Source organism: Phragmites australis, chromosome 14, assembly GCF_958298935.1.
Source record: "Phragmites australis chromosome 14, lpPhrAust1.1, whole genome shotgun sequence".
Lineage (NCBI taxonomy): Eukaryota > Viridiplantae > Streptophyta > Magnoliopsida > Poales > Poaceae > Phragmites > Phragmites australis.
Genome location: NC_084934.1, coordinates 25833176 through 25894123, shown reverse-complemented (window position 1 = coordinate 25894123; position 60948 = coordinate 25833176). Strand labels below are relative to the sequence as shown.

At 43.5% G+C, this 60948-nt stretch overlaps 5 protein-coding genes and 1 pseudogene across 5 annotated transcripts; 4 read left to right on the top strand and 2 right to left on the bottom strand.

Moving 5' to 3' along the window:
* The first annotated feature begins 9561 nt into the window (after positions 1 to 9561).
* Positions 9562 to 10474, top strand: LOC133891465 (uncharacterized). Its single transcript, XM_062332180.1, has 2 exons — positions 9562 to 10121; positions 10229 to 10474. The coding sequence occupies exons 1-2, from the start codon at positions 9674 to 9676 to the stop codon at positions 10273 to 10275; spliced, it is 495 nt and encodes a 164-aa protein (XP_062188164.1). The 5' UTR covers positions 9562 to 9673; the 3' UTR covers positions 10276 to 10474.
* Positions 10475 to 17833: 7359 nt separating this feature from the next.
* On the top strand, positions 17834 to 19917 carry LOC133891546 (classical arabinogalactan protein 9-like). The gene is made up of 2 exons (XM_062332273.1): positions 17834 to 18590; positions 19475 to 19917. The coding sequence occupies exons 1-2, from the start codon at positions 17964 to 17966 to the stop codon at positions 19550 to 19552; spliced, it is 705 nt and encodes a 234-aa protein (XP_062188257.1). The 5' UTR covers positions 17834 to 17963; the 3' UTR covers positions 19553 to 19917.
* A 10174-nt stretch (positions 19918 to 30091) lies between these two features.
* Positions 30092 to 32796, bottom strand: LOC133890921 (pentatricopeptide repeat-containing protein At5g02860). The gene has a single exon (XM_062331561.1). It carries the CDS (start codon positions 32726 to 32728, stop codon positions 30344 to 30346), a length of 2385 nt encoding a protein of 794 aa, XP_062187545.1. The 5' UTR covers positions 32729 to 32796; the 3' UTR covers positions 30092 to 30343.
* Positions 32797 to 33303: 507 nt separating this feature from the next.
* On the top strand, positions 33304 to 41431 carry LOC133890365 (2-oxoglutarate-Fe(II) type oxidoreductase hxnY-like; annotated as a pseudogene).
* A 1711-nt stretch (positions 41432 to 43142) lies between these two features.
* Positions 43143 to 43956, bottom strand: LOC133891602 (zinc finger protein 36-like). The gene has a single exon (XM_062332329.1). The coding sequence runs from the start codon at positions 43872 to 43874 to the stop codon at positions 43317 to 43319; it is 558 nt and encodes a 185-aa protein (XP_062188313.1). The 5' UTR covers positions 43875 to 43956; the 3' UTR covers positions 43143 to 43316.
* Positions 43957 to 51544: 7588 nt separating this feature from the next.
* On the top strand, positions 51545 to 52700 carry LOC133891084 (uncharacterized). The gene has a single exon (XM_062331778.1). It carries the CDS (start codon positions 51669 to 51671, stop codon positions 52491 to 52493), a length of 825 nt encoding a protein of 274 aa, XP_062187762.1. The 5' UTR covers positions 51545 to 51668; the 3' UTR covers positions 52494 to 52700.
* The last annotated feature ends 8248 nt before the right edge of the window (positions 52701 to 60948 follow it).

Below are 60948 nucleotides of genomic sequence, written 5' to 3'. Positions count from 1 at the left end.
CATTATAGTCTGTATCCATCCGCAGCTTGCTAGTCCTTATCCATTCACCTCGTTCCTTCCGTCCTGCAATCTCATTCATTCTTTGCCCTCTCTTTCTCTCTGGCAAGGGTGCCATGACCAAGCAGAGGGACATAGGGCAGTTGCAGCGCGGGAGCATGGCGGATGCACGACAAGCCGGGAGAGCGCGGCGGTGTGGTGGCCAAGGAGAGCGGTGCGTGCTCATCCTCCGGGGCGGCATCTACCGTGGCTCCTCCTCCAGGGTGCGTTCCTCCACCCACGATCAGCTGCTGCAACATAGATTGAAGTCGTCCTCATCGAGGTCTTGGTGGTTCTTGAATTCAACGATTAGATAGAGTAGTTTCAGATGGATTTGTCCAATTGTCATTTTTTTTCATGCGTTTAGAAATTTCCATTTGATCAGTTCTGATGTGCATCTTTCTCTTCTTCTTCCTTTTTTTTTCCCGCAGCCAGTGATTTCTTGCGATTTCTCCAAATGTTCTTCCAGTTCATGTTCATCAATGGGTTAATGACGAGTGTTTGCCTCGGTCCTATGCGAGTGAGCAGAAAAATGAGCTGGGACTGGATGTTCGAGTTTCTGTGAAATTCCCGTATTCTTGCAGTATTGCTACAGGAGCCGGAGCATGGCCAAGAGAGAGGCGGCGACCTCGTGGGCTCAAGGCGAAGCCGTGGAGTCCGGATGGTCACGGGAGGTCACGGGGTGACCGACGATTGGATGATGGCTTGGGGTGTGTTGGAGACGGAGATCGATCTTTTTGGCGTTTCATATGGATAGGGTGCATGTTGACGAGGCTCTTGTACACAAGGTTAAGGTTACCGGCGGTAACCGAATTCTCACGATAACTGCGGTTACCGGTCAAAAATTCAAAAAAATTCAGAGAAAATTTATTCGATAAAATTTAAAATTTAGCGAAAAAATCGAGTTTTTACCCGATCGATAACCGGTCAGTTTGGACCGGTTACCGAGCGGTTTGCTCGATAAATCGAGCGGTTTGGGCGGTAACCGACGGATCGAAAACCGACCGAATTGATGCGATAATCGAACGATTTTAAGCGCTTACCGAGATGTGTGGACGCATTATCAATAATTAAGTAGAAAAATCATAATAAACAAAAAATTGACTACTAAATTATGGGGAAAAATAGTATAGAACCATGGTATGTTTTTTAATATTATATAAAATTTTGGCAAGATTTTTGCTATATTTTGGAAGTTTCGAAAGCAACAAACAGATAGTAATAGCAATTCAAGCATGAACATATAATTATTGCTTCGAATATATGCATATATTATATATGCAGCGCCTGAAATTAATAAATATATATGGAATTATCCGTAGTAAAGCTAAAAACGCTATTACATCTCATCCTTAAGTACTTATCATGGTATCTATGCAACGTGCAACCTACAGGATAGAAATCTTTATCTGTCATCGATTAGTTTGTAATTTCTCTGTAGAAAGAAGAAATCTCGATGGTTAGCCTACTAATACATATATTCACACATGTTCAAATCGTTACTCAACTCAATTGAACAAAAATTATCAATGCTTACCCAACTAGTAAACTTATTTGACCGAATATTAGCACCATATACACCTAAATGGCCGATTATCTAGCACGAATATTACCATCATTCGCATGTACACGGACAATTCAATGTAATAAGGTCTATAACCCAGCGAATCAACCGAACTCATCACCGAACAGTGCATTTTACAAAAAAAAAACTACTACACAGTTCACAACCGAACTCATAACGCAATGCATCATCGAAATAACACGAAATCTATCACTACTGACCATATTACAACGATTACCGACTGTTATAATCACAAAACCGAGCTACTAGCAGCGGTTACCGAGGAGATAGCGACGGTTACCGAGCACGCGATGTTGTCTGCCGACGAGATGAGGCCGCCGGTCGGTTACTGCAGCAATGCGATCGGTAACCGAGCTCTCGACCGCGATAACCGACCAAGCAGCGCCGGATTTGCGCTGGACTTCAACGGATTTGCTCGGGAAGTCGCCGGCGCCGCTTGTGGACCTGCTGGAGTTGTGGTGGGGAAAGTGTTGCGCTGCCAGCAAGCTCCAATCCGACGCCACCTTATCCACTGGCCGTGGGCTGCAAACAGGCCGGAAGCGACTGCTCATTCGGTCCAGAACACAGACGAGCCCATTACAAATATATCCGAAGTTTGCCCGTTAATTTGAATGTCCAAACGATATTTGTTTCAAGTTTGGTTCTCACAGATACTCTTGAAATTATCTCTAGTTTTTTATCTGATTTTTTGGATTTTTTTATTTTTTTAAAATCGGTTTGAATTTTTTGAATTTAAATTCGATAACCGCTCGACTTTTGAAATGGAGCCGCACTGAGAAGGTGGATAACCGTAATTTTTGAGTGGTTACCGTCGTATTTGTGAACCGTGCTTGTACATGTTCTGAGTAAGAGAGAGGATGAGATGGGTAGAGCGGAAGAGTCGGAGGAAATAGTAAAAAAAAGTTCTGACAAGCCGGACCTACTGTTACTTTGGGCAGTGTGCTATAGCTTGGAAGAGTAATATGCAAGACTGTAACCTCTGGACGGGCGCTAATAGAACCCCGTTACATTTTCTGTTGGACGTGCGCTAATAGGCTAGCTACAATTTTTTAAGAGTAAATTTTATAATCTATAATTATTTATACATTTATAACATAAAATTACAAATTCTAAGATTTATTTTATAAAATTATAATTACTTATGTTCTTAGTAATGTAAAATTATAATTTTTTATATGGTCTCACTTGTCAGTTATACATTTTTAACATAATAGAGAAAACAAGTAATACGTGTCTAACGGGTGAAACTAAACTAAAAATTTATAGTTTTACATTATTAAGGATATAAATGAATGAAGTTTTATAAAATATATATGAGAAGTTATATTTTTGTATTATAAATATACAATAGTTATAAATTTGTAAAATTTACTCTTTTTCAAACCAAATGTTCTCCAGGCTTTGGCAAAGCCTGACACACGGGAGAACTGAGAAACGACGGCACTGCATTTTGCTTTAGACGGCTATGTGAAACTTTGTTCCCAGTAGCTACGACTGCTCGAATTATCTGTCACGTTTGCTGTCCCATCGACCTTCTCTTTAGCATTTCCCCGTGGTAGTACTACGTACCAAAGTTCGTGGTTCGGTCTTGGGCAACTTTTCACGCTCTCATTCGAGTAACTAACATATCTCAACTGTGCTTCTGCTTGATGGGTTATATAGGGTCAGATTAGTTGTCCTTATAAAAGCAATATGATCTGATGAATATATATAATTTTTTTTTAAAATTATTTGTTTATATATATTGTTTTAGTTTGGTTTGATGAATGTAACGGTGTATTTGTTATCCGTATCAGGGATATTATGATCCTGTTCATGTGTATATTTCTGCAGAGAAGTTTATTTGGTTGCATACATATATTACTACTCTATGTATCTGCGGATGCAATCATATGGTTGAAGCCTGCTCCGGTGGATACAGCCGAATCGAGCTTCTTTTTGGAGTCTGGTCTAATAGATATATTGCATCTGCTACAGTGTTACAATAGGTCCACTTATTAGTCTCAGATGCAAAGTCATTGTATCCGCTCACATAGGCAACCAAACATCTTCACATATTCATTGCATCTGTTGGTACAGTATCATTGCATCCGTCCATGTAGACAATCGAATCCTCTTCTTTTCGGAGTCACTGTATCCATTCAACCTGATTCTATTTACCCAGGATATACGTTGTAGCTCTAAAAAAACCCATACAGGTAAATGTATACATGCAACCTAGCTCGGTGGATACAGGAGGCTACATCCGCTCATGCAGACATGCTCATGCAAGCAGACCTACGTGTTAGTATCACAAAATTAACTTCATGACAGCAACCAATCGTAATCTCAACTCTTGCATACGCTCGTACAACCTCAGATTAGATCAACCAAACTGAAATCAGCTCACCATATCTAGACAGATACAACTAACAAAATACTCAATTTTTTAACCAATACAACCCCGCTCAATCTACTTCTCAACAGTCTACCTATTCGATCAATACTAATAACCAATCACACCATACTACTTGTGACAAGAAATCTCTGGTTGGATTAATACGCACTTCATCCAAGCGGCCCAAATTCATAAGTCCGATGGGCAAACCACGAAAGGTGAACCTATTTTTTGGAGGAAGTTTTCAACCGGACCATATATACATCTGTTGAAGTAAAGGAATTGCCTACCGATCAACTCGTGTGCATAGCGAAAGCTAGCATTTGGGAGATCATAAACGCAATGATCGATTCACAGTACTCCGATGTGTATATACTCATACATGTACACGGTTTCAACAGAAAAGAAATAAGAGCCATCTAAGTAGTGTTTGGTTGCTTGATAGGATGGGATTATTTTGGATGGGATGGGACTAGCCGAGATAGTTCTGAATAAGATGGTATAAATAGGCTATTTGATTAGATATATGAGATATCGCGGGAATGTGTTTTGTTAGTTGTATGGAATGAGACAATTTAGTACAAGATTATGTTTGCTTGACTGAATGGGTCGATTTTGGATGAGCTGTATAAGATGATAAAGATACATATAAATAAAGCATTACAAAGAAACTCACCTTTTTCATCATATAACTTAGGGCTAGAAATAATTTTAGAAATAAGTCTATCATATAAGAAGATTATTAGTGAATTTTTTTAGATTTTTAGGAATTTATTTGAGGCAATAACGATTATTAGAATTTATAAGGTAGAATTTTAGTTTCAATTCTACACATGATTTTTGTGTGAATCCAATCAAAATGGTTATACATGGATTATACAACATGTAAAAAAATTCTATGATTTTTTGAGCAATAGAAAATCAATGTTTTGAACAAAGGGAAAATGTCGAGTAATGTTCATACATGATTACTGTTCACACCGGGATGATCAGTATTGGACGGTGTCGTTCCATCAAATTTGAAAAAAAAAATACAAAATTAAACTACATACGCGATCGTATTTACCAAAATAGACAATATATCATCGTATTTATAATTTTAACATTCGTATTCGACACCTCATTTATCGAAAATTGACTTTACAAGTGAATATGCCCCGGTCATAAACAGTGTCGCGCATAAACAGTAACAGCAGTGCCTTTGAATTTTGCTTTTCCTATTCTTCAAAATGGTAGTCTTCTATTATTCCAAAAATTTTAAAACTTTTTTTACATGTTCCATAATCCATGTGCAACCCATTTTAATTGGATTTACTAAAAAAATCCTTTATCTATTTAAAACTAAAATTCTCCAAAAAAGACTACTTTTATAACTTGTAACAATTGTTAGTGTCTCAAATGAATTCCCAAAAATCTAGGAAAATTTACTAATATTCTTCTTATATGATGGACTATTTTTTAAAATTATTCCTAGTACTAGGTTATATGATGAAAAAGAGAGTTCCTTTGTAATGCTCCATTTATATGTATTTTTATCATTTCATATCATATTCTTGTTTTAATTCAATTTGAATTCGAACAAAATTCAACTATCTAGAGTATTCTAGACCAAGTCACCCCGCATCAGGTAGATGCGAGCGAACGAGGAAAATAGTCAGCGGGTGAAAACCCACGAAATTGAAGATGGAGTCGATGAAATTTAGAGGAGAGGCTCTAATGCCATATTGGGAAGCGTCGTCACCTCTCTCGAGGCTGTATGGATGTATATATATAGGCTGTCGAACCATAACTAGAGTTACAAATGGATTACACCTCATACAGATGATTTTGATCACATAAAATAATGCATGGATACAAAATCGAGCTTATCTCTGAGTTCTATCTCTAAACCTATCCAAACACAAAAAAAATCATATGTCCATCGCGGAGTACGTCAGAAAGATGTTGAGTTGGTTACGATGATTTTTTTAGTAAACTTACCCCTTGATTGTAGGTTTTGTTCATGTTTAAATTTATTTTTATTCAAATTGAATTAAAAAGAGAATATCACATTAAATGATAAAAATACATATAATGAAGCATTACAAAGGAACTCACTTTTTCATCATATAAACTAGGGCTAGAAATAATTTTAGAAATTAGTCCATCACATAAGAAAAATATTAGTGAATTTTCCTAGATTTTTGGGAATTTATTTGAGACAATAACAATTGTTACAAGTTATAAAAGTAGTCTTTTTTGGAGAATTTTAGTTTTAATATACAAAGTAGTTTTTGGTGAATCCAACTAAAATGGGTTGCACATGGATTATGAAACACGTAAAAAAAATTTACTTTTTTTGGAGTAAAAGAATACCACCGTTTTGAAAAAGAGTGAAAGTGAAATTTAAACATACTGCTGTTACTGTTCATGCGCGGTACTGTTCATTTCCTAGGTACTACAGTGACATATTCGTCAATTTTTGTTAAATGAGTACTGAATACGAATGCTAAAATTGTAAATACAATAATATGTTGTCTATTTTAGTAAATATGGCCACGTACGTTATCTAATTTTGTATTTTTACCCCAAATTTGCTGAAAGAACCAGTAACATCTCATGGGAATATTCCAGACTTATATATCGGTTCTTCTAGGATGAAAGTGTCATTCAATGAACCAAACATGAGGACCAACTGATATCCCGGACGAGGCCATCGAGGCATCCAAACACACGGTAAGGAGCTACCTAAGGTGATTACTTTACTTATCATATCTTACCTGACGATCAATTATGAAATTACTCCATTTAATCATAAATACATGATATTTTAAACAAGACATAATTTTTAATGTATAACTTTGACCATTATTTTTTGTTATAGTATATTTTTAAAATCTATTAAATTTATGATATCATTAATGCATTTTTTAAGAAAAATCTATACATGATTTTGAAGTTTCCAAATCAAATATTTTGAAAGATATTATTAGTTAAAGTTTTAAAAGAATAACGGAACCTTATCCAAAATATCATATTTTTTATGACAGAAGGGTGTAACTATCACGCCAATCAAGCTATCAGTTGCCGTGTATGTGCCAGACTAGGAATAGTAGGCGCGGCATATTAGGCAAGTGAAGATATATTCCAACACACAGTAGCTCAATAATATGTTCCAGAGCGGTCCGATCAAGGGAACGTATTGTGTGCAGACCACCTCAAGACTCCCAGGCATGTTGGCAAGCACTGGAGATCGATGATTAAGAAAATTTATATGATAAGTGTTGGAATTGATCTCGGCCTTATCCTTGACGTGACCGAGATAAAAGGAGGACCGTTTGCCCTCCATGCGCTCTGATCGGGAGCCCCAACCAACAAATGGTGGTGGTCCCACCTTGTGCTGCGCTTGATATAAACCAGGGGGGAGTCCCGTAGGGCATGTGACTAGATTTCCGCATGTTAGGCTGATCTCCCCCCCCCCCACAACTCTAATCCGATCCTAAGAGAACGTAGTAAACAAGGTGAAGGCTACTGCCGCCTCCTCATCCACTACGTGCTGGCGATCGACTACATCGCCCAAAGCTTCTTCATCACGCCGGCGACCACTTCACCATCATCAGATGGCGTCACCGAACTCAGGTAAACACCTCACGCTTCCGCACTTAGGGTGTTTGATCTTAGGGCTAGCTATTATGTTGATTAAGTGAAGCTTTAAGATCTAACATTTGGCATCAGAGCCATCCTAGTTCCTAATCAAACCCAATTAGTCTTAATCATGTTGAATTACGATCGGTTGATGCCAATTAGCGGTCAATTGTTTCCAATTTTGATCGGTTTAAGTACATTGATGATAAATTATGCGATTTAAGTTCAATTTTAGGCTCGGATCAATGCACAAGTTCATGTTTATGTCTCGGATTAATGAAATTAGGATGAATTCTTGTATACACTTTCATGAATTAATCATTTCGAGCTCGGGTCAATTCAATCAGGCGGCTCTTATGCTTATACATTCATGAACTAAGCTTCTATATTGTGTTGATGATTCATGGGGCTCGGGTTCGGTCAATTAGGCTCGGATTAAGTGGGATTAAGCAATTAGAAGGAGGGGAATTGGGGAGATTAAGAAAAACCCTAAGAAATCCCCAATTCCCCCCCCCCCCCAAATCCGAACCCTAAACCCCAAATTTTTCCTCTCAATCCCGAACCCTAAGCCCATTTCTCAGAACTCAAAGCAATAGAAAGAGGGGGGCGAGGACTTACGGCTCCGGCGGTTTTCCATCGCTATTCATGCCCGTCGGAGTTCTCCTCCGGCGGGATCTTCCTCATGCGCGCGCGGTTCATCCGGCCGTTCTCGCCTCCTCCGTGGGACGAGATCTCCTCTCACCGCGCGCTCATCTCCTCCCGGGCTCCGTCGCACGCGCGCCTCCGTCGATTGGTTTGCGGTGGAGCCCTTGCCCTCTTCTCTCTCGGGCGACCGGCGGCCGCGCTCGGCGCCGTCTCTCTCTCTCTCTCGGCCGGGCCAAGTTTTCCGTCGCCGACGAGCTCCGGGTCGGGCGGATTTTTCGGGGAGAGAGAGAGGAAAATGAATTAGGGTTAGGGTTTCGGCCGACGGGGTTTTTATACCGGGCGATTTTGTCGGCCTGCTGTCGATCGCGATGAACGGCTGAAAAGCTCCGGGCCGGCACGCGCGCGAAGGCAGATTGGGCCGTTCGCGGTGGCTGGGCTGCGCCCTCGCTCGGGCCAGCGCACGCGCGTAAGCTGGGCCGTGCCCTCGGCCGGGCCGGCACGTGCACGCGAAAACCTCTGGGCCAGGCCGTGCTGATGGGCCAAGCTGGGCCGAAAAGCCTTCTTGGGCCGTTTTCTTTAATGTTTTGGGCTTTTTCCATTTATTTGGAATTTCCAGTGATTTCTAACGTTTTTTCATTTATGCACTGGAATATCTAATGAAATTAGCCCAAAATTAATGATGATTAATGCATAAAATATTGTTGTTAATTCTCTGGTTCAATTGGATCTAACGAGAAAAAATTTTCGGAGAATTTTACGATCAATTTATATAGGTTCATAATTACTTTCTGACCAAAGTTGATTGTAATTATGTGCCATCTTTATGTGTTCAATTTAAACTCTTTTCCGTTTTCTGCCCAACGGTGATGCGGATTGGAGTTTTATTTTTGCATGATTTTAATCAAACCAACGTAGGGTTATTTTCGTGCAAATTATTTCCTTATGATAAATTTACTGATCTGGCCTAATTCTTCTCTCCAGCTCTTAACGCTTCCTCTATTGCCGCCACTATTGACGGCATAGAGCAACTCACGGGCAATAATTTTCCTGCTTGGAAAGCTAAGGTGACTGTTGTCCTTGGTGTTTTAGACCTGGTCTATGCACTCAGGGTTGACGCTCCCACAGCTCCCGCCATTGGCGTGGAAAATTATGATGAATTAAAGAAAATTTATGATGCACTTTCTGAGAAGTGGGAGCGGTCCAACCGCATGTCTCTTATGATAATGAGGAACTCAATATCAGATGCTATAAGGGGAGCAATCCCAAACTCAGAAAAAGCTAAAACGTACTTGGCATCTGTGGAGGAGCAATTTAAAGGCACCTCCAAGGTTTATGCCAGCACACTGATTCAGAAGCTCCTCAACACTAAGTATAATTATGGGTCTGGTGGCATAAGAGAACACATCATGATGATGACAGATATGGCTGCCAAACTCAAGGGCATGGATATGGAAATCTCTGAGGGTTTCCTTGTCCACTTCATTATGACCTCTCTCCCTCCTGAGTTTACTCATTTTAAGATAAATTACAACACTCAGAAAGAGAAGTGGAGCATGAGCGACTTGATCGCAATGTGCGTCCAAGAGGAAGAGAGGGTGAGGGCTGAAAATAAAGATTTTGTGAATCATGTAAGCAGCCCTAAGAATAAGAGAAAATTCCAAGGGGATTTCAAGTCTAAAAAGAAGTTGCATTTCGTCGCTAAACACGACAAGGCAGCACAGAGGGCGCCCAAGGCATTTGCTCCTTCTGCTCCTGCCTCTCAAGAATCTAAAGATGACGGATGCCACTTCTGCCACAAGAAGGACCACTACCAAAAGGATTGTGTTGGTTTCCTGAAGTGGCTTGCAAAGAAGGGTAATGATTTCATAACATTCATTGATGAATCACTTTATGCTGATTTTTCCCTTAATTCATGGTGGATTGACTCAGGTGCCACTGTGCACGTTACCAACTCCTTACAGGGATTCCTTACCGCGAGAACATTAAGAAAGGGGGAGCGAAGTCTTAGAGTGGCCAATGGGAAGGAAGCTCAAGTTGAAGCTATCGGATCCCTTCCATTAGTTCTTAATAATGGCTTCACTCTTAGATTAAATAATGTAGTTTATGTTCCTTCTATGAGGAGGAATCTCATTTCAGTTTCGATGTTAGATGATGATGGTTTTCATTGTAATTTCGGAGACAATAAATGCATTCTTAAATTTAATTCAGATGTTATTGGTCTTGCCATCCGACAAGATAAAATTTATATGCTTCCTCTTAATGAATCCCCTATGACGATGAATATCTATGATGTAAGCCATAAGAGAAAGAGAAGTACAATTAATGAGACTTCTTCGAAACTGTGGTATTGTCGTTTAGGCCACATTTCGAGGGGGAGAATGGAGCGTCTCATTAGGGAAGAGATTCTCCAACCCTTAGACTTCTCCGACTCTGACCACTGCATAGATTGCATTAAAGGAAAATACGTTAAGCAAATAAAGAAAGGGGCCACTCGAAGCACAGGATTATTAGAATTAATTCACACGGACATATGTGGTCCTTTTCCTGTGATATCAGTTGACGGTTTTGATTCTTTCATTACCTTCACTGATGATTTCTCCCGTTACGGCTATATCTACCCTATTAAAGATCGATCTGAATCTCTCGATAAATTTAAGATATTTAAGGCTGAAGTAGAAAATCAGCACAACCTGAAGATTAAAGTAGTGAGATCGGATCGCGGGGGAGAATATTATGGGAGGCATACCACATATGGGCAAATCCCTGGTCCTTTTGCCAGATTCCTTCAGGAAAATGACATAGTAGCCCAATATTCTACACCTGGTGAACCTCAGCAAAACGGGGTAGCTGAGCGACGCAACCGCACGCTTATGGACATGGTGCGAAGTATGCTCAACTATTCTAGTTTACCAGTTGGACTGTGGATGGAGGCACTTAAGATAGCCACACACATTCTTAATCGGGTTCCCAGTAAATCAGTTCCAAAAACACCATATGAATTATGGACTGGAAGAAAACCCTCTTTAAAGTATTTACGTGTGTGGGGCTGTGCAGCTGAAGCTAAAGTCTTTAATCCACACATTGGGAAACTAGATCCTAAGACAGTTAGTTGTCACTTTATCGGGTATCCAGAAAGATCAAAGGGATATCGCTTTTACTGTCCAGATAGGATCACTAAGTTCGTAGAAACAAGACACGCTGTGTTTCTTGAAAATGGGGATATGGAGACAAGGGAAGTTGATCTTGAAGAAAAACGGGTTTATGTTCCTACTCCACTGATACAAGAGTCACACATCCCTGTGCCTCAGGTGGTTGCACCTTCAGTAGAAACTAACGTCAGTACACCCCCTGTTGAGGTCTCTGAAATTTCTAATGATATACCTAACGTTGAGCCTCAGCAGTCCCCTGCAGCACCTAGTCCTTGTCCTGCAGTGCATAATGAACCGATCAGGAGATCACAGCGTGACAGGAGACCTGCCATCTCGAATGATTATGTTGTTTATATGAATGAGGATATTAATGACATAGGGAAGACAGAAGATCCCAACTCATATAAAGAAGCCATGATGAGTAAGCATTCGTCTGAGTGGCTTAATGCCATGAACGACGAATTAAAATCTATGAGCGATAATGATGTGTGGGACCTAGTACAAATTCCTGACGGAGCCAAAACAGTAGGCTGTAAATGGGTCTACAAAACAAAACATGACTCTAATGGGAACATCGAAAGGTTCAAAGCAAGGCTCGTAGCTAAAGGCTTCTCGCAAAGAGAAAGAATCGATTATAATGAAACTTTCTCTCCTGTATCAAGTAAAGATTCTTTCAGAATAATTATGGCGCTTACAGCGCATTATGATTTAGAGCTGCATCAGATGGATGTAAAAACGGCATTCCTTAATGGTGACTTGGAAGAAAATGTTTACATGGCTCAGCCAGAAGGTTTTGTCATGAAAGACAAAGAACATTTGGGATGTCGCCTTAAGAAATCAATTTATGGTCTAAAACAAGCGTTTAGACAGTGGTATCTCAAGTTTGACAAAGTCATCAGAAATTTTGGCTTTAAAGAAAATGAAGTTGATAACTGCATTTATATAAAGTTTAAAGGGGGAAAATTCACCATCTTAGTTCTTTATGTGGATGACATCTTATTGGCCAGCAGTGATAAGGATATGCTGTTTGAGACCAAGAGATTTCTTTCCTCTAATTTCGATATGAAGGATCTCGGTGAAGCCTCTTATGTTCTTGGCATTGAAATTCATCGAGATCGGTCCAAAGGAGCATTAGGTTTGTCTCAAAATGCATACATTGACAGAGTACTAAAGAAATACAATATGCATAAGTGCTCTGCCACGCGTGCTCCTATTGTTAAGGGCGATAAGTTTGGGACATATCAATGTCCAAGGAACCAATATGAAATTGATCAAATGAAGACGGTTCCTTATGCTTCAGCTGTCGAAAGCATTATGTACGCTCAAGTATGTACGCGCCCTGACTTAGCTTTCGTGACCGGGATGCTTGGCAGATATCAATCAAATCCAGGACCGGACCACTGGAAAGCCGTTAAGAAAGTCCTTCGCTATTTGCAAGGCACTAAGAACTACATGCTCATATTTAGAGAATCCGATAACCTTGAAGTCTTTGGCTATTCGGATGCAGACTTTGCGGGGTGTGTAGACACTAAGAAATCCACGTCAGGTTATATCTTCACCCTCGCTGGAGGAGCTATCTCGTGGAAAAGCTCCAAGCAGACACTTACAGCATCTTCAACGATGCAAGCTGAGTTTGTGGCATGTTATGAGGCTACCGGACAGACTGTATGGCTAAAGAACTTTATCCCGGGACTAAGAGTGGTCGACAGTATTGTAAAATCACTCACATTATACGGCGATAATCAACCCGTAGTTTTCTATACGAGTAACAACAAGTCAAGTGGTGCTGCCAAACACATCGACATTAAGTATCACGTTGTGAAAGATAGAATCCAGGATCAAACTATAAGTGTCAAGCATATAAGCACTAAGTCAATGCTTGCGGATCCGCTCACTAAAGGCTTACCACCCCATATTTTTCGTGATCATGTTGCCGGCATGGGGTTATTGGAAAGCCTATGATTCTGGATAAGAGGACCATTATGCCAACCACTCCCATTAGGAATAATGAATTTCCATTTCGAGATGAAATAGTGTACTATGGGTTCTGGGTTTCAGTGGCATTTTATGAGCCGCTGTAATCTTTTGCCTTGGTGTGCTATTTCATTAAGAATGGGCTTATGATGTTAGCCTTTCGATCAAGGGGGAGAATGTTGGAATTGATCTCGGCCTTATCCCTGACGTGACCGAGATAAAAGGAGGACCGTTTGCCCTCCATGCGCTCTGATCGGGAGCCCCAACCAACAAATGGTGGTGGTCCCACCTTGTGCTGCGCTTGATATAAACCAGGGGGAGTCCCGTAGGGCATGTGACTAGATTTTCGCATGTTAGGCTGATCTCCCCCCCCCCCCCCCACAACTCTAATCCGATCCTAAGAGAACGCAGTAAACAAGGTGAAGGCTACTGCCGCCTTCTCATCCACTACGTGCTGGCGATCGACTACATCGCCCAAAGCTTCTTCATCACGCCGGCGACCACTTCACCATCATCAGATGGCGTCACCGAACTCAGGTAAACACCTCACGCTTCCGCACTTAGGGTGTTTGATCTTAGGGCTAGCTATTATGTTGATTAAGTGAAGCTTTAAGATCTAACAATAAGAACTAACATGTTTCTCCATATTCTGGATCAATCGTTGTTTGGACTATTTATTTCTTCTCAGACCCAGAACTGCAGACGATTTCTGTCACTGTAAACGAGGGAGCCCAGAAATGAAGCCCAATTCAGAACCAATTAAACTGTCTCCGTCCAGCACATCTTCTACAAAAAAAACCACCAAAAATTATATTCTAGATGAAAACAATTTTAAAACAACCGGTCCTCTCAATCTAACCAGCCCCGCCCACAAACACTCTATCATACTGGTTCGTCTCGTCGACCATCGTAGAGCATTACTGTGGTGAGCAAATCTCTCTTACTTAAAAAGTACATAATGCCTCCATTCGTCCTGTGTGTTCCATGTCGTTCCGCAAACCCGCTCCACCCAACCTCTGGCCCCCATGTTCACCACTCCACGCGAACCACTCCCGTCCCCACCTGCACCCACGGCTCCCCTCCTCGCTTGCTCCCGTGCCTCCTCCTTGGCCCGATCCACACCGCCTATGCCCAGCCTCCTCAACTCCGCCACCATCCCCAACTCCAATGATGTCGCACGCTACAGATCCGTGCCAGCCTCCTCCACGCCCATCCATGTTGTCCCCGATATCCTCCGGTCCTCCTCAACGTGTCGTGCCTATCCCTCGCCCTCTTCTACGCTGACGCCACCTCGTGACGGCCACCCTCCACCGTGCTGTCGGGGAGCATTGCAAGAAGTCATCCTACGTGTCAGAGTGCTCGCTGGATGACATCGACCTGGAGGTCGGGCAGCGGCCTAAGGGGCGGGCTGGCCTCCTCTCCCTGCTTGCCGCTGCGGCCCGCTCGCTCACCAACGTTGTCATCGACTTCCTCACACGGTTCCCCCGCGAGTGCTGATATCCTTGAGGCAAGCCACGCTCGCCTCCCCTCTCCCCCAGCCTCCTGTAGCTCTTCGCACTGCAAGGGCTTGTGAGCTTGCTTGCTTGCTTGGTACTCCCTCGTGCCGACGCCTTGGTACTCCCATGCTCGACTCCTTGTCCTCCCTTCTTTTCCCAAACCATGAGCTCATCCATGAGAGACCCCAATCTAGTATCGAGGAGTACAATTTAGGTTGGGAAGCCCGTGGTACACCTACCGAGAAATTCGATTGGGCGAGGTGGAGCTCGATCCAAGCAGGAAAGAATTCGATCCAAGGGCAACGCGGAACTAGATTGGGGGTGGGGAGGAGTTCGATCCGAGGGCTAGCATGTCGATATGCTAACACTGGTTAGTATTCTATTCAAGTCCTTTTCCTATCTCTACATTTTCCCCTCTATATGTTTGTTGAAATGTCTGCTAAAACATGTTCTATCACAATTCTGTTAGATCAATCTTTTCCACTAATTCTCATCAACAAATTTCAGCGACCTTTCAACAGAACACTGATTTGGGGAACAAACATTTAAACTTATTTTGGGAATGGAGGAGCTGCAAGGATATGCAAATGTGAACTTTCATAATGCCTCTTGACTGAGTTCTTTACTTAGCATGCTCCCAATTGATTTTCAGGCCAGTAGGTGCATGGAATAGTTGATCCATTGCCTAGAGGTAGATTGGAACTTGGATGTTCCTGGTCTCTTTACTTTTTTCATTATGTGTTTGTTTTCTTGGAAAAAATATTTTCTAAGTTGGGTCAATGTTACATATTACCTAAAATACTTGTGATATGAGTTCACTGATTGCTTAAAGGAAGTTTCTACTGTAAGCTTAAGTGATTTGATTTCGTACACATAAATTGGATGGATACATTGTTTCATAAAATCTTTTAGTAATTCCAGCATGCATATTTATTTTAGGAGAAAAAGATAGAAGACTTTTCATGCGAATGATCTGTTGTAAACGGATCTGATGTATTCCTTTTTCCTACAGACAGTACATGCATGCCGATGGATTGATGATCAGTGATACAAAATGAGCAATGTGGAGAAACAAAGTGGCAATTTTTTTTTCCATTGGTGATTTAATCCGAGACATTGAAGCAGAATGACTCAGTGTACTTGTTGTAGCTATACGACTACAGTTGATCTTGCTACCATTTATTCACAGTTCTTTTTATTATAGCACATTTTTTCCTATTCCTTTGGTTGTATATTTCTTAAGGCGTGGTTTTTGGGTGGTATCAAACCAATTTTCTATTTTCCTATTTTCAGATTTTTTTTATTCATTCTCAAATACCGTGTCTCCGTACCCTGTAAGCAACAACTCCAAGTCCCCAACAAAGCTGAGCAATTGCAAATTTGTGGGTGTACTCACTACTAATATTTTCGGATGGCATCCTTTTGTTAGTATTTCTGAAAGATTCAAATGTTCCCTTTATTTCAGCTTTTCAACATAAGTATTTTATATCTTTGAGTGGAGCGAGTAAGAAGAATCTAAAGGTAAATCATTGAACACATAGTGATCTCCGTATAATATGCCCATACTCATTCATGACTTCGACGAAAATTCCTTACATGAGAACATCATGCTTTTTTAAGACATCTGCACATTGTGTTCAAGTGCCTATCGTGCAACCTTTATGTGTTTGAAAAAGAAAGGGCAAGTCAAGTAGGGCTATACTACTTTGTTAAGCCATGAAGAGGAAGTTCTCAGTGCGCGCGTATGACCACTGGTTTCAAAGTTTTTCTCAACTTTATCATTACTGATTTACCTAATAAATTAACACTGATAACTAAGTATCATTACTGGTTCACATAATTAACTGACAATGATAATTAGATTATCATACCAGTTTATTACATAAACCAGCAATGATAATCCCCTATCCTCACTCAGTACAACTATTGTCAGCAACATTATATTCTGAAAACAGCATATATACATACACAATTCATCACATATGTTTATACTCAACATATTTCATTCACAAATCACATAAGTACGTACATAATTAACATATCATTCACAAATATTCTTGGTTGGGACAGACAGCTTAAACTATCTAACTCACAATTTGTTTCAGAAATCTCATAGTTCACTTGAAACTTTCATGCAAGCAAAACAAATGAGCGGTTCAACCTCTCTTACTATCCGAAGTTATCGAACTCGGCAAGTCTCAAGTGCTCATTGAAGAAAGCGTTTTATATGGCTTAAACTCGACTTTTAGACTTAACATTTTTATCATTGATGAACCCAATAAGTTATTCTTGAATGACGTTGATGTGATATTGCAGAAATTTACTTGTGTGTTAACTTGATTATATGTTATTAGAAGAATTGAAAAAATCAATCATACATAATATGTATAGAAATTGAGAAACTTACATCAACATATATTTACATACATATGCATTATTTTGAAGCACCCTCTCAGTGATGAATGTGTGCATGAACTTTTATATATATATATATAAACCACATAAATTATTGTTTTATTTTTAGCTGTCACACTTAAAAAAATTGAATCATTACTGACATGCAACTAGTCAACCAGTAACTACTTAAAAAAACTAGTCCACCAGTAAAGACCGTAAAATCTCGGGAATTCACACGTCCCCAACGGCCGCCGAGCACAAAGGCCAACGGGCCCAGCCCCCTCCAGCTTCTCTCTCTGGGCCGCCGCCGCGTCCCGACGCGTTCGTGCGAAGCACGGTTGCACGGACAGCCCCAACCAACGGCTCCCCCACAGTGCTCTTTCCACGTCCCACACACAAACAACCCAGCGTCCCCACGGCCCATCGACCCACGTGAACGTGTCCCACCAACCGACGCGGGTGCCCCACCCACCACATGGCCTCGCTGGCCCACCGCCAGCTGTGCAATGCCGCCGCGGCATCTCCTGATCTGCCGCCGGCAATCCCCGCTTGCCCGCTTCTCCGCGGTTGCTCCCGCTATTTATCCCACTCGGTGCAACCCTCCCTCCCCTGCCACAATCCCACCACAACCCGAGGCAGCCAGAGGCGCAGCGCAGAGCAGAGCCGAGCACACCACCGCAATGGCGCGCGCCGGTGCTCTCTGCCTCGCGCTGCTCTGCCTCCTCGCGGCGCACTCCGCCGTCGCGCAGAAGTCCACCCCCGCCCCGGCCGCCGCGCCGCCCACCACCACCCCGCCGGCGTCCCCGTCCAAGAAGACGCCCGCGCCCGCCGCGGCCCCGCCCGCCGACGCCACTACCCCGCCGGCCGCCGCGCCATCCACCACCCCCGCCACCCCGGCCCCGGCCGCCGCTCCACCCACCACCACCCCGGCTCCCTCCGCGGCGCCACCCAAGCCCACCAAGGCCGCCCCGGCCCCGGCGCCCAAGGCTAAGGCCAAGGCCACTCCACCCCCCGCCTCCCCGCCGCCGGCCGAGGCGCCTGTCGCCGAGCCCCCCGCCCCCGTCACGGAGACCCCCGCCGCCGCTCCCACCAAGCCCGCCGAGGTCCCTGCGCCCGCACCGTCCAAGAAGAAGAAGAAGAAGCCCACCACGTCCTCTAAGAAGAAGAAGAAGGGATCCAAGGCTCCGGCCCCCGCCCCCGTCGCCGAGGCCCCCACCAAGTCCTCCAAGGCCAAGGCCAAGCCCCCCGCGGCGTCCGATGCCGAGGCCCCCGGCCCCGCCGGCGACTCCGCCGCCGCCGACACCGCGGTACGTTGCTCTCTGCTCCGCTTGTCGTCCGAAATGCAGTCTCCTCAAACCGACGGGACAACCGCTAATTGGACTCACGCTTTACCATTGTTTGCTTACAACTACTGGCCTAGTGCATCAGAGTACATAATTAGCAATGCGCTTAGAAACAAGTAGCGATTACATCTGACAGACAGTGTAGTTCATCTAAGGTTATGCTTATGCCCCCTTTTTTCAAAGATAGAGGTGAGGCTCATTAATTTGACAATTGATCGTTTAGTAAGAGCAGCATGACCTGTGACTGTAACGAGTGAGAATTGAGTAGATCTGGTATTTGCACCGACATGTCGGCCAGGCATGCATGTGCATCCAGCCGTGTAGGTCCTATAAAAGACCTCTTATTTTATGATATATGTCACTTCTCTCTTTTCATAGCCTAATCCTTTAGCCTAAGTCAGTGTCTCCGTGTTTCGTAGGAATATTTTAAAGAATTTGTTTCCCAGTGTCACGGACACTGTTAATGCAAAATTTGAAAGCTCGGTCACTGAAGATGAGCTATAACCATTTACTATTTCTTCAAGTACTGTACGTTGTATTAAAATGTAATTTGCACAGTGCCTCTGCAGGAGTACCACTACTTAAACAAGTAAACAACCTTACTCTCGACGCCACTATTCACACTAATAATAGTGTCTACTAGCTAGTTAACAGTAATCAGACAGCCAGTTAATTGTAGCATTCATACGACCTGTACAGGACTGCCGTGCAGTACTGTTACCACTGTGCACATTGCTACAGCCTACAGATCACGTGACTCGACTAGTTTCTGCAGCAGCAGCATTATGTTTTTTTACATGGCTACGTCGCTGACTGGCCGAAGCCTCCCTCGCTCGTGGTGACTGCAGGCCGCATGGAGGACCGTGCAGACGATGGCAGGCGGCATCACGGCGGCCGCGCTGGGCCTCGTCGCCCTGCTCGCCTAAGACGGACGCTTCCCTCCTCGCGCGCGCGTGAGCGGGGGGCGCCTCTGCCTGCCTGCCTGCACAGCCGGAGCCGGGTCCGTCCGCCGGGGACGACGCGCGCCACGACACGATTATGCGGTGCAGCCGCTGTGCCGTGCCTTTCGGACATCGCTGCCCGTGGGCGGTGCTCGCATGCCACCCGTTTTTGCGCTGTATTCTTGTCCATTTTTTTTTATTTAACCAGGCTTGGCTGGGCGTGTGTAGTGGTAGTTCCACTCACGTTCGATGATGATACCACATCGGATTCTTTCTTTTCTTCTTCTTCTTTATGTACTACTCCCCCATTGAGATGGTGATTTATTTATATCTTTGTTATCATTGTATTATTCCACCCTTGTTTAATCTTAGATCTGTCTCTTTCCCATGCCATTGTCCGGAGCGGCCTGGCGCACTGCTGGCCGGATCTGTTTTGGTTGTGTTTGTTTGCGTTGCTTCTCTGGGCGAAATACTACGGCCATGATTGGCTAATGTCTAATAGTGCCACAACTGACCATAGTTAAATGTGGTTTGTCAAAAAAGATGTGGATAATAAATTTTTAGTTTAAGTGTGATAAAATTAGTAAAAAACTGAGTATATGATGTATGAGTTAAGGATCTAATAAAATATGACTTGCTATAATTATGATAATAAAAAAATAATTACTTAAAAATCTATCACTTGACTCAATTTAGACGTGGCAAGTAAGTCTCAAACACATGTATGCACGGCCACACAGGTTCCACCACTGCTCATGCATCACCGTAGCAGTGACTTGATACGGCCTGAATGACGTGAGGGAGAAATCTCGAATAGCTGGCGCAAAAAAGTGGAAGGAGAGGAAAAATCCATAATTGGACATATGGATTATTAAAATCATTTATTTATATTCATATTTATGTTTGAGAGATATGTGAAAATTATAAGTTAGGTAAGAGAAATATATAATTATAGAGATGAGAGAGCTAAACAACTAAAATAAACTATAGCACGCAGGATATTTTCCGTAGTAGTTAGTGCTGTGTGCTGAAACATTGCCTTTTTCTCTCACCTACTACGTGCAACGACCCGATCGGAAGCAACGGCTCTACGGTGAGAGGTGTGTGCAGGGGTACCGCATTTGCTCCGTCGTCGTCCGTGGAAAGCAGCTGGTAAGCAAATTCAGTAGGCATCCAATTGTGCGCTAATTACGACAAATGTACATCGCCCAGCATTATGTGGATCACTAGATCTACACTCGCTCCGACATTCACTAAAGAGGAGGATAGGCACCCGATCGAGCTGAATTTCCATGTAGACACGGAAGTTAAACGGACTCTCCAACACAATCTCACTGGTTTCTTCCCGTAACACCTTAGATCCACCTCTCTGGTAGACCGGCAGTTTCAAGATGGAGCTGATCCTTATCAAAAAAAGAAGAAGATGGAGCTGATCTAAAACATTACCACCAGACCTTACTGTGCCGGGCTACTTCTCTGGCATAGCAGATCCAAGTCGATCCCACTCGTGACATGTGGATTTTTAGATTATGGCATTTTTCATATTATTATTTTTCTACTCATGGATCTATGTTGAAACAATATTAAAAAATAGACTCTTAATACGGTATCGTGATTTTTGACGTAACAGTTGAATAGTACGACAACGTGTCACGTATGATCTTTTAAGTCGAAAGTAGATCATGAGGCAGCTAGCATGATACCAATTATCACGGTACTGTGTTATCCAATCACGGCGTCGTGCAAAAGGATCTATTTTTAGAAATAATTTTTGTAAAGATCTATTTGTAGAATATATTTTTTAAAAGGGTTAAAATGAAAAAAAAATCCACCTCGTGACTGTAGGACGAATGGTGGGATCCTGTCTTAGCACCAGACACACAAGCTGTTGCCCCGGTCCAGCCCAGACCAGACTAGGATCCAATTTATCGACGGTAACCGATCGAAATTCATGATTACTGAGCTTAGCGTTCCGATCCAGTTTCAGAAACCGAACAATAACCGAATTTGAATTCAAAAAATTCAAAAAATAATAAAAATAATTCATAACAAATCTTAAAAAACTAGAGACAATTCTAAGACCTTATATAAAAAAAAATCAAAAATAATATCGTTTACATCATATTCTATAGGGAGGAAGTTTAAAAAAGATGAAAAAAGCTGAAGCGTGCGGCTCAGTTATTAACTCATGTTAAGGAAAGCTTAACATGCAAAAACATATTTTTTGTCTAGGATGTACTTAAGAGAATCTTTAAAATTGATTTCATCTCATTTACAGTTTTATTAATTTCTCCATAACTTTTACAAAATTCATAAGCATAAAGTGAATATGTTAAGGAACAACACTGTAATTAACTTTTTAATGTCTACCATTATTTTTCTTACATAAAGCATAGTATAAATAAACTAATAAAAGTAGTTCCAATAATTTTGGAGGTGTGATGAGTCAGTTATGAATTAATCTAGTCACAACATATTTACACAATCCTGTATGTTAAAATAACTAATTCATGAGTTCATGTATTTTTAAAATACATGGGATCATATAAGAAAACTAACAAAATTAGTTTCATGATTTTTAGATTAGCAAAGAGTAAACTATGCATTTAACTTGGTTTAATAAATACATTTTCTCACAGAAAATTTTCAACTTTTTTATGTGTATAAATATTTTTATCATGTTACAAGGAAACCAATAAAATTTATTTCACTTGATTTGAAGTTCAAATGAAGTAGTTATTGATTTTACAAGATTGAACCAATTTTTAGGGTTTTTTTAACTTCATTAAAATCGAGAAAACCGCTCGATAAATCGATAAAACCGAATGGTTACCGACAAAACTGAGCGGTTACCAATAATACGAAAAATTCGAAAAAACCGTTCGATAAATCGAGAAAATCGCCCGGTATCCGATTCGATTCGACCCGTTACCAAACGAAGAATCTGATATTTTTTAAAAAAAATAAATTTTAACAAATAAATTTTATGTAAATTTTAGTCGAATTTTGAATGATTATGGCGACCGCTGGACCGGTTACCGACACCCAACGGTAACTAAAACCTTGGACCAGACACGGGCGCGCGAGATTGATTGTTCCAGGCTGGTTTCTTTCCTTCGCTTCCCGCGTGCACTCCGTTATGGTGCGGTGATGCTGCTGTCTCCCGCTGGGCGATGATTCCTTCACTGATGAGCCACGAGGATGAGGTGGCCCGCCCTTTTCACGTGAGGAGTGCACAAATCATAGATAAGCCTGCCCCCAGCGTCGGTACCACGTTAACAAATAGTGATTTTTTTATAGAGCTCAGTTTTGTGATACATGTAAGGTTTAAAATTTATAGGATAAAATAAAATAGTTGAAATATTTATTTTTAATCTAAATAAGAATAAGAATGGGACATCTCAATCAAAAACTCTAAATTTATTCACATTCCTAGTTTAAAAAAGTTTAAATCTAAGGATGATCGGATAAAAAATTTAGAACTGATATTCTTTGAAACAGAACCTTAGGCTATCTCCAATGAAATCAGAATCGATCCGGCAAAGTACTGAGCCGACTGCTCATTTGTACTTTTGCCGATTGAGCTCGTCTGCAACAACCTCCAACGGAGCCCATATAAAAGTCAACAGTGATGGGGCGTCGGTTACTGTAGCGCCAGGAGCGGCAAATATGCCGATCGATCGAGAGAACTGTATTACTGTATCGAGTGGATGACTATGGATCTGAGGGAAGGAGGAGAGTAATAGAATATAAAAAATAGTGTAATTGTTGGAGATAAAAAAAATAGAAGAAACTATAATAATATTAGAGAATATTGTAATAGTATTATAGAGGATAAATTTTTAAATATATATTAGAAATGACCTTATTACCTCTCATCACGAGGAAAGGAGGATTTATTGCAGCAGGTAGTCGCAACCGAAAAGGGAGCTGAGGATAGTTAAAGAAAAAGGAGCTGAGGTGTTTGGAGCTCACTTTATGGTAATGGTACCGGCGCCGGGGCGAGGATATTTTGTCATAACAAGATGTGGATCCACATCTACCAGTAGGAACCCAACAGCTTGTTGCCAGAAACATGTTGGCCGCGGTTTACTCAGAAATTTCAGCATGGGATATGTTTGTCACAGTAAATCAACACATCTATCTTTTTCTTTGTTTTCTAAAAGCGTGTAAAAAAGATGTTTTTCGAAATTCCCCAGAGTAAAAGATATTTGAAAGTCGGATTAGAACAGTAGATCATTTCTTTGAAAACTTTTGAACAGGAGACCTTTTTTTTTACAACGTGAACAGTAGATCTCATCATCTAGATTTTAGAGTAGATGCTGGACATCCCTATGAAATTTGACACATTCACACATCACACAACACCAATCATCTATCTTTTTTTTTTATACCAAACACCCATCATCTATCTGAAACGGCAAATACGTCTCTTGACAACCCACTATTGCTCGGCACTAGCGGGGACAGGCCAAGCAGCACGCATGGCAACAAGTGGCACCACATGAGGATCTGAAACCAGGAGTAAACTTTTGGTTGCATTTGCACACCTTGGAAAGCAAACTGAAGCATCAGTTATAAGGGTGACTAATAATTTTTTGGAAAGCAAACTTTTGGTTGCATTTTGTACCTAAATGCTTAAGGTTAGCTAAGTAAAGTTTGTCGTAAAGAATGTGACTAATAAATTTTTAATTATAAGTGTGGCAAAATTAGTTAAAAACTGAGGATCTGTTTGGTTCACGTCTAAGATTAGTTGTATTATAGATTTTTAGATAATTATTTAGTTAATCGTCATAAATGTAGCAAGCTACACTTTTATTGTTCCCTAATCCACATGCATACACTCAGTTTTTTGACTAACCTTATCACACTTATAGCTAATAATTTGTTAGCCACATTTTTTAGGCAAATCACACTTAGCTAACTTTATGCATGACAAGCTTATGCGCTAACCAAACATATCCTAAGCGTATGACATATGGGACATGAGCTAACAAAGTATGATTTACTATAATTGTGATAATCAATTAAATAGTTATCTAAAAATCTATGATGTAACTAATCTTAAACGTGACAAATTTAGACGTGAACCAAATATAACCTCAATCCGCCGGATGCCATTTCTACATAAATATCTTCCATTGGAGGTACATGCTAAGTATATTGTTATTAATTGCATGCTATTGCAAATTAAGGAATCCAGAATTCAAAACTTAGACATTGTTATTGTATTACTGGATGAATTCCTCGCGTGTTGCTACAGGAACGTGTGGGAATTTTAGAGTGGAAATGTATTAACTATCAAATTGAAGCTAAGTCTCACTAAAAAGAGAGAAGAAATCAATAAAGATGAAATTGTGAAGAAAAAAGTTTTAAAAAAAATCAGAGAACGCATAAATATAGTTTTATATTGTATGGTTCATTGCTAGGGATGGCAATAGGCACATATTACCCATGTACCCGTAGGTAAAAACTCTAATGAGTACTGGTTTGGGTTATATTATATGGGTTTCGCCGTTTAGGTGTGGGTTTGTATCTAAACCCAACGAACACACATACGTGAGTATGAAAAAGTTTATCCACGCACGTTGTATCTACGTACCTGCTTCAAGCACTTGACATGTGTATCCAAATACTTATATAGTCCAGCAATGTACCCAAATACATATATGTTGCTTTATTTATGTCATATTTCTTACCCTCGATTTCTTGATACTCTAATTTTCTCAAACACAATTTGTAACCAGTACATCTTTGAAAAGATGCTTCTATATTCCCTGAATATGAGTATTGCCAAAGACAATATTCAAAGAGGGTGACGGGTGATCGCCGTAGACGTATGAGCTCGCAACGACCCTTCTTTCACCAGAATATGAGTGGTCTCTTATGTCGTTGGGGGCATATGGGCGTGCCCGTGGGCGACGGACGTGGGTTTCATTTCTTACATGTGGCAGATAATGGGAGCAGACACGGATTTAAGAATCAGCTCGTGCGTATGGGTTTGTGTAGTCTCTACCTATGGGTTTTGTGTCTATTGCCATTCCTATCCATTGTAGTCTCTAGTTGTAAATAAGAGAATCCTTCATTTACCATCAAATAAGTCATCTTCCCTCTCATGCTTGAGGTTGCAAAACTTGTTCTTTTTATGTTATCACCCTAAATAAAGAGTAATCCAAAGCGAACTGAGAAATTTTGTGTACCATCATTTGACAGGTAGAGCACGTACTTGATTTCTGATCCTGATTTCATTATGCTGAGCACTTGATTACATTTGAGCATACGGCTCCTCTCCTTCATCAAGATTGGATGCTATATATGATCATAAAATCATTAGGTTTGCTCCAAGCATGCAACAGTGGTATTCATATATAAAAGGAAAAATTCTTGGGAAAAAGAAGAAGGGAATACAACTGTCAAGTTGGATGAACACACCACTAAAATACCAGATCATGAGCTCTCCCTGCATAAACGAAGAGTATTGCCATTAGGTCAATAATATGATCAGGCTAGCATAAAAGGGGGGAAATGAAAGCAATCAAATCTTCACAAAATATTATTACACTAAATAAACACACACATACATAGAGATCCTTTAGACACTCAAATAGAGGGAGAGCGATAGGGAGGGATCATGAGCCTACTAGAAGGGGTTGATGCGACAATAAAGAAGAAGGTCTACCTGATGAGGTTATCTGATGGACTGTGACGCAATCGACGTGGGTGATGTGTAGTTGGCGTTGGGCCTATCGATGCCTTGATGGTCTTGTCGCATTTGTTCTTAGTCTAGTTGTAAAGAATCGTTTAAATAATATTTTAATTAATTATCGAAGGATCATTATTCATAATCATAAACTTGATGATTAACCAAAATATCATCCCGGTAGTCCCGGTATGTGTTTTATGCCTAAGGATCAGAACACATGTCTTCCAGCATATACATCACAATATAGCTTAATAAAGAGCGAGTAATAAATATTTATATTATAAGTATTAAGCATGCAACTGATTTTAACAATTTACAATAAAAATGAGCTAGGAGTAGACAAAACCCCTCAACTCCTAACCACAAAAGAACTACGCAGCAGAAAGTTAAACTTATAAACCAAAAGAGAATAGCGCAACATGCCCTTAGGCACCGTCTCAACACGTCACATTTAGAGTACGATGCATTACTCTTATCCGTCACTTTGATCGGTAGGCACAAGGTAGCAAAAAACAACATCTTCTCCAGCAACAGTAGTACCTGAAAGCGCAGGTATGAGTACGAAAGTACTCGCAAGACTTAAACCATATATAGCACATATACATAGCTCGACTCTAAAGATTATGCATTGATCATTAGTAAGGATGAACCACAGGTTAGGTAAAACATATGCACTAAACATCCTAGATATATGTATGAGCGACTGAAACTTTAACAAAACATATAAAAACTATCTTGCAACTAACAACTGAAAAAAATAACTGTAAACAACATGTATATTAATAAGTAACAAGAACCAACATTACCGCCTCCCACGTACTGATGTGGCGCAACATGGAAACAAAGAAATAGCAATTAATGATCTTTAGTGGGTTGCATTTATATAAAATGCTAGATAATTATTTACGTGTTGCTGCAGGAAACTTGAGTTTTCTATGCAAAGACATTGTTGTGAGCAAAGAGTCATAACAATGAGTGCAATATGTGATCATATTAACCTGATGTGAAATTTGGAAGGAGTGTAATGCTAGGATCTTGGACAGAATGGAGCATCGCACACACCTCATTGTTCAAAAGATTAAAGATGAGGCCGGAGTTTGGGCATTTGCGGGTGCGTGGTGCTTGGAGCGCCTTATCCGGAGAGAGGCTTTTGTTTTGTTTTTTTGCTGACCAACCTGTTGGCTGGCTAATCTATTTTTACTCTGTCTTTTTTAGGCTTTCCTAGCTTATTAACATAACAGCTAACTCTCCTATCGATTCGTTTTAAAATATTATATGTGCAGAATCGAGTTGTCGTAGCACAAATATACAACATTTTGCGATGAACACTTGCACTGATGCTTGAGAATACCCACGGGCTCAAACGCGCAGCCATTCTCTTGTGGACAAAATGGTTTCAGTCATTCAAGGCTCCCTCGACTAACACTCGCTTAGCATAAATGCAAGCAGGTGAGTTTTTTCCTCTCTTTTTTTTTTTTGACTCAACAGTATACACAGCACACTTTATCTGTTCATGTTGCGAGGTGCATGTTATGCTTAAACCTTGTGCGAGCTCTACATACTCTTGAACAGAATCTACATTTTGAATTATAATTACTCGTATTTTTTGTTCCATATACATCATGAGGCACCAATAAAAGAAATCGGTAGCAACGTAGGAGTATTGCACATCGCACTCTGGGACATAACAGGCATTGCATTCAAATAGAATAGAAATACATACTCTCATCTTCACCAAAAGTGTAGGACTGACAACCTTAAAAGAAACTGAACAATGGAAAAGGATTAAAAATGAAACCAAAGGATACAATAATGATATTTTAGACAATGGAAGCCCCTCAAAGCTCCTCGAACAATTTTTTTATCATGGATGAGAGAGGAAGAAAGAGAGGGAGAAGAAGAGGAAGGAAAAAAAGAGGCAGAGAGAGAGGTGAAAGAGCCTCTAGCTGCTTCTGCATCACCACTGCTACGTAGTAAGATCAAGCATCATTTGGGGAAAGATAAAGACGCATCAGAATTCAGCAAGACAGGCAAGCAAGTCGGCCACCATGCATGAAAGCAGATTCAGTAGCTAGAGCTTCCCTTGCTCTTGATGCATCGCATGTATACACGAAACATGAAGGCATAAAGCAGAGGCCACCATGCGTATATTCATTACGAAACCGAAATGAAAAGTTGTATTCGGACGAAAGAAATTAAATTAGAATGGGTGCTTATGTAATAAAGGGAGCTATTAGATGGCCCTCTTCAACGCATCAGCTGCCTGCAAATAAACAAAAGTAATTAGGCGACGCTTGGAGCCCAGGTGCATTCCACTCTAGGAAGAATTGGACAGACAGTTTTTTCCCCGCATGATGTGGCATGGGAGCGGATTAAAGATAATGAATGCTGATGTGGCATCACATGAACAGAGCATGATTTGAACCTTTCGACACTGATCCAAAGGCTGAAAATAATAGAGATGATGTGGCTGCATGAAGGAAGAGAAAAATAGCATTGATCACACATAGTTGGGAGCACTTGTAAAGGTATTTTAGATATAGATAAACCACATGACTAAAGTTCAAACGAAGGCTGATAACCAAATCATTTTTTTCTTCATGACATAGTCATTGTAAGACAAACGATTAAGCAGGCAGACCAGCAGACTATACTCAAATTACCTCCAAGTAAAAAGAATATCTTGGAGCTGATAAGAGGCCTATGTTATTCAATTTCATAAAAGAACAGCTCCAGCCCATGACTTAGAAGATTATAACTGGCTGGTGTTGGTACTAGATAGGCCAACAACCAACGCTATAATTCGTACTTGAGATGAAAACTTATATGACGTGAGGTCACTCTAAAAAGGAAAGAGCTACACTCAAACATGCACGGAAAGAAGCATGTTAGATAAAACATTGAAGCGCCGCAACATATTCACAACTTAGCGCAATGTGGTAAATGAAGGATTAGTCACCTGCGCAAGCTAAGTATACACGCAACATCCAAGAGAAATATATTTCTGAGAAATGGCAGCTAATGCAATATCTCATGATTACTAATGTCGTGGCCTCACTCAGATTTAACTCTAAGCAGACTGGCATCTGCTAGCAGTAAGGATATCAGGTATCATCACAAAGGTTCCTCAGCAATTAGCAACCAACATAACCTTAGAGAAAACTTTTCTGAATTCAAATATAAGGATAATACAAGAAAATTGAAACAGTGGAGTTCTAGGGAGAACAATGTAGTAAATCAAACATACAAAGATGCTGATGCTCTAACCTTGACTTAGCACAGGTTCTTGAGTTCTTGAACTGGGAAATAAAGCTGTGCATTTGGCACAATGTACATGTCTTCGAAAACAGCATCTTAATCTAGGTTTACATGGAACCCCAACATGGAGCTCCCGTGGAAAAGCATCAACCTGCATTAAATACGAAGAGAAAAAACACAAGTTGTTAATAAAACAATCGTGCAGATCTACTAATAATAGTTCAGATAATCCCACAAACGAAAGTGCCATATATTTCTGTCATCACCAAAATATAACAAAGTAAGTCAACTGAAGGAGAGTCCCTCACATCCATACCTTGACTAAAAACGTGCAGAACTTTAAACATAACTTTATCGAAATAGAAAAGGAGATCTAGCTCCATATACCCGTTTTCACTTTTCTGTGAGAATGCAAAAACAATTTAACAATTTCGGCAAAGAGAACCAGAGAGACAAAGTCACAAAACAATGAAGGAGCACATATCCTAGAAAAATAGAAGTAAATAACCTAAACTTGAATTGCACTTTTATGATACTAAGTACAAATATAAGACAACAGATCAGATCCAAAATGCCAGATGCCATTATCAAAACAAGGTGTCTCATCCGGTTTGGAGGTTCTCCAACATGAGTTCCTCTACAAATTTAGCAGAGGAACTATATGTATTTAGTAGCTTCTTTCATTCTTCTCCATAATACATGTAATCTGTACAAGCCCACTCTGAAGTACAGACTACTACGGAAAACTAAGAAATCACTACTATCTACCTGTCATGCTCAAGAATACAAACAAGGTTTGATACTAAACAACTATCTTACAAAGTGTGCTTTGCCAACAGTTCTAACAGTCTATGTTTTTCTTGTTTAGATATTCCGGGATAAAGCTGGGAAATGTTACTAAGGAATGATTTGGCCTCTACCATCCTTCCATGTCTACAATAGCCCTGCAATATTGAATTGAAAGTTCTCTCATTGGGCTTGCAACCTTGGGCAACCATATAGCCTACTAAATCAATAGCTTCTTCAAACATTGAGTTGGAGACATAACTCTTGATGAAAATATTGTATGTTACAATATCTGGTTTCACGCCTGAAGATTTCATCTCAGAGAACAACCTTGAGGCTTCTTTCATCTGTCCTTTTCTTCCATATGCATATATCACAGTGTTATAAGAGTATCGATCAGGACGTACACCGCTTGACTTGATCTCAGTGAGGATATTTTCACATTTTTCACAATCACCTAAACAGGAATACATATGCATCAAGCTATTATAGGTTGCAGCACTGCGGTTGATGGAATTATCCTTCATGAGAGAAAGAACCTCCTCCACCTTCTTTACCATCCTATTTTTCCCATATATAGATACCATGGCATTAAGAACATTAATGTCCAGGGAGCAACGCCTTCTCCTCAGTTCAAGGAATGCCTTTTCCGTATCAGATAAATTATTAACTTTGCTGTTGGCCAAGACCAATGTTTTTACTAGCCAGTTGTGTGGTTCAATCCTCTCTGCATATATATCTTCTGATAAAGCTTTCAATTTGTCCAACTTCTTTGCATTAGCATATGCATGAAGCAATGAGGAATAACTGAGCTCATCTGGCTTACAATCCCGATCCTCCATCTCAGCAAACAACTTTTCTGCCTGTTCCCAACGTCCACCCCGAGCTAATGCAGATAGAACAGCATTATAAGTTGAAATGTCAGGATATATACCAGCTTCCATCATCCTCTTGTATATCTCCATTGCTTGGTCAAACAAACCACATCGACTATACGAACTAATAAGTGAAACATATGTGTCCCTCTCAGGGATATAACCAGCTTTCTTCATCTCCTTGAACACCCCAGAAACCTCAGAGTCTAGACCATTCTGCCCAAATACAGCTAAGAGCGTGTTCCATGTGACAACATCTGGCACATACCCAGCAGCCCCGAGCTCATTAAAAACAGCCATCATCTCTGTGAACTTCCCCCTCACCCCATGCATCTTGATCAATGCATTGTACGTGCACAAGTTCGGGTTACATCCGTTCTTCACCATTTCACTGTATGTACCAACTGCTGCATCAATTTTACCAGCCCTGTCAAGGCCAGAGATCAACGTCGTGTATGTAACAACATCCGGTTTGATCCCCTTCAACTCCATCTCCTGTTTCAGCTCCACAGCCTGTTCCAACAACCCATCCTTCACATACGCCGAAATTAGCGAGTTATAGGTCACGACACTGGGTGGACAGCCCACATTCTCCATCTCTTTGAGCACCCCAATTGCCTCCTCGTGCCTCCGCGCCTTACCATATACATCGAGCAGGGAATTGAATGTGACCTTGTCAGGCTCCAACCCAGCAGCCTTCATCTCATCAAACACTTGCGCCGCCTCCTTGTAAAGCGCCCTACGACGGCAACAACTAATGAGCGTGTTGTATGTATACCTGTCCAGCGCAACGCCATCCTTCTTCATGGAGTCGACGAGCGACATCACCTCCTTCCACGGGACAGCCATCTTGGAGTAGACGTGGAGCACGACGTTGTAGGTAACGAGCGCGGGCTTCACGCCGCTATCCACCATGCGGTGGAACACGGCGACCGCGTCCCTGAACCGGCCGGCGCGGGAGAATGCGGATACGAGGGCCGTGTATGCGCTGGAGTCGGGGGCCGGTGCGGCGTCGAGGAGCGCGGAGGCCTCGGCGTGGTGTCCGGCGCGCGCGAGGACGCGGACGGCGACGGGGAGCACGCGCGGGTGGTGCAAGGCGCGCTCGCCGTGGAGGTCCCGCGCGGCGTGAAGCGAGGCGAGCGCGGCGCCCGGATGCCCGCGGGAGGCGAGCGCATTGACGACGGCGCCGACGTCGGGCGCGGGAAGGGCGGAGAGGAGGTCCCGCGGGGAGGCGTGGTCCGGGTCGGCGAGGAGGGCGAGGAGCGCGCGGCGGGCGGGGAGGGAGAGGGACGGAGGCAGGTGCCACGGCTGGCCTCCGCCGCCGCGGGAGGGGTCGAGGGGGCGGCCGAGGCGCGGCTTGCGGGAGGAGGAGGTCGGGGTGGGGTGGGAGGTGGAGAGGAGGGAGGTCGGGGAGAAGAGGCGAGGAGGGGGGGATGAAGGCTTGGGCGGTTGGCGGTGGGCGACGGGGTTGGAGGTAGTGGGACGCGGCGGTGGCGCCGGCGCGCGGAGGGGGAGCGGGAGGGCTAGCGTTTCGGCCATAGCGTGGCGGTTGCGAACCACCGGGGTTTACCTGTGGCCGCTCGTGGGGACGAGGTCTGGATATGGCAAAGGTTTGGATGGGCTGTGATGGAGGCCCACGGTTGTGCGGGATATTTCTTCTTCTATTTTTTATTTTTTAAATTCGAAAATTGCAAATATATGCGACACGAGTATTGAGCTGCAAAATTTAAGTGCCTATGTTGTAAAAAATATAAATATTAGATATAATAATATTAAATATAAACTCAAAGTATTTAGATGTGGATATGACAAATCAACATGGTATAGACTAGCTGCACTGCAAGTGTTGAGCGGCTCTGCTGTTTTGTAATCATGCTCTGGGGATGAAAATCTAGACAGGCTATCAGGTTGGTAGCAGTAGCAGTTTCAATAGAGCAGGTCGCATTTGAAAAAGTTCTGCGTAGGTAGATGCATTGAGCAAGTTACGGTTCAATATGTATATCCTTGATTTATATCTTCGCTACTTTAAAAAGTACAGTTGATAGTGATGATGGTGGTTGTCCGTCACCACCACCCCATCTCTCTCACAACCCTATAATAATCGGTGCTAATACATGGACCTTACAGTACACAGAGCTCCTTCCCGCCACTCCTCCACGTATAGCCCTACAGTATACATGTGGGCCCTGCAGCGTACAGAGATCCGTGGCAACGGACGACGGGCACAATAGCTAGTATTGCAGAATTTTTTTAGTTCCAAATTCTGTATATTCTTACCGTCCGTACTTCTCATATGTTTCGGGTGATTACAAGGAAAAGTATTATATAGGAGTTGAGGTGCTGCAGATAATCCACAAGAAAGCAGATCATTTTATTGTCCAAATCATTGGCCTTCTGAAGGTAAGTTGTTTTCCTTTTTGAGACACGTCCTTGCTCCTTACCAAAAACAGCTCCTGTAAATTTGTAATAATTAATGAACCGCTCTATCTTGAAACATGGTATGTTTTCCACCTAAGAGTAAATCCATCTTTGCGCATATATGTTTTAGTCATAGATTCATATCACCGGTTTAAGTCTATTTTTCCTTCGATGTTAAATATTTGATGACAGTCGTGACATTAGATGGTCATCTTTACCTGTTTTACATGTATTTTCCTATGTTATTTCAGGAGTATTGCCCAAATGGAGAGAGGTGATGGAGCAATATCACACGGAGGCATTGTGAGTTCATTGTGCCTTGAATTTAGAAATGATGGTTTCTTTGTACATATACTATATTAATCATTACATATACTATATGAATCTTTGTTAGATTTAAGAATGCAAAGTGCGTAATGATGATCCATAAGGTAATGAAGTATGATTTGATCCATATTCTGCGGATTTCAGGAGAGTGGTAAAATCAGTTGCAAGGATTATTGCTCTTGCTCTGAACCTAGATATGGACTTCTTTGATAGACCCGAAATGCTTGCGCTACGAAGGTGGACAAGAAACAGGCCATGACTTCGTGTGGAATGATATTTATCCGCAAGAAACATGACAAATTCTGCTCTTTGATGTTCCTTTTTTTCGTCAGGTCAAGTTTCAAATCCTGCAAAAGGTGTTTATGGTGCGGATGCCCATTCGGATTATGGCCTGATAACTCTCCTAGCAACTGATGACGTGGTTGGACTCTAAGTAATACTCCTTGAAACGATATTTTTCTTGGCTTTGTTTAAATGGGATTTGCCCTCTGAATTCGGCAGATATGTAAGGTCAGGAATGCTCAGCCTCAAGTGTGGGAATATGTAGCTCCTGTGAAAGGGTAAGCCTGTTAATTTAGTTACTTAGATGTACGTCTCATTCTGTGTGTCTGGGAGGTAAAGACATGAATTTTAATATGTTAATGTAGGATCGAGATAGGTAACTGAAGCTGGGGGTGGATAGATCTTTTACAAATTCTTATAAAATAGATGATTTACTTCTTATTCATCTAATATTTTTAAAAAATATATAAACAGAAACATAAATTTTAGAGAGACAAAGTGAGAAAGAAAATTCCAAAGTAACATGACACTACGAATGAAATATGAACCATATGCTCTATTTAAGACCATTTCATATGTCTTTATGCACATAAGCTTGAAATTTGAACGAAGAACATAACAAAAAGACAGGTACCGAAAGAAGCAACTCTCTAAGTTGATAGTCCAGAAATAAGAGTATTCAAACCCTCTCAAATACATGAGTATATAAACGTTTATGCCTCTAGCAACAGAAAGAACAACTTCTTAATGTTAACAAATCACAGCTCAAAGTCAAAAACGAAATCAACAAGAAAATCGAGCAACTTACATCAAAGGCAAGAGAACCAAAAGAAGAGGACTAGAAGGAGATAAACACAAGCTCATGAGAGAAAATGAACTTCATTAAGTACAGAGATCAGCCCTATTTTCGAGAAATTACAAAGTTATTTCTCTCAAAAAAAAAAGCACTAGCCTATTACAAAGACTAAGCTTATCATCTTCTCTCCTCCAAAACCTATTATTAGCCTCTCAAATGGCTGGCTCAGGACTCTCATATAACTCTACCCCTCTATTTATAACCCTTGGAGCTTCATTGGCCCTTAAGTTTTCTTATTCACAAAATACCTGTAGGGACGAGATTGGCGACTGGTAAGAGGTAAATAGACGTTTCAAATAATTTCTTGTGAAATTGATGGTTTTCTCCTATTTGGATCACCTAATGCATCTCAAAACTCAAGCGGAAGCAAAAATAGAGTGAAGTTTTAACAAGAGAAAATCGAGGTAACACGACTCTATGGATGGTATATGAACTATATGTTCTATTTAAGATCAATCTATGTGTCTTAGCACTCGAAAGATCACAACTAGTAAAGAAACAAGAAAGGATGAACATCGGGCAACGAAACTCTCTAAATTAATTATCTAGAGACAAGAGAATTCAAAACTCCATCACATAAGCGTGTGTATATGAATTTTATGTCTCTAGCAATAAGAAAAATAACCTCACAAGGTGCTGAAATTTCAGCCCAAAAATCAAAACGAAAATCAAATCCGAAAGCTAAAAAACTTAAAAACTTACAAGGGAACCAATAGTGAAAAACTAGAAGGAGGTAAGCACAATAATATGAAGAAAAATAAACTTTATTATAGCAGAGATCAACCATATTTTAGGTAAATTACAAAGATTTTTCACTCAAAACTCTCACCTAATACATAGGTTAAACACTCATCCTTCATCTTCTCTAAAACCCTAGCACTAGACTTCCGAATGAGTGGCACAATAAGCTCAAGTGGCTAGTTCCACCTCTCTCATAGCTCTACCTCTCTATTTATAGGCCTAGAAAACTTAACCCTCAAATTTTCTACCTGCCAGCAAGAGCATTTTAGTCTATTTTTTTTTCTATTCATCGGACAACTGCGACGTCTTTACGACTTAGCTTCTCCTCGACGCAAGCTCCGTGAACACTGGATAATCTAGTGAGTTAACACTATCTATTCCAGGAAAACTTGAGTTAACACCGAATAGGTTCTATTGTTAAACATAAGTTCATAGTTCACAACTCACAAGTGACAAGGCACATACGTCATACGGACATACCCATAGACATAGATATGGAATGAAATCTAAACCAAAATGACATGGTTTGATGGCCACATATGAAGTTTAAACAGATGAACCAAAAGGACACATAAACATAGACATAGTTTCCCAGAATGATAGTTGACATAGCAGCAACTAAAATGACACAAGTCTGAAGCAAAAGATAGCCATCTTTCATTCTTTCTTCATTGCCTGTACCGGCCTATAGCTGAAACTCTAGCTCATCATCATCATTATTACCTGTTAAGTCTTCCTCTTCATCCTGCAATTTTGTAAAGCAATAATTCAATTAATTTTCAGTATGGCAGCATGTCTTTTTACATAAGTATGAAGAAAAAATATAAGTGAGAACTAGCAGCTAGGCAGCTAGCTGTCTAGCAAGACTTTGCATAAGTAAGGAAACATAGAAGTGAAAACTAGCGGCTAGTTATCCAGCAATACTTTGTACATTCAGATCAAGAAACAAGATGAAAAGGATAGAAGTTGTACCTCAACATGTAGATTTTCAACACCATCTTCAAGAGCCTTAATTCCAACGAGCAATGAAGAAACTTTAGGAGAATCTGTAACGAAAAGGCAGCTACATTAGCAAGTTGGTAATGACTTCTTGCACAACTAGAACTAAGAACCTATTCTGATTTTTACCTTTTCTTGCTGCAGCTATCCAATCTTTGGTGCAAATCAGTGCTTGTACCATCTCCGGATCAAGACTGCTACGATAGGGATCAACAACACGACCACCAGCACTAAAAGCATATTCTAAAGCTACAGTTGAAACTTGCATGACCAACACATCAAGAGCAAGCAGGCACAAAATAGGATATTCATCCTTTTGGAGCTTCCACCATGATAGAACATCAAATGTATTCTGATTGACTTTATTAAGCCTTAATGGTGGTTCTGCCAAGTATTTCTCCAAGTCATTTGCAACATCATCATTAGGGCCATATGTGTCATATATGAAGTCATCAAGTTTGTCACCAATACTCTCCATAAATTGATCTACAACATATGAAGTAGTAGTTGCATTGCTCTTTGAAGATGATGGTTTAGTAGAACTAGAAGCATAGCATTGATACATCTTCTTCAAGACAGAACTAAAATTTTCAAGTTCAGCTTCAAAAGAATTTCTGTAGAAATTTTTCAAGTAGAATTCTACAATTCTCCTCTTGTACCTAGGATCAAGAACACTTGCCACAACAAGGGCAACATTGGATTTCTTCTAATGTTTGTCAAACTTAACACTCATATAAATTGCCATGTTACTAATAGTGTGATCATTATGATTGCACCAATCACTAAGCAGCAACTTTATCTCACAAAAACCTTTGAAAAACAAGTTTGCAGTTGGATATAATATACCAGAAAATAGCTCGGTGAGATCAAAGAACTTTTTTAAGCATGGTAAAAGAATTCTTGCCTTGTCCCATTCTGCAAGGGATGGAGCAATCTTCTCGTATCTGCGGCGTTCATAGGACATGAGCCTCTCAAAAGCAGCCCTACAGTATAGGCCATCCCTCAACATGGTGTAAATTGAATTCCACCTTGTGGAAACTTCAAGAGTGGCACAATAGGCTTAAATGGCTGGTTCCACCTCTCTCATAGCCCTACCCCTCTATTTATAGACCTAGGAAACTTGACCTCTAAGTTTTCTAGCTTTTTCTCAACCTATCACCAAAGGCATTTTAGTCCATTTTTTCTCCATTCATCGGACGTCCGCGGCGCCTTTATGACTTAGCTTCCTCTCGATGTAAACTTCACGATGGTGCCACGTACTCCTCCAATCCTTTCACTATTTTGAGGCCAAACTGCGAAACCCTAGCATACTTATCAAAGCATGACTAGTTGCCACTTGCTTCCACCTAATGATGCGTGTCCTTCGTCTTGCGATCTTGACCGCCGTCAAGTCTCGCCTGCTCCCGATCCCTCGGACCGGCTTGTCACTTGCACCGGCATCTCCTTCGCTTGACTTTATCAACACGTCATCTTCATTCTTTATTCCATGCTTTGATTCACCTTCATGTGTATAGCTAGGATCACCCTTGACTTCACTCGACCCTTCTTGATCATCCGGCACCAAGCACCCGCTTAGCCCCGATCACCCGCTTCGACCGCCAAGTTACATCCGTCACCTGTGCACCTTGAAACAAGCAAACATATTTCTCCACACTCCTAAACATCTCCATGTTAGTATTAAATCAAAAAAACTTCAAGTCAGAGCACATCCTGCAGAAAACACGAACACCAGATGTTCCATTGTGTTATGCTCCTAAACATCAAACCATCTGGTGAATATAACACTATCTGTTCCAGAAAAACTTTGCTCTCTACAAGAAAAGGTCCCGTGAAAGCTTCCGGTGATCTCATGTCCATCACCAGATAATCCAGTGTGTGCCACTCCACCGAACCACCTTTCTGCATACTCTCTGCAACAAAAGATTAGGTGAATTCTCCGGTGTTCACAATCTCAGCACTGGACTATCCGGCGTACATAATCAAACTTGGCGCTAAAAATCTCTTCTCTGCAGAAAATACTTCGCCGCTCTCAAAGTCCATCACCGGACCATCAGGTGTTTGCTTTCATTGCTGCTTCAGCGTTGAAAATGCTCTGGTGATATCCTCCTGTGTAGCCACCGCACTCACCAGACCTTCCAGTGCCTTGATCTCTAATTTCACCTAAAAAATTGCTCTCTGCAAGAAATAGTCAGACGAGTATACACAGCCCACACTGGAACTTCCGATGAACACCGTAACATCCGATGTTCACACCAGAACTTTCGGTGTATCTAATATTTCTGCGTACAGAAAAGAATTCGCTAATTCCAAACACCACCAACTCGAGTTAGACATGATCAAGAACAAGCATCCACAAACACATGCTAACCAAGTTCAAGACACGTCAACTGTTATCAATGCCTCATCACATGCAAACCAAGACACTTCTCCACTTGATTTCTCAATACCCTTCACCGGTATTACACTCCTACCTATCATCGGGGTATTTTGGTCTAGATTTCATTTCTTTCGTCGTACGGCCATGGCTTCTTCACAACTTAACTTTTCCTTGACGCAAACCTCATGATGATGTCACATGACCCTCCAGTCCTCTCACGGTTTGTGGCCAAACCGCGAAACCCTAGCATGCTTCTCAAAGTGTGACTAGTCGCTACTTGCTTTGCCTCAAGCAAGCACTTCGATGTTGACACGTGTACTTCATCTTACGATCTTGACTGCTGGCAAGTCTCTCCCTCTCCCGATCCCTCAGGCCACCTTGTCACTTGCACCGGCATCCCCTTCGCTTGACTTTATCAACACGCCATCTTCATCCTTCTCTATCTATGCTTTTGCTTGACCATCACGTGTACCGCTAGGATCACCTTTGACTTCGCTCGGCCTCCTTGATCGCCTGACACCAAGCCTCCCGCTTGACCTCAATCATCTTGCCATCGACCGCCAAGTCGTATTCATAACATGCACACCATGAGGCAAGCAAACATGTTTCTGCATACTTCAAAATATATCCAGGTTAGCACAAACCAAAAATCCATAGTTTAGAACTCATTCTGTAGAAAATGTGAGCACCGGATGTTCCAGTGTGTACACTCACTAAGCACCGGAACATCCGGTGAGTGTGTTTCCATTCAGCGCACTGAAAAATGCTCTCTGCAAAAAATAGTCCGATGTGAAGCTCCGGTGCTCACTTTCCCGTCACCAGATCATTGGTGCTTGCAATTTCACCAGATTCACTACTTTTGCACCCTCTCTGCATAAAATAGTGTGGCGCCTTGTCCGACGTGTTCATGGTCCAACACCAAACCAACTGGTGCCTTCAACACCATCAGACTCGCCTTCTATAACCTCTCTGCAAAAATTAGTCCGGCGAATTATCCGGTGTGTACACCAAGTGACATCGGATCATCCGGTGAGACATTTCAAATCTGGCGCCAAGACTTCTCCTCTGCATAAAATAGTCTGGCGTTGTACTGAGCCTGTCACCGGAATATCTAGTGCACCTTTCAAATTTTGCCGCCAACCAAAAATTGCTCCGGTGCACAATCCATCTCAACACTGGACTATATGGTGAGAAAATGCTTTCTTACACCGGATATTCCAGTGAGATCAATTTTCTTGAACCCGAGACCGAAACTCTAACACCAACTTGGGTTAGAAAAAAAATCACACGCAAACAAGTTCATGTCAACCATATTTAACTCAAAATCAATGTTATCAATGACTCATCATAATTAAATCAAGATACATTTCAACTTGGTTTCTCAATTAATCATAAATTGTTCTACACTGAATGTTGGTGAAGATCCTCACACGTTTGAGCTTGATTTTTCAGAGGCTTTATCGTCAGTCTCGGTGATATGCTCGAAAGGTGGACTAACTGCATTTTCAGGTTGGCCAATCTATGTCTAGCACAGTAGCACGTTCTTACTTTTTACTGGCATCTGGATACTATTTTTGCTTGCTTATTGTCTGTCAGTATGAGGAAGAAAAATAGCTGATAAACATTAGTTTTATGCTTTGCTTATTACTGTTTTCTTATGCTACATTACAGTTTTTTCTCACACTTTTAGGTCAACCTTACATCCAGTGGTCCTAGGTGGGCGAGAACGCTACTCGGTAATTTTCTTCTGCTATGTGAATCTATCAAATCATGAACTTTGATTGTGGGGGAAAAAGACAGATCTTCTTAGCTGTGCATATTGTAACCTGACAAGTCTTGTTGCAAAAAAAAAAGTTCCTCCTTTTTTAGTTGCCACGGATTCAAGCCAATCCGGTGTTGTGCCCTGATTTAGTTAATGCTAAACCATGGTAAATTTGCCTTGTTTGGAACAGCCAGCCTACTTCGTGGAACCAAGCCATGACTGCGTAGTCGAGTGCCTGCCGACCTGCAAATCCGAAACAAATCCTCCAAAGTATGTTCCATTTCCTTCAGACAGTTGAAGTTGGCCACATGCATTTTATTATCTTACCAGAGTATATGAACTATCAAGTCCCATGAAATTTAACCCTTTGCGATTTGCATTGTCTGTTCAGGTTCCCTCCAATCTTCCTCAGCATACCTGTTGCAGAGCTACAAGGACACCCATGCAGATCTGAGCTCTTACAGCAACAGCAAGACCTGAAAGACGCCCAACCTTTTTGTCACGTCTTCTGTTTCACCCTTTCAGCCTGACATGTGACCTGCAATAATACATACAGTAGGGAGGAGGATGGCAATGTACCAATATCGCTGTGTCAGTACAAGCATAGTAGTCCTATAGATGCCATCCTTCATAAATCATGAAGGGAAGAATTCATGGCCTTCTGTGTGCATGCATGTGTAGAGAAGTTACCGAGTCTATCCGTGTCGTTGTCGAGTACTTCCTTCCCTTCGCATTTTGGCAATAGCTTTCGACGTGATGGCGGTAAGAATCGGGATAATCCTCATCTGTTTGGGTGCGGCACACGCTAGGATTAAAACGGATAGGAACCGTCAGAAAAACAGTCTAACCGTAATTCAGTTTGATATTTTCTTTAAAAACGAAATCAAAAATACAAAAGCTAACATCGATCTGTAGAACCATAACTTCAAGCATCAATACGATATATAATTAATTTACACTAATAAAAGTAATCCATACCATACATAGATAGATAACATAATAATATATGTCTTAACTGAAAAACAATCATTATGTCGTAACCTAAGTACTTAACACAATATACAGTCACACAAAGAATAGTATTGGAGACGGCGCAAACGCAGGAGCTTGGATGACATTAAAAACATGATAATGACAATACGATCAGAAAAACAACAAAACTGTTTCCATCCTGTTTCTGTGTAAATCTAAAAACCAGAAAACAGTTTATAAAAATATAAAAAATAGATCAAAACCGGATGAGATTTATCCCGTCCGTTTTTATCCCTACACATGCCAAAGCATCAATTTTTTATGGGAAGAGTATAACACCATGAAGACTGAAGAGGCACGTAAGGGCAAGCAACGATCTCATGTAGAGAGTAGTAATATTAATCCAGATCAGCTGAATGATTAGTTTAACACGCTTTCTATACTTTAATCGTCCGATTTCTTAGCTCTTTATTTATAGTCGATGGTGATTCCGGCAAGGGGTGGGGATATAGCTTCTGGAGGAATTTAACATTGCCGGGGTTGGATGGACGCCGTGTGAGGTGGCTAGGCGGCGAAGGACCGTTGTTGGGAAGGTTGGCATGGTGGTCGGACGAGGCAGGCAGGTGGGGGAGGAAGACAAAAAGGGTGTGTTGGTTTGGGTGCTTTACACGCTAAAGTATAGTTTTGATGTGAAGAGCTGGATGATTAATTTAATTAGCAGCACTATTTAATATTTCACGTATCCTATAGTAGAGTTGCTTGAAATCTCGGTGACCGTGTGAATAAGATGGCCTTCGGCGAGTTTAGAGGAGTAGGTTAGGGTTTAAAGTTTTGAAGTTCATTGGCGACCTTAGGGTTAGAAGAGACTTGGAGGGACGGTCTAACCAGCGATGGATGGTGGTGTGGTGGTGCCGCAAGGTGGCAATGGCGCCGCTGGAGCCACAGGTGACAGGCGGGCGGTTGGAGGGGTTAGTGGCAGGGGCGAGAAAAGTAGAATGCTTAGTGCAGCGACGAATGATTGGTGCAGATCTGTAGTTAGGAAAGCCATCAAAGATGATTGGAGATAGACAGGGCGGGGAGCATGTCACGGCATCATAGATAGGAAGAAATGCTGGGAGAAAGAACAAAGGAAGAAGATGATGTCGTTAGATTGGAATCGAGGTTATGCGTCATCGCTTGAAAAAATACCTGTTTTCAAGCATAAGTTTAGCATGACCCTTAATATTTTTAAGTAGTAATCTTTTGTGCAAAATGATCTAAAGGAACATAAGTTCCAAGTTCTTTATTCTCATCAAAATCAAGTGCGGCCGCATTATTGGTTCGGTAGCAATCCCACGGTTTTCGATACATGCATGGATGGCCTCCCGGGTGACTTCTCTTCAGTCTTGAGAGTTCACGCAGAACTTGACGGCCGGCGTGGCTTCTTGGCCGGCAAGCTGGGGCTCTGCACCTCCTCATCCGCGCCGCGTCGTCTCACGCCGTCAAATACAATCTCCGGCGCCGTGGGCACCAAGTTCAGGTCTAAACCACCCGCGCTAGACCCTGCACTGGGCAGCGACGCCGCCACCGACACCGACACCGACACCGACGGCCCGTAAAAGTAGTGGAGCCTCTTGTGCCCGCCGAGCGCCTGCCCGGTGGCGAACCCCCTGCGGCACACCGTGCAGACGTGCCGCCCAGAGCCGCCGGATGCTGATGGCTCCGCGTCTCCCTTTTGAGGGATCCGTCCTGTGCCTTCGTTCCCCGGCGGCTTCCGGTGGCTCGCCTTGTGGCCGCCGAGCGCTTGGTACGACGCGAACGCCTTGCCGCAGAAGGGACAGCGGAAGTGGAGCAAGGGCTCGGGCGATGTGGACGGCGGTGGCGCATCGTGTCCGCGATGCCTCGTTGAGCCGGCTTGGCATGCGGCGGCAAGCGCCATTAGGCACTGGGACAGGTAGTCGTCTTGGCTCATCACAGTGATGCCACTGACGAATATTAATTGCGACCACTTGTGTATGAAATTCCTGTGACTAAATGAGAAGACTCAAATCGCATTAAGTTGCACTGCACTACTGCATCTGTATGCATGATTATTTATACGTGGGAACCACGGACTGCCATGAGTGGTCGCGTCAAAGAAGCACGAGGGCGGAACCGCGGGAAGCGAACGAAGTTACAAGCGTGGAAAATGCATGGAATTGATATCCGGTGGCACATGAGCAATACTACCTTCGTTCTTTTTTACTTGTCATTTAAGATCTCTATATGATTTTCAATAAATACGTTTGAGTATTATTTTTGACAACTATCTATCGGTAGAGGTTAATAAAAATTAGATGATGTTAAAGTATTATTCATAATAAATTCATTACTATTATTTTTATATACTATATTCTAATAGTTTTATGTATATTAGTGATCAAAGTTTTTAGATTTTGACTACATATATTTTATGACGATATCTATTCCAGAATGAATGTAGTATACTTGTAACGAGTATATCACGAAGCATACGCTTGCGTGTGCATGTGGGCGGCTGTGGCGGCCTTGGCCGTTTCATTGCTCCAGCTCGGACCTCAGCTTGTTGCAATTTTCTGAAGAAATTTGAGGAATTGAAATTTTATGCTCCAGAAATCGCCTTTTCTGTTCATTTAGGGATAAACAAATCGATTACTGTATGCGAAGCATTCTAGAACGATGATCGATTCCATGCATACTTACACGGTTACACGTTTACCATGCGTGTCGCAGAATCGCACCCGACCATGATTTTTGAACAAGTCATGTCTAGTCTTGCGAACGGCCCTGGGCACGTACGTTCGGACTTGACCGGTTGGGTTAATACACTTTCGGGCCGAATTGGACCCTGGAGGAGACCCTAAAAGGGCCGTCTTGCGTCTGGATGGCCCATGGCCGCAGTCGGCCGATTGTCCGTCAGCCCAGCCTGTCGATACTCGCAAAAAATCACGGTCAACGACGCTTTGGACGACGTGAACAGCTGAACCTGAACTGAGGTCATGCACTCATGGCTCATGCACGCATAGTACTAGACTAGGCAGATTGGTTTGCTACGCTGCACCCGTTTCGTACTACAGTGCAAATGGAGATACAGAGGAAAAGTTACATGCAGAGGTAGTTAAATAGCAACACAACACACATGTTCGTTCTCGAAGTCAGATGGAGCGAGAACGCGAGAGAAACATGGAAAAAGAGGTGGCGATAATTTTTAGACCAACGACTGAAGTCTACGGAGGAAGATGTTGGATTTCTCTGGACTCACACGGGACAGAAGTTGACGCCGAGATCAGGACGCATCTGTCATAGACGCTTTGATATAAGTATTGATTGGTTGATATTGTTAAAACAGACCCTAGGTACTGGGAAGTAAATTCTGTGAGACCTGATCTTACCGAAAAACTCTCTTGTACCACGTGTTCCCTGCTTCTCTTTTCTACATAACACCCGAGATCAAACATATGCATGAGAGTCTTTTTGTCTTTCAAATGTAGGTCTTATCAAATTTCACTTGCTAGGCACTGCGTGCGTTCCGTTTTTTTTTTATTCCGTGAGCTCTGCGTGTATGCATCCATATGGATGGTGAATAAAAAATTGTGGCCTATGTGTGGGTCAGGTGATTTGCTCTGGTGAGCTGCTGGCGTGCTGGTTGGCTCACATGATGGGAGCAGCCCAGCTGAGGCTTGACGCGTGGAGCTCAGGTATTGGTTTCCTGTTCTGTTTTGGGCAGGACGTGGTGACTTAGCGGCCCAGGCAGCGAAGTGGCCCAGCGAGGTGCGCGCACAGAAATGGGACCCATCTGTCATAGACTGTGCTACAGTACCTACAGTAGCTGGTGGCCTGAGATGTCGCGGAATCTTGGCCGCTTAGTATATAAGTATTGACTAGTAGGACCACGGCTCTAGCGATGTCAGAAGATGAGAAGAACAACTGTTCTAGAACCAAATCGACGTCACCTGGGACAGGGGTGCTGGGCGTGCTGCAGCACCACTGCGAGCTTACAACTTTTTATATAGCTTCTTTAATATGAGAAGGTGATGTGAGAAGAGATGAAAGAAGAAAGAGAGGATCAACGCCCCTCGAGCCTCCACTGGCTCCGCTACTGCCTGGGCCGTTGCGATGTCCCTTCCGCACCAGCCAGTTCAACGACCGTCCCCTGTACGAGACCACGAGCGTCAAGTCCCAACTGCTACCACCACCACCGAACCAGACGCGACCAATGGAATGGACGGATCGCCCAGGTCTCCCAGCCGCCACGACAAAAAGAACCGAAAGGCGCCCGGTCGCACCGCTGCCGCCGCATGATCCCCGCCGGGCGGGCGTTAATGAGGCCGCGCACAAAGGTCTCGTCACACGACACCGATCAGCTGAAGCGCTGCTGCCACTCGATTGGCAGCTGGAGCCGTGAACCTTCTCGATCTGATGGCGCATGGCAGCATGGGCAGGGCAGGGCAGGGCTGCAAGCTAGCCTGCTTGGTGGTTCGCCGCTGCCAGTGAATAATCCACGCGCGCGCCAATCGGCGATCGGGCACGGGAAGCTGTAGTGTGCCATTTCGTCGTGCCCCTTCGCCATCAGCCGGAAGAACCCACCGATCCCCCTTCCCGTGAGGTCTCTTCGCGGCATTACTGAGCGATGTGAACGTTGCTAGCTTGCTTCATCAGCTCCTCTCCTTCTCGCTGCCAGTTGCAGAGCAGGCATGCGCGTCGGTGCCGTTCGAACGACGGTAAAAAAAAAAAAAGGTTATCCTTACCATTTTGAGACCATGAATTGCATTATGTGATGTTGATGTGTGAGATTCGGCCATACAAATCCTACTTATCTGTCGAGATCTAATCATTTTGAAAAGCTGGATTACGCGAAGTAATGGCGAATAGACGTGATGTACCGACCGGTCATGATTGGTTTTGGTCATATGTTATGCCAACAAGGGAAGGAAACAAAGATGGAGTGCAGTGTTGTCGGCTGTGCCAGTTGGAGTGACCGAAACATGCAAGCAGGACAATTCCGGGCCAATTGATTTGTGCAGGAGGAGGATAAGCTCCTTAGCTGGAATAGATCCGTTTAACAAGACCAGTGCGCGAGCAAATCCAAATTCGAGATGATGAATTATGCTGTGCAGGACTGGTTTATATAAAGAAACTTTACACTCTTTTAACGAAAGGTTAAGCACGTGTTTGGTACATAAAAGTTCCATAGGAATTTTACAAGAAAATTCATTTCCCACGGAAATCGAAAAACTCCCCGCGTTTCAAACGGTTCAAAACTATAAGTACCTGCTCTCTGAAGTCCTTATTGGAATACGTGAATTTCAGTATACACTCCAGCGGAATTTGTATATGAATCCTTTTAAATCTGAGATCCATACCTCCATCAAACAATTTGTGGAAGGAATCATGTAGGTTAGGATTTTCAAAGGGATCTTTTTCCTGCAAAGATGTATGGATTGTAGATATAACTTTGAAAATTCCTATACATACTCTTCTTCTCTTAAACTTTTAGGAGTTATATTGTGAGTTCAAACCCCAATAAATTTTCAAAAGAAACTCCACATCACTTTCTCACTCAACCCAATTTCTAATTCATAGATTTTTTTTCAAAAGATCCGCAACATTTGTGGTTTATATATTAATAAGGAGAGCAATTACATGCACCAGAGGTGCAAAACTAAGTCCCGGATGGATGGAAAGATAGATCCCGTCGAGCATCAAAGTGATAGATCTTAACTTACAACTGCTAAAACTATGAAACTAATTACTCGCTAATGGAAGGTACAACTAAGGCTGCAAGATGCTTAGCTCCCGCAGCACACCATGTTCACACTTCATCTTGATTTTCAAAGATGATGAGAGCTACAGAGTTCTCCTTGTGATTAAAAACCCTGTCATTTCTCTCCTTCCAGAGCCCCCAAGTAGTGGCAATGGTGAGTGATCAGATTACTTTGGTTGTGGTGGTCGACAAGGCGTCGGCTAGGTTGGAATACAGAATACTAGTCACCAACATTACCAGTCACTCTTCAAGCTAATGAGGCGAGGTTAGGACAACCTGCCCAATTTTGTATCGCATTACAAATGGAGCACACAGTAGGGCATGCCACAAAAGAGATGATGAGCAATTTCTAAGTTCCTGTAGCAAAATTGGAAGAAGTATGAATTGGATCATTCCTTGAGTTGCAGCCGATCAGCTGTCCAAATGCGGTTATGTAGAAGTAACTAGAGGAAAAACTTGCACCATGAGGGGGCCCAAACATTCCATATCGTAGGTGGGAAGGTGGAGCTCGTGCCGCCTTCGAACTGCATCAAGTACAGAGTTTTGGCAGAGTACTCACCATTCACTGAGTGTGTCTAGGTGATCTCATTGCCCTCCTCAATTGTGTGGTTGAATGCAACATCACCCACAAGAGACCAGAGCTGAACATACTCCGATATCAGACCGATAGTTAAGTCATGGGAGATGTCTTGGATCCATTGATCATCCCGTAGTGCTTCAGTTACCATCCGATTTTTTTTATCTTATAGTGTTTATGTGAAGCTGGGAAAAAGGAAGCTAGAGAGTGACAATTGAGCTAGCTCGATGTTTAGAAGTGCGTTGTGCGGCCATTATGGACTTGAAAATGAGTAGAGACTAAAAAAAAGCGACATCAATTTCATCCACTGGCAACTCCATGCCATTCCATGGCCTATTGGGTTGTTTCCATTGGAACCAAAGCCATCTTAACTTGAGAGCTCGACTAAAACATTCAAGATTTAAAATGTCGATACCACAACAACTTATCGGGCGGGACCCTCTTCAACTCATTTTGCACTTGCGTCTGTGCGGTGATTAGTTTCTAGCAAAAAAAAAAAAAAACCACCGTCGAATCTTATCAATGTCTGTGATAAATTTCTTTAGCGGTTTTATAGCCATGAGAAAATAGGTAGGCTGTGAGCTCAAGATCGTGCGCAAAAGAACTCGTTGACCACCTAGATTGAGAAGTTTGCCCTATCACCCTACTAACCTCGCCAATGCTCTGTCTTGGATCAATTGTGCATGCACAAGGTGGAGGCGGCCTAGCATAAGCGGCAATCCCAGATAAGTCAACGGGAAAGCACCCGCTAACCAGTGAATGAAGGCAAGATCTCATCAAGGTCGATTGCTTGACACCAAATTGGGGCAACCGAGCTCTTCTCATGATTGACCCGTAGGCCGGTTGCATCTCTGAATTTGCTCATGATCCCGACCACAATATCAACATCAGCCTTGATTGAGTTGACAAACACCACTATGTCATCCGCATAAAGTGATAACCTCAGCTTGGCATACCTGCCTCTCAAAGGAGATAGGTGTCATCTTCTATGGCCAACTCAAATATAAAGTTGTTGCAAGGTATCAATTGAAAGGATAAAAAGATACAGAGAAAGGGGGTCACATTGATGAAGTCTGCGCTCATGGAAATATGTAGGGGCCTAGTATTCCATTTAGAAGGATTGATGATAAAGATAAAGAGAAAATTAGAGCCAACCAATCATGCCATTTAGGCAAAAAAAAACCTCTATGCCCTAGTAGCTCGAAGATATACTCATATGAAATCGAGTCAAAAGCTTTCAAAATATCTAATTTGAAGAGTAAGAACAAGTTTCGTGTGCGGTGATAGGCACGGCCAGGTTCCGAACATATAAGAAATTATCTTGGATGCATCTTTCTTCGATGAAAGCACTATATGAATTTGATATTAGCCCATTGATTTTGTTTGATAGTTTGATGGCAAGCACCTTGGACACAAGCTTAGCAAAAGAATGGATTAAGTTTATGAGACTAAAGTCCTTTACCGTTTTGGCCACCTCCTTTGGAAGCAAGGCTACTAATGCATTGTTCATCTTGTGGAGGGGCCTTGTGTTCAAACTGTGGATGCATGACCAACATGCTTTGTAGAAAGTCCCTATAAAACCATCTAGGCCTGGCGCTTTTTCAGAAGGCAATTGGGTGATGGCTGCCCAAATCTCTTCCTTAGAGAATGCCTTGTCCAGGTTTGTCGTGTCAACCCTGTCAAGGTCCAAATCATCCCACTGGAAGGTGCGTCGTGTCTGTTCTTTAGTGTCCATCATATGTTGAAAATGATTATGGACCTATGTCTCCTCATGTGACCGAAGAAAAGAGCCATCTTCCTTCTTTAGATTGGGGAAGAAATTTTTGCAGCGTCTAGCATTGGCCTTAGGATGGAAGAATTTGGTGCACACATCGCCTTCTCGCAGCCATGTAAGCCGTGAGCTCTGCCGTCGTCAGGATTGCTCAATTGTTGCTAATACTATGACCCTTATTTGGAGGCCTTTCCATAGCTCTGCTTCTTCAGCAGTGAGAGCACGTTCATCTTGGGCCACGTCCAAACGCAATATCACTTCTTGTGCCATATGGAACTGCATACGTGTGTCACTGAATAGGGAGTTGCTCCAATGCCACAGAGCCTTAGCTGTGTTGCATAGCTTGTGGTGTAAAATATTTAGAGCTGAGCGGCTAGTTACAAGTTTGTCTCATGCTTCCTTTACTGTCACTGTGATACTCGAACTTAAAACTGGCATGGTGAGGCAGTCGTTGTTGCGGGCAAAGGCAAAGCGGGCAATGACCTGAGCATAGACATTTTGAAAGCTCCTTTTTATTTTCTACATTGCATCCAAACTTAGATTTTGAATATTTTTGTGTTATAAATTCTTGTAGGAATTAATAACGTAATTAATTATATCGGTGCATTTTCTGTATCTTGCATTCATAACAGGGCCCAAATCAGTGAATGATTCTTTGACGGCCGACTAAAACATATATTTTGGATATTTCTTACAGGTATTAATTTTCATAGGAATTTATTGGTCAAGACGCGTAATTATGACATTTTTCCTACTTGCACATTTTCTATTTCTTGCATTCAAAATGCGCTCTCAATATAAATTTTTCATTCAATCCGGGCCAAAATCAGTGAACAGTTTTTTGAGATATTTCTTGCGGTGTCAATTTGCGTAGGAATTAATTGGTGAAGGCACTTAATTCCGACGGTTTTCATATCCGCGCAATCATGTTTCTTGCATTCAAAATGAACCTAAATTGGTGAAGGCACTTAATTCCGACGGTTTTCATATCCGCGCGGTGAATGATTCTTCGACGGCCAACTAAAACATATATTTTGGATATTTCTTACTGGTATTAATTTTCATAGGAATTGATTGGTCAAGACGCGTAATTATGACATTTTTCCTACTCACGCATTTTCTATTTCTTGCATTCAAAATGCGCTCTCAATATACATTTTTCAATCAACTCGGGCCAAAATCGGTGAACAGTTTTTTGAGATATTTCTTGCGGTGTCAATTTGCGTAGGAATTAATTGGTGAAGGCATTTAATTCTGACGGTTTTCATATCCGCGCATTCCTGTTTTTTGCATTCAAAATGAACCTAAATTGGTGAAGGCACTTAATTCTGACGGTTTTCATATCCTCGCATTCCTCTTTCTTGCATTCAAAATGAACCTAAATAGAATGCCTTCATTTTGAACCGAACCAAATTCACCAAGTTAAGTTTTGAGGTTTAACTAATGACTGCCAATTGCAAAGTGTATATAGTGACTTCTCAGGGTCCCAACAACAGGGACGAAAGAGACCACCACAGCACCTCTCGCAACCCCTTCCATTCTTCCAAGATAAAACCGAACAAGCCAAAAAGCAAGCCACAACACAAGACCTGATCATTTCTTCCCCTTCTCCGTGGACCAGGGGAAGAATCCGACCATGGCAGACACAGCGCCAGAGTGTTGCACCGACGCCGATGGCTCCACCTCGGACGCCGCGGACGACTTCGAGTTCTGCATCCTGGCGTCCGGCGGCCTCGTCCCGGCCGGCGGGGGCGCGGAGACGGATATGTGCGTGGCCGACGAGCTCTTCGCCAACGGAAAGTTGCTCCCGCTCCGGCCCTCCTCGGCCGCGGCCGCCGATGGCGCCAGCGTTGTCACGCTTCCGCGGTCGGAGTCGGCGGCGTCCACCGCGGGCTTCGGGTCGCGATCCGAAAGCCGCAGCGCGAGCTCCAGCAGTAGCAGCAGCGGGTGCGTCAGCCGCAGCCAGTCGTCCAAGAACGCCTCCTCCGACCACGGCGCCCCCGCGCCGCCGCGGCGGTCGCTGTCGAGCAGCCTGTTCTACACGCACCCGAGCCCGTCGCCGCAGCTGCGCTCGGCGCGGCCGCGACGCAGCACCGGGTCCGCGCTGCCGCCCGCCACGTGGGGCATCTTACGCCTCGGCGTCGTCGGCGCCCGGGACGTGTACCCGCCGCCGCGCCCCGCCGAGGCCAAGAACGCCGCCGCGGCGAGGGTAGGGGGTGGTAGCACGAGCGCGAGGTTCGGGCATGTGAGCGCCGCCATGGACAAGAAGCTTGGGTTAGGGGGGCTGTTTGGGGACAGCCTCGGGTGCAAGTGCTCGCCCGATGCCATCGAGCCCGTACGCTTGCCGGAGGCGGCGAAGCGGAGCAGGAAGAAGGACGGCGCGAAGAGCGGCCAGGGCGTTGGTCGCAGTAGGATCCTGGACTGGCTTCAAGAGCTCTCCATTACCAAGGACAAGAAGTAATGCCGCGTAAAGATCGTGCCTTTCTCCTCTGAGCTGCTTTGATCAAGGAGATTTTTTTTTTCGGTTTTAGATTTTTCTCGTCTGACTAAGTGACTAGCGAGCAGTGCACCGATTGTATGCAAAAGAATTAACGAGCAATGCTCAATTGCTCATAACTTCCATTTGTACAAACTAAATGCTATGGAGTATGAACATTGTTATCGTTTATATTTCTTCTGCTCGTAATTTTTGCAATTCTCGCTACCAGAATACCAGATACAGTTGCTTGTATGGTTTTATCCTCGTCAGTACCTCTTGCTAGAATCATTACACTCATCGAGGGACAAACTTTTTTAAATTCACCTTTCATGTAATTTCCTATACTCACCTATCGCCGTGCTGTCAGTCAACGTTAGTAATAAAAACGACTTATCCATAGTAAAACATACGAATGCAGGCAATGATCATCCCATAGTTATATAGCTTTTCACACTTCTGACATCTCAGGCCTGAAAATGTCAAAAGCGTCACAAGCGACTGTCTGAACATACGAGTTTACACAGTCTATCAGAATTTTAGTGAGCTTTAAGGTTTCAGAATTGGAGACTTTCATGGCTAACGTCCTTAGAGAGAAACCTTAGGCAGCAGGGCCGACTGGCAATGGTGGGGGCCGCAGGGCGGAGTGGCAAGGCGGAGGGGACGTCGCCAGCCGCAAGCAGCATCAGACTGCCAGATGGGCACGGAGAGGACGGGGGTGAGAGGAAGCACACCAGTGGAGCCGGTTTAGCATGGTGGGGGCTCTGAGGTGGGCATGCTACCAGAGATGAACGAAGGAGAGCGGGAGGCAGAGGAGGGAGGCCAGTGGTGACGCGTAGACATGAGGCAATCACGAGGAAGAAGAAACCCGAAGGGTGAAAAAAGAACATGATCCGTTCAATGCAAATCCTGTGGTTGTGGACATCGACCGAAAGGTGACGTGTTTTCAAGCATCTGAACAGTAGCATCACCTATAGTTTTTTAAACACTCTCACGCCTGCGCTAACAAAGTCCAGTGCCTTGATGCCATGATTTTTCGTATGATCATACTGTAGTAACTCCTCTGCGGTGCCATAGTACTGACACGGGGGTTGGGGAAAGCTAGGTGTGGTGCTGGTGGTGAGGAAGCCAGACTCCATCCAACGCGACAGGCGTGGGCAGGCGCCCATCGAGCACGAAGCGAGCTGCCTGCAAGGGCAGAGGGCTCCCAAGCGCCGTGCCCCGTGGTGGTTCGCACGCAGGCGCCGTCTGAATCTTCTCGTCCGTCGGCGCCGGCTGCTACCGCTCTCGTATCCCGAATGGATACCGGGACAGTGATGTGGTGCAGAGCCGTCGTGGCTGCTGTTACTCGACCGCGGACGCGTGATTTCCATCGCCCGAATTTGCGTGCGGGCTGTGGCGACCGCGACCGGCGCAGGCCTCATAATCCGTTCCTGACGGCGACGTCCATCCGTTCCCCTCTCGCCGCGGACGCGATCGAAACCAGAAAAGACGCGTGCTCGCAGCAGGCGAGGCTGGCACTGATGCCCAAGTGCCAGAGATCGAGCTCGAGGCCATGCGCTTTCAGCAGCTGATGCGCACGGCATGTTTGCCGGCTCAATTCAAATCGCTCCGTCGTCAGATCGCCCAGATCCTTGTGGTTGTTCCTTTCTGATGGGAGATTAGGTGTGGAAGTTTTTAAATTGGCTCATCTAACCGCGCCTAATCGGCTCTTTTTACAGCGCAACGGACGAACGCGACTTGCGCTGCTTTTATGCTCTTTTTCAGTGCTGAAACTGACAAAGTCGACGCCGCAGCTCGCTCGATCGCTTGCCGGATTCAGACTTTAGCAAAAAGAAAGATGCTCAAATCCAATGTGCACATCGTTTCTCACGTAGCCCTGTTGCATCCGGAGACGCCCTTTGTCGAGTGAGAAAGGCGCAGTGTAACAATCGAGTGAAACGCACAGGAATCAGGAGAGCGTGAGCGCAGTATCTCAGTGAACTGATGAAAGGAGAGCAAAGCAGCGACTGACAAAGTGACACTAGCTCGCAAAAGACAGATTTTTTTTGAGTTACATTGATGACGCACACTACACACTCACACTATACGTATACACATACACGTCTATACACACGTTAGTATGAGATTGAGAGATATGAGACTACCGGTGATATTACCACTAAACGCGTAAGCACGTATACCTAATATAATCCGAGCTAATCCCAGATGCTACACCTACTATAGAAAAACACCATGAGTGCCCGCGCTGAACGACGTCGAACGCGGGCCGGTATGGGCGCACTCCGGCGCCCTGCCATCCGAGCTAGAGCCAAAAAAAAAAAACTTCCATTCGCATACATGTCGCTGGGAACCCATGATGTGCGCTGCAGGGACGAGGCATAAATAAAGAGCTTAATCATGGCGTCTCACACCGCTACATAGAAAGGCTGCGATGGTTTTGTTTGCGGCCGCCGGTTCCAATTTCCGAGGCGCCTAAAAGTGCTTATGGAGTAGTCTAAACCTATTCAAATCCAGCCTAATCTAGTTACACAGTAGCACTACCCGTATGCTATGGTAGGGACATCATGTCTTTATGAAACGGAACCTATGGCATTCTCACGAAATGTTTGGATCTCGTCATCCCCAAAGGCAACCTAGTCGTCCAAGTACTGCCAGTACTCTGGCTCTGGGAATCATATGCTCAGAAAGTACAAGCCACGCGCGACTGGAGCTGCTAGTTTTTCACCCTGGAAAGATGCTTGCAAGCAAATGACCTTGACCCCCGACAAGCTTGTATTGGCTCTCCTGCAGCAGTGTGAAACAGTGAGCCAGCAGAACAAAGGTGCTCGCAAGATTTTGAAACAGCATTTCCTGCCACAGGATTGATTTACGTGAGGACACCGGCACACTTCCAAGGAGCGAATGGAAGCTGTGTGTGTCCACTGCAGATGTGCATCAGTACAACGTGCCTGTCCTTTAGCTAGCAGCACTAAGGCCTGTTGCGCGACATGCGAGTGTGGCACTAAAAGTACTGGGCTCTTTGGACACCAGGGCTATGCTGAGAGACAAGAGTACTGTAACCAATAAACCATCACGTTATCCTTGCGTCAGGGCCAGCTCCATGAGCTGGATAGGCGGTGATTTAAATAGTGTTTGTTGGGTTGTATGAAGTTAAATTTGACAGTTTGTAATGATCAAATTTATCGGTACTACATGTTTGAAATATTATCAACTGACATGTCTCTTGCTTCGATGTGCCATAACTTCTTGCAATCCATCCTTGTGTGCCAGGTGTTCTGTTATCTGATTTAGGTGAAATGATATAAATAGTATGTTTGGTTTTATGTATGAAATGGTATATGAGTACGTTTGGTTGGATGTATGTGATGTACAAATAAATGAGTTTAGCTGTTAAAAGGATATGCATTATATCTATTTATAACTTAATTTATCTATAATATGATAATTATATAATTATAATTATCAACAAATTATTCTAATCAATCCTTATCTTTACTAATTATAATTAATTATAACGTATCATGTTACTATTCATTACTAATTACCCATAACAATACTTAATTATGGCTAATATTATCTAATTGTAACTAATGCATAGCTAATTGTTCTTAATTCTCATTAATACTCACTAAGCACATGTAATTAAAAGACTTGACAGAGGCTGTATGAGATCGTTCGACCAACATCTTGATAGAATATTTTTAGAAAATATATCATCCTATCCTAAACGAGTTAGTACCGTTCATCTAACCAAACACAAATATCCAGCATATCCTACATCATCTTGGGAACAAACACTACCTTAGCTAGCCATTTCTAGCTTGGGATCTCATCCTGGGAACAAACACTACCTTAGCGAGCCATTTCTAGCTTGGGATCTCTATGTGGTACCAGAACAAAATCCCGATGTTGTAAACACAATGGCAATACCCAAAGAAAGCGAGTTTTTTTTTATATTTTTTATTAAAAAATTAAATAAATAGATATCTTGGGGTAACATTTGCAAAAATAGACGTTTGCCGCTGTCGGAGGGTGAACTCCTCAAGCAGGGATCCGGAGGGACCCCCTTTGAGATTCGACCGGGGGATGATTCTGAATCTGTTTTGCGGGAGAAATAAATGGGCGTAAATACGATGGCAGGTGGAATGGAAGGATCGGATGCAGAATGCAATAAATGCACTGGAGGGATTTTTAGACAGGTTTGGCCCGCACTGAGCGTAATACCCTACTTCTGTGTGGATGCTATAAATGCACTGAGAATGTCTCTCAGGGATGTCGCTGGTTACAAGAATGTTTGTCTATCCTAGAGCTTCGGACTCCTTATTCTTCGGGGATCTCAGCTTCTGTGCTTGTACTGAGTGTTCTCCCTTGGCTCTGAGTGTTCGAATCTGGTGTCTTGGATGTGTCCCGATCCGGCCTCTGCCTCTGTGTCCACCGGCTCCTCTTAAATACTCGCCGGCGGTAGCGTGCCCTAAAAGGGAGGGCACGAGTTCCAAGGCGCCATAAATGGAAAAGCAACCATCACGGGCTGCTACGCGAAGTGATGGCGGGGTTGAAAATGCGCCCCTCGCCCGGTCTCGGTCGTCATGATGGCGTTCTGCAACGGGCGTGCCCGTTCGGTCTTGTACGCCTGACGCAGCAGGGCGGCAGGCGGGGCACCTCGGGCCTCGTGATGTTATCCCGAGGCGCGCCGGATGACGCGGGATGGGACCCGTGCATTAAATGTCCCCACGCTTCTCTGCCAAGCTGTGGCAGGGGCTGACACCGAGCGTGGCAGGAGTGGTTGGAAGTGACAGGCCACGCGCCCTCTTAAATGCGGCATCGGGCCTGTCACTGGTTGACACCTCACCGCTAGGCCTCTGTGGGGGCCACCGGCGAAGGACTTCTTAGGCCGTCGGGGAACCGAGTGCTCAGGGGTCACTGTTCACAGCCCCGAGTACTCTCTCCCAGATATGCCCTCTCTTGGCCCTCAGGGAACCGAGTGCTCGGGGGCCACTGTTCGTGACCCCGAGCACTCTCTCCCGGAAACTGACTGATCGGGTCTTCGGGGAACCGAGTGCTCGGGGGCCACCGCTCGTGACCCCGAGCACTCTCTCCCGGAACTGATTTCCTTTGGATCTTCGGGGTACTCGAGTGCTCGGGGGCCGCTGCCCGCGGCCTCGAGCACCCCCCCCCCCTTCCTGGTACTCGGTTCTTCTGGTCGTTGGGGGACTCGAGTGCCGGGGGCCACTGTTCGTGACCCCGAGCACTCTCTCCCGGAAACTGACTAATCGGGTCTTCAGGGAACCGAGTGCTCGGGGGTCACTGCTCATGACCCCGAGCACTCTCTCCCGGAACTGATTTCCTTTGGGTCTTCGGGGTACTCGGGTGCTCGGGGGTTGTTGCCCGTGGCCCCGAGCACCCCCCTTTCCGGTACTCGGTTCTTCTGGTCGTCGGGGGACTCGAGTGCTCGGGGGCCACTGCTCGCAGCCCCGAGCACTCTCTTCCCGGCACTTGGTCTTCTCGGGTCATCGAGGAACTCAGGTACCCGGGAACCATTGTTCATGGCCCCGAGCACCCTCTCCCATGACTTAGTATTTTCGCGCTTCGGGGAGATGATCCCTGCGAGAGGTCGCCACGTGGCAACCTGCTGATCTGGCCTCAGGACTCGGGGACCCCTGGTTCCTGTGTCACCGATAGCCGCCCTCTGAAAGGGCAGAAAGGGGTCTAACCGCCCTCTCAGTGGGCGGGTAGGGGGCAACTGCCTACTGAGAGGGCGAGTAGGTTCCAACCGCCCTCTCAGGGGGGCGGATAGGCCCCACTCTGGTTTTTTTTAATTGTAAATGTATATAATTGATCAATATTTGAAATTGATATGTTGCAAAATTTGGAATTAAAATGATTAAAAAGTGGCCAATACGGTATAATGGGGAAGCGATATTTTGGACTAGTTTACGTATTGTTAGGAGGATACAAAATCAATATTTGTGAATAAATTATATATGTGAAACACTCGCAGCATATTACGCGGCAATGATGTTACAAACGGCGATAAACATAAGATTATACATACGGTGAAAAATATTACATGGGACTGTAACCACAAAGACACGACGACAAAAATGGTGGCATGTACGGTTTGCATAAAGACCTACTTAATAGTACGCCGCTTTTAATCATAACATGCCTTAGGGAGTGGAAACATGCCGGGTTACATTAGATACTCTCTACTGAGTGCACCTAGGATATTTGCCCTTTTGCAGGGCATCGGGACATGCCGCTTTAGGGCCCTCTCCCGCTTCCTTACCCTCTCAGCTCTGCGGGCCTGAGCCGCGGTATGGTCCTACGTTGCATTCCTCATACGCTCTTCTTACTGCCGCTTCAGCCGCAGTTCCTCTTGCTGTTGCTCGTACTCACGACGTGCGTAAGCTTCCCTCCTCACCGCATGGTCATGTCGACCCACCGCTTTTGGTCTTCATTTTGCTCAATGTCGAGCCATTCAATAAAGTCACAGATAGATAGAGGAGACTGGACAAATAGAACAAGATGAGATATTAGTAAAATAGTGTGTGAAATCGGGAAAGATGTGACTAATTTTTGTCACTATACCGTGGGTACTCATACGGTCCATGTTGAGGCTTGTTGTATTGGTAGTTGGCACACATGAAGAAGCGTAGGCCATATGTGTAGGAGATGTCCTGGGACTCGCGAAGCCTACAACGGTCACCACAGAAGCACATCGGTGGTTCGACTCCTGGAGGATGAAAATCCCCCAATGTTTTTTGGGTGGGCTTGGTGGAGCTGAGGAAGACATTGCAGCTCCGCTACATCCGCCACACTCAGCTACATCCCTTGCCTGAGACGGTCCATGGTTCCAGCTGCGTCCCTATGGATATCATAAATGATATCGGCCTATGGAAAGAAACAAGAAATAAGAATTTCAGTTTATAGTTGTTCTTACGCGAGCACATGGTACTGAAATAAGATGTAAATTACACATACTGCTAATGCAGCGTCCTCGTCCCAATGGCCCGGGTAGGCCTGCGTAGTCAACGTGATGTGGGGCCGGACATCCTCTGAGGTGAAGGTGACCCGTGTACATGTATGTGGCATGTACCACCGCAGGTACTCCTCGAAGCTCCGCTCGTCGAATGGACGCGCCTCCTCCACGACATCCTGAAGGGCTTGGACCCATACTGAGACGTACGGCGCCAAGCGATCTGCCTAGAGGTTGCCACCTGGCTGTCCCTTTCGTGTATACCTGCAAGTGAACCACGTTAAATAGACTAACAATGAGACGAATGTTACGAAGTATTTACTTGATTATAGTTACCTGTGCACGTGGCCTAGAACCGTGCAAATGTTGACGAGGGGGAAAGCCTGGTAGTGCCCGAATTGCCGCATGACGTGGTGTGGTGAGTACTCCTCGACGAAGATGTCGAAGATGAGCGGTGTCTTCGTAAGCCAATACTCCTCATTGTGGGTACACAACGGAGACAGGTCCAAAGCCGCACGGCCTTGGATGGACAAGTAGCTCTAGGGGTCCATACCACGTCATCTGGACGAAGCCGTCGAACTGTGATCCAAAAAGCTCATACGCGCTACGGGCATGCTCATGCGCCCAGTGTGGCTGTGTGAGAAACATAGTCAGGATCCAGAAAAAAATATGTGAGAAATATTGTCAGGATCCATAACAAAAACGTGTGAGAATTAAAGCATTCAAAAATGAAGTACGTACCCGGCGTCGACACCACAGCGAGGCCATGGTGGGCTCATCCTCCTCGGGCTCACCGTACCATTCCTCAGGGTACGGGGAGCGGTTTACAACTGGTCGACCTATCGCGAACCGCTCGTAAGACCACAACTGCAGCAGTAGTGGGCACCCTGCAAAAGTGGCTAATGGCTCCTTCTTCGTGCACGCGTCGCACAACGCCCGATATGTCGTAGCAAGGACAGCAGATGCCCAACTCAACTGTGGTACCTCAACGCCCTTCGCATCTGCTATCAACCTCGTGTACAGAACAAGTGTCCTCGACACCAGGTGGCCTTGGCCGCTGGTGAACATAACCCAGCCAAACAGCCAAAACAGGTAGGCCTCCAAATGCCTCGACACCGAGTACATGTCGGCCTCCAGGTGCATGTACGCAGGCTACAAGTATTGCAAGTGATAATAAGAAAAATATCTGGAAACTCAAAAAGTAAATGAGAAGTTCAATTGGAAGGTACCAGGAACTGTAGGATCCACTTCTTCGTGGGCCCTCGTGGATCAGACAAGTACTCATGCACGTAGGGGGTGCGTCGTCTGTCCGCTGAACTGGGCCAAAGCGCTGATGCATGACATTCATCTAGTCAACATCCATGTTGATGACTCCAATGGTAGCTCCCGTGCAAGGTAATCCTAACAGGTACGCTACGTCCTACAACGTCGGAGTCATCTCGCCGTAGGGGAGGTGGAAAG

Excerpts from the sequence above, each read along its gene's own strand:
- LOC133891465 (XM_062332180.1), top strand. The coding sequence starts at position 9,674 with ATGATGATGACAGATATGGCTGCCAAACTCAAGGGCATGGATATGGAA. Across the intron at positions 10,122-10,228 it reads GAAGTGGCTTGCAAAGAAGG|GGATTCCTTACCGCGAGAAC; the intron begins GTAATGATTTCA and ends AACTCCTTACAG.
- LOC133891546 (XM_062332273.1), top strand. The coding sequence starts at position 17,964 with ATGGCGCGCGCCGGTGCTCTCTGCCTCGCGCTGCTCTGCCTCCTCGCG. Across the intron at positions 18,591-19,474 it reads CCGCCGCCGCCGACACCGCG|GCCGCATGGAGGACCGTGCA; the intron begins GTACGTTGCTCT and ends TGGTGACTGCAG.
- LOC133890921 (XM_062331561.1), bottom strand. The coding sequence starts at position 32,728 with ATGGCCGAAACGCTAGCCCTCCCGCTCCCCCTCCGCGCGCCGGCGCCA.
- LOC133891602 (XM_062332329.1), bottom strand. The coding sequence starts at position 43,874 with ATGAGCCAAGACGACTACCTGTCCCAGTGCCTAATGGCGCTTGCCGCC.
- LOC133891084 (XM_062331778.1), top strand. The coding sequence starts at position 51,669 with ATGGCAGACACAGCGCCAGAGTGTTGCACCGACGCCGATGGCTCCACC.